Source organism: Zingiber officinale, chromosome 11B (assembly GCF_018446385.1).
Source record: "Zingiber officinale cultivar Zhangliang chromosome 11B, Zo_v1.1, whole genome shotgun sequence".
NCBI lineage: Eukaryota > Viridiplantae > Streptophyta > Magnoliopsida > Zingiberales > Zingiberaceae > Zingiber > Zingiber officinale.
This window is the reverse complement of record NC_056007.1, coordinates 72,503,157-72,575,245: the sequence shown is the minus strand read 5'-3', so window position 1 is coordinate 72,575,245 and position 72,089 is coordinate 72,503,157. Positions and strand designations below refer to the sequence as shown.

At 42.2% G+C, this 72,089-nt stretch overlaps 1 protein-coding gene and 3 long non-coding RNA genes across 7 annotated transcripts; all 4 read left to right on the top strand.

Moving 5' to 3' along the window:
* The first annotated feature begins 25,154 nt into the window (after positions 1–25,154).
* LOC122035093 (WAT1-related protein At3g56620-like) lies at positions 25,155–27,802 on the top strand. 2 transcript variants are annotated; one of them, XM_042594478.1, is made up of 4 exons: positions 25,155–25,548; positions 25,642–27,076; positions 27,174–27,353; positions 27,440–27,802. In XM_042594478.1, exons 2-4 carry the CDS (start codon positions 27,030–27,032, stop codon positions 27,597–27,599), a joined length of 387 nt encoding a protein of 128 aa, XP_042450412.1. In that variant the 5' UTR covers positions 25,155–25,548; positions 25,642–27,029; the 3' UTR covers positions 27,600–27,802. The 2 variants fall into 2 exon arrangements, with proteins under 2 accessions (XP_042450412.1, XP_042450413.1); XM_042594479.1 differs by lacking the exon at positions 27,174–27,353 and having other exon boundaries at positions 25,642–25,878.
* A 19,923-nt stretch (positions 27,803–47,725) lies between these two features.
* LOC122035359 lies at positions 47,726–48,422 on the top strand. Its single transcript, XR_006126956.1, has 3 exons — positions 47,726–47,764; positions 47,981–48,055; positions 48,327–48,422. It is a non-coding gene; the product is annotated as an uncharacterized LOC122035359 (long non-coding RNA).
* A 4,805-nt stretch (positions 48,423–53,227) lies between these two features.
* Positions 53,228–54,325, top strand: LOC122035337. Of its 2 annotated transcripts, none has more exons than XR_006126948.1 (5): positions 53,228–53,360; positions 53,463–53,524; positions 53,631–53,736; positions 53,834–53,935; positions 54,266–54,325. It is a non-coding gene; the product is annotated as an uncharacterized LOC122035337 (long non-coding RNA). The 2 variants fall into 2 exon arrangements; XR_006126947.1 differs by having other exon boundaries at positions 53,228–53,369.
* A 3,590-nt stretch (positions 54,326–57,915) lies between these two features.
* LOC122035349 lies at positions 57,916–59,227 on the top strand. Of its 2 annotated transcripts, none has more exons than XR_006126952.1 (5): positions 57,916–58,262; positions 58,365–58,426; positions 58,533–58,638; positions 58,736–58,837; positions 59,168–59,227. It is a non-coding gene; the product is annotated as an uncharacterized LOC122035349 (long non-coding RNA). The 2 variants fall into 2 exon arrangements; XR_006126951.1 differs by having other exon boundaries at positions 57,916–58,271.
* The last annotated feature ends 12,862 nt before the right edge of the window (positions 59,228–72,089 follow it).

Genomic DNA, 72,089 nt, shown 5'->3' with positions numbered 1-72,089 from the left:
GAAATGAACACACAGCAAACACACAAGCGACACAATCGTTTTACTTGGTTCGGAGCCTGTGGCGACTCCTACTCTAAGGTCCACGCTCGCTGAGCGTTTACTTTGGGCAATTCACTATAAGAGCACAAATGTACAAGTATGTATTACAAGATTATAACAAAAATGCTATACCGACAACAAAGATGTTGAAATAGAAGCTCCGGGTCGTCGGTAGGTCGTCGCAGCACTTCGGGATCGTGTTGTTGGCCGCTTGTCACAGAAAGATCGCTTTTTCCAATGATGACTAATCTGATGCTCGAAACCCACTTTTATACTACGCTGGAGGCGCCTCCAAGCTTGTCCGAGGCGCCTCCAGGCCGCCGAGTCACACGCGTGGATCAGCTTTGATCTGGTCGCACCTTATCCCATTGAAGGCGCCTCTAAAGCTGGTCCAAGGCGCTTCCAAGGCCTGGTCCAAGGCGCCTTTACCCTGGTCCGAGGTGCCTCAGCTCTGCTGCAATGGCTTTTTTTGGCTCGCACCCGAGGCGCCTCCAAGCCCCATGGAGGCGCCTCGGACACTGTTCAACCGAGGTCAAATGTGTTTCTTTGTTCCTGTAAAATGTGTTAGTCTCAAACACAAACCCTGCAAAACAAAGTTAGCATAGAAATATGATAAATGATATAATCGACAGTCATCGGATTGTCGGGTCTGACTTCGAATTTCTGACCAGAAACCCTAGGTCGACCCGACGCCTACTGTTCCCTCTACGGAGAACGCGTCCTCACCTACTCTACTCAGGAGATTTACCTGATGCCAGTCCGGTCCTCCAGACCGACTGGACTTTGTGCCTAGGGTTACCACCCCCTAGGACCTAAGGTTACCTCCCCTTAGGATTTTCCTCCACCTAGGGTTACCACTGTCACGCCCCGAAGGAGTCCCTGTCCGAAGAAATTTCGGCAGCATCTCCCCTGTACGGCGGACAATCTGAAACTTTCTACAAACACTATATACCTCAGTCACATGCGGCTGGAATAATAACAATAATAATAAGTAAACAACAACACAGACAACCACGCAGTTTATATAAATTTCAGCTTCTGGCTGACACAACCACGCAGTTTAATAATAATCAAATTGAACAGTAGTACGATGACTCAAAAACAACCCTATTCAACTACACCCATAAAGCTCAAAACATATTCCTACTCCACTACACTCGTAAAGCTCAAATCCGACGATAAAACCAACTTACCTCTTCTGCCATCTAGGCAGGCATGTAGTAAAAGCAAATCCAAATAAAAGTCATCCACAAGTAAAACAATCCATACAAGATCCAAAGTATCCAAAACATAACAAGTTCAAAACATAGTCTAGTAAAGAAGAAAACCAAAAGATCCATAAGCCCTCGTGGTCTGCAGGGGACTAGCAACTGGAACTCTCTCCTAACAGCATCAACCTGAAAATAATTACGGAGGCGGGGGTGAGTCCAACGCTCAGTGGGTAACAACTGATATACATAGTAAGGAAGTAACATCTAGCACTAATCATGCATACAGTCTCCTGACGTAATAAAGGTAAATGCAATCTGAAATGAACAGGAAAATACTGTACTAACCAAGACCTGGTACAAGGATAAACAGTCCGAGAGGTATAGAAATCCTGTATGCATGTCAAGCATGGGCATCCAACCAATATACAGCAAATAAATGCAGCAAACACAATCACAAGAAATAAATGCATCAATGTGTATGATGCCAATGCAGTCAGGGTCACCCCTGACGCCAGTCAGCCATCTCACACACAATGGTGGGGCCGAGTGGGTAGGACTGTAACAACCGTGCACTCTGCATCACTACTCCTGATGAGTGACCGAGTGGACGGGATGTTGTCGGAGTACACACATACTCCTATCCCAAATCATAAATGGGGGAGCACAATGCTCTCATCTTTCGGTACACAATGACGGGAAGGGATCTCGACGTGCTACACGCTGCAATCACACTACCCATGAGCGGAACAACGGAGCACCAAACGAGCAAACTGACGTGCTACCACGCTGCATCACGTTACCCATGAGCGTCAACAACGGAGCACCGAACAGTGATGAAACTGGCGATGTGCTCGATAATAATGGAGCAATCTATCACACAGCATGCAATCATGCGAATGGTGCATGACCCTAAGCATGGTAATATACTGAACCAAATCTATATACATATATGATTTGCACCATAATCAATAAATCATATCAAGGGTACACAGATCAGATAAGGTATCACACCTAGGTCCTGAACATGGTGAAGCATGGTTATAATACTACCCCTAATCATGTATAATCAGGTAAGTCATAACATGAGATGCAAAACAAGCAATCAACCAAGCATGTAACAGGTAGCGGGTAGTGACTAACCGAAACAAAATAATAAACATAATTTTTGCTATTTGTTAAATTCACTACTATGCATATCAAAGACATAAAGTCAAAAGTACCCGCCTCCAAATAAAATGGTCCAATCTGGTAATCGAGATACTCGTCTCGCGTCAAAGTCCTGTGTCAACCACATAATGTACATTTTTATTTAGCTACAAATTTAAACGAATAACTAAATAAAATCTTCTAAATTAATTTAGGGTAAAACCCTAATCATTCCACTACTCGATTACATTAAATCCTACATATGAATCCAAGTTAACAATTTTTGCTAACAGATCTAACAATCATCTACTACGAAGATCAAAACCCTAACCTTACCTCAAGTTCCACAGCTTTATTCAAGAACAAGAAGATGCTGGAATTAAAGAGTTGCTGCCCAATTAAGGTTGATTGCTGCTGGAACAAGGGAATGCTGAATGGGTTGCTGTCGAAACCATGAACTCCCCACAGTACATAATTCCTGTTGAAATCTTTCCCTACAGTTCAGTTCAAGGTGAGATCAAGCTGGTGATCATGAATGCATCAACCTAATCATCTTACCTCTTCCTTTCCACTGGTCGGGGGTGATCAAGGATTCAACTATTGTGCTAAGGCACGGCTCAAGAACAGGGAGTCGACGGCTCTGCTCTGCCGGAAGAGAGGAAAGGATGGGGAACAGAAGCTTGGCTGGCGCCAACGCTTAGCAGATGGGAAGAGGGCTCGGCAGTGGAGAACCGGGGCTGATCAAGAGAGGGCTTGATACTCCCTCTTCCGGCCAAAACTTGCTGACAAAAAGGGGGCAGCAAAATCTGAGATCTCCACGGCGAGAGGCAACGGGTGCCGGTGGCTAGCTAGGGCACGGGAGAGAGGAAGAGATCGAGCTCCGACACTTGGGAGAAGAGAGGAGGAAGGCGTCGGCAACGACGCGATGCTAGGGCACAAGGGAGGCTGGCGGCACTGCGGTGGTCGGTGGCGCTGAAAAGAGCAGAGGGAGATCGAGTGGAGAGGCTGGCAGAGACGGTAAGCAGAGGAGAGAAAGAATCAGGCACTGCTTTAATCGCGAGGAGAAGGAAACCGTCGCGGTTAGGGCACGGTGGAGAAGAGAAGGCGCGCGAGGGTTTGGGGCACGACGACGGGAGAGGAGAAAAAGAAAATAAAGAAAAAATAAAACAAAAAGGAAAAATAAAACTTTTCCTCGCTTAAATTGGGTAGCCTAAACAGGCTTTTCCGGACCCCATTTTTATCCCCGTTAACTCGTCCATACGAGCTTCGAAAAATTTCCAAAAATTCTGAAAAATTTCCTTATTAATATTCGCCTATTTTCGGTATTTTACAACCACCCCCTAGGACCTAAGGTTACCCCCCCTTAGGATTTTCCTCCACCTAGGGTTACTACCCCTAGGACCTAAGGTTACCGCCCCTTAGGGTTTTCTACCACCTAGGGTTACCACCCCCTAGGGTTTTTCACCTGCCTAATCGTAGTTAGGACTTTCCTGAAACCTCATTCAAGCATGTTAGAAAATAAGTAATCTTAACTTTGAATCCCTTTGCCATTATCAAAACTTGGGTTCGATTGTCAGATGCTTCCTGCACCAACACTTTTTTGTTGGGAGGCCTTCTCCCAACATCTTCCACCACATTGTTCTCTTCATTTGGTGGCCTCCCATGAGGATGGAAATTCCATTCCTCAAGTTTGTAAATGTTTGCCCTGCTACAAGCATTTAAAAGAGAAGAGACATGATTAGAGGCATTAGATAAATCATATTCCAACTTTTCCTCACCAATTACTAAAGAAAGTTTATGATTTTTAACATCTATAATAGCTCATGCTGTAGGAAGGAATGGCCTTCCTAATATGATAGGAATTTTTGGATCCTCCTCCATGTCTAACACAACAAAATTGTGAGAATTATGCTCCCACCTACCTCTACTGGTACATCTTCAATAATACTCATAGGGTACCTGCAGGAATGATCAGCTAGTTGCAGTGCCATAGTAGTAAGTTTAAAGTTTTTGAGACCTAATTTATTACAAATGGAATAAGGAATGAGGCTAACACTTGCCCCCAAATCACAAAAAGCTTTCTCAATGAATTCATCTCCTATATTGCAAGGAATATAAAAGCTTCCTGGATCCTTCAACTTTAGGGAAATGTTCTTCTCAAAAAGAGCACTACATTCCTCCGTAAGTGCTATGGTCTCTATATCTCCTCTTCTTATTTTGCTAGACATGATGTCCTTCAAGAATTTGGCAAACTTGGGCATTTGTAATATTGCATCAATAAGAGGTACTTCAATACATATTTCTTTGACTTTCTCCAAGAATTTGCCAAACTCTTCATCCTTCTTGAGCATGACAAGTCTTTGAGGAAAAGGGACTACTTGACCTTATGGGTAAAGTGGAAGAGTCTTTTCAACCTTAGTGGTACTCTCCTCCTCTTCTTGAACCTGAATGGGTTCATGTGTTGAAGGAGAAAGCTCTTCTTCAGAATTCATCCCTTCTTAAGCAGTCATTTGGGGATCTCCCAAGGTCCGTCCGCTCCTAAGTTCAATTCTATTGCAGTGCTCCATAGGATTAACATCAGGTTTTCCAGGAAGTTGTCCTGGTGCTCTAGAAGATGAGGAAGCTAATTGGACAATTTGACTATCCTGAATCTTTTGATGTTTTTCATAATTATCCATTCTCTGAGTAAGCTTCAAAATATCTTGTTTCATGTCATTCTGATTGGAGATAATTTCTTCAAACATCTTTTCAATTTTAGACATTGGAAAGCCTTGAAAAGATTGTTGTTGCTAAAAATTTTACTGCCCAGATTGAAAATTAGGTCTTGCCCCCATAGGTGGTCCTTGCTCGTGATTATTTCTATAAGAAAAATTAGGATGACTTTTCCACCCAGGGTTGTATGTATTTGAGTATGGGTTGTTCTGCCTCTGGTTGAAACCCATGATTGCATCATATTGCTCTAATTGGTTAATTTGTGCAGAAATAGCTCCCAAAGGGCATGAGTCACTAGAGTGATCAGTACTCCCATATACTTCACAAGTAGATACAATGGCATTGACCATATTTGAATTAGTCCCCATACTTTCTAATTTCTTTGTAAGAGCATCCAATTTTGCAGTCATTAAAGTGACTACATCAACATCAAACTTCCCTGATGCTTTAGTTGGGTTTACACACGAATAGCCACCACTTCTCTCATTTTCCCATTGATGATGATTTTGTGCTACACTTTCAATTATTTCCTCAGCTTCATCTAAACTTTTGTTCAAGAGTGCCCCTCAAGTAGCTGAATCAAGGGACACCTTAGTATGATAATTAATGTCATTATAGAATGTGTGCAACACTAACCACCTCTTCAAACCGTGATGTGGGCATTGTCTGAGCATATTGTTATATCTATCCAAGCTTCAAATAAAGATTTTAAGTCAGCTTGTTTGAAACTTGCAATGAGATTCCTCATATGAGCCGTTTTACTAGGTGGATAGAATTTATCAAAAAATTGTTACTCGCATTGCTCCCATGTGGTGATGCTATTTGGAGCTAAAGAGTTTAACCATTGCTTAGCTCTATCTCTTAAAGAAACCCCAAATAATAATAATCACACTGTTTCAGAAGGAACATCATTTATCTTCATTGTACTGCATATCTCATAGAAAACCTCCAAATGTTGATTTGGGTCTTCATGCGGTCCTCCACCAAACTAATTTTGCTGCACTATAAAAATAATAGTTGGTTTGATCTCAAAATTATTTGCTTCAACTGAAGGTCTTGAAATGCTAAATCGAAAACCCCTAGCATAACGTGTTGCATAATCCTTTAGTGGTCTATTAGCTATGGTAGAATGTTCTTGTTCTTCTTGATATCTTTGCAGAATTTTTCTTCTATGAAATGTTCTATCTATTTCTGGGTCTAGAGGAAGAAGTTCTCCTGCAAAGTTAGCTCTTCGCATACACAAGAACAAGATATGTTTGGTCAAAAAGAAAAGAAGAAAGAAAGAGAAAAGTTAGATCAAAAGAAAAACAGAGAAAAGCTAGACTAGAATGCTAGAAATTTAGAATGCAAAGTTAGAATTAGAATTAGAATTGCAACAAAACAAATTGTCAAGAATTATAAAGATATGCAAGAATTATGAAAACAGAATTTTAAAGATTAGTTACAATTATACTAATGAAAAGAAAAGTTATGTTTAGTCCAACTCAATTGATAATCTCTAATGTTATAGCGCAGTCTCCGGCAACGACGCCAAAAACTTGTTGACGTTCCGCAAGTATATGGAAATGTTGTAAGAAATAATAAAAGATATCGTATCCACAAAGACTGGAATAACCACTAAAGATTTCTCAACGTGAATTAGTTAAACAACTAATCAATTGGTTTTCAGAAACTAAGTGCAACTAATGAACAACAATATAGAAATAAAAGAAATAGAAATAAGAATAAGGGCTATGATAAATGGATGTTCTAGGAGTTTTGGTTTCTTTATAAGATTAATCAATGTAAATGATCTACCAAATCTTATTCCTCAATTGTCCATCATTTGTAGAAGGTTGTCGGTTCTCTCTTGCAATAGATAACCGGCCTAAGACTGAAATCTATACCTAAATGTGATCAATTAAGAATGAATCTATGTTGTCCTTACACGAGCTTGCCTGTCACGTACGCCCCTCGGATAATCAACATAATAATTCATCACTCCTCAACCGCATCAAGATATAAAATATGAACGCATACAATCTATCATACCCCCTTGAATGACCCTATTTCACCCTCAAGATCATCCCTCAAATGTCCTTACACGGGCTTGTCTGTCACGAACGTCCCTCGAAAAATCGAATGAGAGATTATCTCTACAAGATCCACAAGGTATTCAAACATTCAATCAAGAATGAGAATTAGGTCCAAATCACAACAATCCACACAGCATTGAATAAGTACAAACGGGATAAAATCATAGAAATAGGAAATTGGTAAATCCACAAGAGTTTTACATCAATTCAACTTACAAATACTCCCTCTATTCTAGAACAAAGAAATCTAATCCATAGAATGAGGAAGGAAATTCGAAAAGAGAAAGATTACAAGCATTCTTGATCCCCAAATCCAAGAAAAGAGAGGGAGAAAGCTTATCTACGATGAATAACATCTTCGGATCCAATCCTCGATTTCAGAGTCGATACGTTGAAGATCTGCCCTTGAATCGTCGAAAAATCCCTCCAAGATGGAGAGGAATCGCCTAAATCTTGCTCTCTCCCAAAGGGGAGAAGATCCCCTTTCAAATCATGAATAAGGCTTTATATAGAAGAGGGGTTTGGGCGCCACACGGCTCCGAGACACGGCCGTGTGAAGCTCACGCGGCCTATGCTACTCCCCTCTCTGCTCAACTCACATGGCCGTGTGTGAGACATGGTCGTGGTATACTTTGCCACTGCTCCCCTTTGCACAACCGTGTAGATCTACACTGCCTACTCTGCCTCCGGCTCTAGAGCTCTTTCACGGTCGTGTGGTGCACACGGCCAGGGCTTGCTTGGCCTCCGGAAATATTGTACGACCGTGTAGATCTACACAGCCATGTACTGCTTCAGCTCTGGAGGGCTTGCATGACCGTGTAGTGCACATGACCATGAACTTTCTTTGCTCCAAACCTGGCACGGCCGTGTAATACACACACGACCGTGGCCACTTCCTCCTCTACTGCAACCACACGGGTGGTGATCACCACAAGGCTTGAGCAACCCCCCCATGTCAGGGTCATGTGGCACTCAAGCCTCTTCCTTCATCCATTGTAATTTTTGCCTCGGACATTAATTCCTCTCCAAAATCGACTCCTGCGTACAGAAAATGCACAAAAGCATATCTCCGAACAAAAAGAGTAAATATATTAAAAACAAAGCTGGAAGTACGAAAATACATAGATAAAGCATGTGCAAAGTATGTGAATGTGCGTCAAAACATGCTAAACAAGAGTATACAATCTACGCACATCAATAGGCCTGCACAAAATCAAAAACAAAACCCTTCTCGGACTTAAAGGAACACTTGCATAAAATAAAATAAAGAAATAAACTAAAAGATGAGGCTCATAATTTTTACTTGGTTACAACTGAGTAGGTTGTTAATCCAAGGAAATGAATCGCACTAAGTATCTCCTTCAGGCGAAGAAGCCTCTTACAACAGTGAAAACACAAAAAGATGAAGCTAAACTAACAAAGTGAAGCGCATAAATGTTGGAACTCAAATTGCTTGTTGTTTTTCAGCTTCTGGAGCAAGGCTGTATTTATAGCCTTGGTCAGAATACCTGGTGTAGGATCAAAAAGAATTTAGATATTTCCACAATTGCATGATATTGTCCACTTTGGGCCTAAGCCCTCATGGTTTTGCTCTTTGGCTCTACCCAAAAGGTCTCATGCCAATGGAGATATCTTTTCTCTTATAAACCCATGATCTTTCCCATGTGTTTTCAATGTGGAACTATGTTTGCAATCTTGCAACCCCAACAATCCCCCTCAAACAAAGGACCACAGGCTTCCTATGTCCGATCCTAGACCCACCAAGTTTTCCTGCCCCTCAGTCCACCCGACCTACTAGGACTTCCTTACCTAGCCGCAACTAGGACTTCCTGCCTGGTGTCTGATCCTCTTGATCCGAACATAGGAGCCCCCACTTTCTTTGTTCGAGGTCAATATTGTACCCAAATGGCTCAATCAGACCATAGCTCTTGTGCACAGTCGGCGGTTAAACCTTCTAGCAGTCCGGGGTCTGATACCACTTGTTGGATCGTAGAGTTTGATAGAGGGGGGATGAATATCGATTAAAAAAATTCGTAGAGTAAGCACAGCGGAACAACAAGCCAAAGAGAACACGAGGATTTACTTGGTTCGGAGCCTTTGGCGACTTCTACTTCAAGGCCCACACATAAGGGTGCTTTCGATGGGCAATCACTAATAATTTGGTAACTTATTATAAGCTAAGTACAGGAATTATGTAGTAAACAAAAAAACCGACAATTATGAAAATAAGACAGGAAAGAAAACAAAACTTTGTCGGATATCTTTTCGCAACGTCGCAAGAGCACAAGAGAATAGATTCTGAGTTGTTGTTGGAGCTTTAGCCTTGACCCTCCTTATATAGAAGGTTCGGGGCACCTGGAAACCTTCAAGGCGCCTGGAACCTTCAGGGCGCCCTGAACATGATGTAGCCGAGCCAACCAGGGCGCTCCACGTGGCGGGACCCCAGTTTTCTAGCAACTTCCTTCCTGCAAGAAAACGTTAGTCTAGAGGTAAATATATAATGCATATATCCTGCAAAACAAAGAGTTAGCAAAGTTCAAGTTTAACAAGTAGAGTATTAATTAGATTCCGTCTCTCCGAGACCGGAATCTAGTCAAGATCTCGACTTAGAGTTCGAAATGGTTCTAAGTCAGATCGGCTCCTAAGTTCCCTTCCCGGGAATGCGTCCTCAAAGTCACTCCCCTCCAGTGACTTACCTTCAGCTACCTTCTAGACGTCTGGTCAGCCCTTTGACCCATCTGGGCTTCGTGCCAGCTATCCGGTCAGCCCGTTGACCTAGCTGGACTTTGTGTCAAACGTCTGGTCAGCCCGTCGACCCGTTTGAACTTCGTGCCAGCTATCCGGTTAGCCCGTCGACCAAGCTGGACTTCGTGCCAGAGAGTAGGTCAACCTGTTGACCTGTTTGGACTTCTCTTGCACACTCGGTCAGAGTGTTAGATAACAACGAAACTAACTTAACCTATTTTGTCATTTATCAAAACTTGAGTTAGACAGTTAGTGCTAACCGCACCAACACCTGGAGCCCTTCCAAGCGCCTGGAGTGGGATAGATTTCTATCCCTGACGCAATGGTCAGCGTCTACATCGATAATGATAAAAGTTGAGTTCCGGGCGCCCAGAAGGGTTCTGAGCGCCCGGAATGGTTCCGGGCCTTCTGCTCCTGTGCTGCTCACCTCACTCTGGATCTTACGCTCCGACTCCGGTCACTTGGGTGATCTCGGTCAACCAAAATAAGGCTCACCCGAACTCAATTACGACCTGTTGGTGCAATCGACCTAGGTTTTGATCGGTACGATCATAGTTTTGATGTGTGTGTCAAAGAGTTTAAGTTAGGTGCATCCTTGTATTTGATATGTGTATTTGAGTTGTGCAGGTTCGCAAGATACACATGCGACTCAGGTTGATGACTTCGGGTCCAGTGAAGGATAAAGCATCCGAGGGACCGTGGACAAGGCAGCGAGGACAAGGGCCGAGGGAAGCAATTTCGAGGCATACGCGAAGGATGGCATTGGGGACGAGCTGCAGGCTTGAATGCATCCGAGGGACGAGAGCCAAAGAAAGTATGCTTGAAGGTTCTGGTAAAGCTGCAAAGGAAGCGTCAAAAGAGTCGTAAGGGTGAGGGTACGAGTACACGAGAGATTGTACTCGGAGTAAAAACATAAATTCTAGGGTTACTGTAGCAGTACTGTAGCAGTCGACTGCATGTTTTAGCAGTCGATGGTGCAGTCGATCGGCAGCGAACAGAATGGCTCTGTTCGCTCGGCCAACATCGACCAGTTGACTGGTACTTTTACCAGTCAATTGGTAAGTGGTCGTTTATGACCGTTAGATTCTGGGATGTAGCCGTTGGCTACCTCCAATGATAGCACCGATCGATTGATGCTGAGATGAGTTGATATGATGATCAACTCTCTCCTCTTATTTATAGGGAAGCTTTGGGGCTTGAAGGAGGTTACTAATGCTTATTGAATAACTCCTTGTCATTGCCCAAAAGCTTCCAAGCCTACTCTCTTCCTCCTAAACCTAAGTTCATCATTGTAAAGAGGAAGAGATCCTTTGTGAGAGGTTTGCTCCACCGAGAAGGAGAAAGCTCTAGCCGGAGATTGCCGGGGACTGATCCACCGAAGGATCAAGGGCTCGTCCACCTCAAGGACACGCCGTGGAGTAGGAGCAAGCAATCTCCGAACCACGTAAAAGAATCGTGTTAGCGTTTGTGTTCTTACTCATTGCTTTCTTATTTTAGTTTCATTTTCGCTTGCACAAACTAACCGTGTAGAGAAGAAATCGAAGTTGAGGGTAACCTAGCTATCCAACCCCCCTTCTAGCCGGCCATCGATCCCCTACAAGTGGTATCAGAGCAAGGACGCTCTTCAACGGACTAATCGCCAAGAAGAGCACTTCATCAAAATGGCCGGCTCAAACATTCATCCACCCAAATTCGAAGGGGACTTCTCTTGATGGAAGAAGAGGATGGAGGTATTTTTTGAAACCGATTTTGACATAATGCTAATCATGGAAAATGGTTTCGAAGTGCCTAGGGATCAAGACAATAAGATACTTGAGAAAACAAGGTGGAGCAAGAAGCAAAGAGAAGAACATTTAGCGAATTCAAAAGCCATCCATCATCTACTAAATGTTCTTCCCCAACAAGAAGTAACAAGGGTGGGAACCTACTCAAGCGCCAAGGAGTTATGGGAAAAGCTAGTGGAGCTTCATGAAGGCACATCGGAGGCAAAATTGGCAAGAAGAGATCTTCTCCGAACTCAACTCAACAATGTAAAGCTTGAGAAGGGAGATAAGGTATCTACACTTCATGCTAAAATTAAAGAAATTTTAAGTGGACTAACAAGTGTAGGTGAGAAACTCTCCAACCGAGACATCATAATGAAAGCCATCAATGCCTTCCCAAGAAACTCGACATGGAGCTCTATTGTAGATTCATTCTACATTTCAAAGGATCTAGAGAAGAGCTCTCTAGATGAATTCTTCTCAACAATGGAGCTTCATGAAACAAGGGTGGAAGGATTAGAAGGAGAAGCAAATAGATCAAGAGGAGTAGCCCTTGTGGCAAACAAGGGAAAGGGTAAGAAGAAGAAGTCTTCATCCCCACCATCCTCCGACTCCGATGAATCAAGTGCCTCAATGGATAGTGATCAAGAGGCATATATGGTAAGAAAAATGAGAAAAGCATTTAAATCTTTTTCTTCTAACAAATCACATGCTAGGAGAAGTTCAAGGGGCAAGAGTAGAAGAAGAAAGATCAAATGCTACAATTGTCAAGGAGAGGGACATATGAGAGATGATTGCCCTCTCTTGAAGAAGAAGGAAGGGAAGAAGAAGGAGGAGAAGAAGACAAAAGAAAAGGGGAAGAAGGCTCAAAACCTAAAAGCAACATGGGATGATCCTTCATCATCATCGGAGGAAGAAGAGCACCATGTAGTAAATTTTGCTTTAATGGGAATTGATGATGTAGCCTCCACCTCATCCGAGCAAGAAGAAGGAAGGAGCTCAAGTGAAGATGAAGAGGGGAGCTCAAGTGAAGGGGGAGGTCAAACTTCGGATTCGGACTTCTCGGTAAGTGAGGTACATAATCTTCCTCCCCATATTTTAATTAAAATTATTTCAAGCACAAATGATGATTTATTTAAGGTAAAAAGAAAGAACAAATCTTTGAGAAATGACATTTGCATGCTTAAAGAAAAATTAGAATCCATGCCTATTAGGGATGATGATTTGCATGCTTCCTCTACAAGTTCAAATGATTTATGTTTAGAAGAGGAAAATAGGAAATTAAGGGAAAAGGTAGAATACCTCACCATAGCCCTTAGAAAATTTGAAATTGGCTCAAATACCTTAAACATGATTATTGGGAGCCAAAGGGTAAGTTTTAAGAAAAATGGGCTAGGATACAATGAACCCAATAATGAAAAGACTTATCATTGTCTACTTGCTAGGGGGAAATCAATGACAAAGACCATAGATAGGAAATGGATCCCTAAGGAGTACTTGGTCAACCCAATTAGAGAGAACTTCTATTGCGTGCCAAAATCAATCCTCAAGGGTTAGAGGATTTTAGGTCAAGTCAACCATAGAAATCATAATTCCAATTTTTTTGGTTGACTTGAGACCTTAAGGGGGATTACTTAGCCTTGATAGAAATTCATGATAAAAAGGGCTAAGTAGAGATTACCTTTATCTCACAATGACTTGCATTATTTTTCTAACAATAAATGTGAGATACTAGGATGATACAAATAATTCACATATGCTTATGGCATTTTGATGAGTTATGAAATGTATCAATTTTTAGTGATCATAGACCAACTATGGGGAAAGTAAATGTTTAATTAATGGACATCTTGCCCATAGATCATAGTTGGACATTTCAAATGTTTTGAAAACAATTATATGTTTTATTTACTGTGGTTTAGCTATTTTGAAACATATGATTGCAAAACAAGGTTTCAAATTGATACAAACTTGATTGATTTTTAAAGTGTTTGAGTTTTTATCAAAACTTCAAAAATATGATGAATTTTCATGAAAACATATTTTTCCTTGTTAAATAACATTATAAGAAATATGTGTTCAAAATTTCATGATTTTTCGAATTTTCTAGAATTTTCTATGCATTTCTGAAGTTGGCTGTAAAATGCTGAAATTCGAGCTGGTTTGTGCCAGTCGACTGCGACATATAGCAGTCGACTGGTAGCTGTTTTCCAGCACTTTCAAGAGCTGGTTTTGGGTACTTTTAAGTCCACATTGATACCATAGTATGTATACATGTTTGGTACAATTTTTGATGGTGTCAAAGGGGGAGAAATGCAAAGGTTTAAGTTAAAAACCTAACTATGTGCAAAACTTGAAAATTATGGTTGAGAGTATATGTTAAGGGGGAGCTTGGGTACTATGCTTCATGTTTACATATTGCTTCTAATTTTCATGTTGATATTTATGCCTAACTTAAACATATTGCCACACATCAAAAATGGGGAGATTGTTGGTGCAATCGACCTAGGTTTTGATCGGTACGATCATAGTTTTGATGTGTGTGTCAAAGAGTTTAAGTTAGGTTCATCCTTGTATTTGATATGTGTATTTGAGTTGTGCAGGTTCGCAAGATACACATGCGACTCAGGTTGATGGCTTCGGGTCCAGTGAAGGATAAAGCATCCGAGGGACCGTGGACAAGGCAGCGAGGACAAGGGCCGAGGGAAGCAATTTCGAGGCATACGCGAAGGATGGCATTGGGGACGAGCTGCAGGCTTGAATGCATCCGAGGGACGAGAGCCAAAGAAAGTATGCTTGAAGGAGGTAAAGGCTGCAAAAAGCGTCAAAGAGTCGTAAGAGTGAGGGTACGAGTACATGAGAGATTGTACTCGGAGTAAAAACATAAATTTATGGTTTTACTGTAGCGATCTGTAGCAGTCGACTGGTGCATGGACCAGTTATGTTCGTTCGGTCGGTGTAGATCAGTCGATTGCAAGTTTTAGCAGTCGACTGCTAGTTTTAGCAATCGACTGGTATATGACCGTTGGTCTGGAATGTAGCCGTTGGCTACCTCCAACTAACACCAGTCGATTGCATGTTTGCCGAGATGAGTTGATATGATGATCAACTCTCTCCTCTTATTTAAGGGAAGCTTTGGGGCTTGAAGGAGGTTACTAATGCTTATTGAATAACTCCTTGTCATTGCCCAAAAGCTTCCAAGCCTACTCTCTTCCTCCTAAACCTAAGTTCATCATTGTAAAGAGGAAGAGATCCTTTGTGAGAGGTTTGCTCCACCGAGAAGGAGAAAGCTCTAGCCGGAGATTGCCGGGGACTGATCCACCGAAGGATCAAGGGCTCGTCCACCTCAAGGACACGCCGTGGAGTAGGAGCAAGCAATCTCCGAACCACGTAAAAGAATCGTGTTAGCGTTTGTGTTCTTACTCATTGCTTTCTTGTTTTAGTTTCATTTCCGCTTGCGCAAACTAACCGTGTAGAGAAGAAATCGAAGTTGGGGGTGACCTAGCTATCCAACCCCCCTTCTAGCCGGCCACCGATCCCCTACACGACCTTCTTCTATAGCAGACTTTCGCTCCGACTTCTCGTCCCTCGAACATCGCGTACATTCTTCTCATCCACTGATATACTTTTCTGTGGAACCTCGTCCCTCAGATGCACGGAGCTCGTCGACTCTCTCCCGTGACGCCCTTCTCGCTAGTCGCGTCTTCCACTCGACTTCCTGTGCTCCTAAGCTCCTACACACTTAGACACAGGGATCAAAAACCAATATGACCTAACTTAACTTGTTTGATCACATCAAAATAACCTTGGGATTCCAACATATACGACTTGTTTGAATGACTAGCCGAAACATTCTTAACAGAAGGTATTCTCAATATATATGCGGCTGACTTGAATGACCGGCCGAGACATGCTTAACAGAAGGTATTCTCAATATATATATATATATATATATATATATATATATATATATATATGTGTGTGTGTGTGTGTGTGTGTGTGTGTGTGGCCGGCTTGAATGATCGTCCAAGACACGCTTAACAAAAGGTATTCTCAATATATATACGACCGGCTTGAACGACCGGTCGAGACATACTTAACAGAAGTACATAAGTATGACAGCCTAGCAAATTTGGCGGAAAATATCTTCTAGAAGCTTCTTCAATTGTAGTGACGTGTTCTTATGCATACTTTATCATGAATATGAGTCACAAACGACAAAAAAAAATACATCTGGGGTACAAAAAAGATTTCTTAAAGAATTATTACACGAAATCTAGATGATGACTTCGTCTTCTAACAAACTCTAACAAATCGGGGACCATCTCATGACTACGAAGGTTATATGAGATAGTTTAAAAAAGGGGATTCTCTCCGTTGGCAAGGTAAGTAAGTTTTAACATCCAAAACTCTATTCCAAGTACTTGAGTTACTGTACTTCTTCTTCTTCTTTTTCTTCCATCTGCAAGAGAGGAACTGACTTGAGCGTCGGAGGGTCTAGCCAGGGATCTCCACCCCGGTTATAGGTCACTAATGCTTTGTTGGCTCGTCTCACTGTACGTAGGATCGTTGAGGAGCTCTTCTAAATCTTCAAGAGTTCGTCTTCATCAAAAATCACCGTTCACCTGAGCTAGCGCACCACCTCGTAGGTTTCAAATAGGATCATCTAGCTTAATATATTTCTCCTATATTGTAATTAGAAAAAATAAAATAAATTTTTAATAACATTATTTTAGAAACACATATAACCTTAATTAGATATAATATAGACGCATAACTAATAGAATCTGAGATATAAATTAAATTCCAAGATTAATCCAATTCTTAATTGTTTTATCTCTCTCCTTTTTTCAAGTATTGTCTTTTAATATATATATATATATATATATATATATATATATATATATATATATATGGGTGAAAGTGTCTATGAATAATGACTCTCGCCTCCATTTCCTTGATTTTAAAAAAAAAATACTATTTGAAATAATCTAATAGTCTGAAATAAATTTTTAAAAAAATAGTGAGAGTTAAAAAAAACTATCAATTTACGTGTATACTTATCGATATTGATAGATTGATAGTCTCCCGCATATATCACAATGAGTTTCCAAAATTATAAGTTTGATTTGTTTTATTCTATTGACTCCTTTGGTTGCGCTCCTTGGTTGTCCAAAAATTGAAGATCCTAGTCCAATTTTTCTCGGTGGCGTAAATGTCGGATATGATCGCAACATGTTTTTCTTGAAAATTTTCTTTATTTATAACTCTTCATTAGGATCCCAAGTGAATGACCATTGATAATTAGTATTTTAATATATTATTTTAGCTGTTATACTTATTGTTGATACTCTCAATGGTTAATTATTTATTCACATCATGCTTTTTAGTTGGATTTATTTTTATCCTATTATAATTTTTTTCTTAAATTTTGTTATTATTTCATGATTTTATAAAAAATTAAAGAAAATTTATGATTTAAGATTGAAGGAGGGTTTGATTCATATCCAAGTTGATTCACTTGGAGAAAGGAGAGGTTGATTCTGTTCAATTGGATGTGGTTTAAATCAAATAGAGGGATTGGTTCACCTCAACCCAAGAAGAATATCTCATCAACCCAATCTTAAGTCCAATTTCAATCTAAATCCAATCGTCCTTTTTCATTTAATGGATCCGGATCTCCCTCCAGGCCTCCACCCAAAAAATTAAAACCTAAAATCTAAAACCCAAAGCCCAATAAGAAACCTTGTCTCTTCTCACTCAGACCCCGACGGAAGCTTCTCCTGACGCCAATCCGCCCGACACCTTCGACGCCACTCTTCTCCATCGGAAATCCACCAAGGCCGGCGGCTTCCTCCCTCTTCACCGCCGCCGGCCATCCCCATTCATCTCCACCACATCTCTTCCTCCACCATAGGCTTTCCCTCTCCCCTCTCCTCTTCGGGTTAGAAGAGGAGAGTCCATCTCTCCCTGACGATCTTCTTCTCCCCGATCTCACGCCGAACCCAGGGTCCATCCTACGTTACAGCCACGCCGTCAGCCCCTTCTTCGGGTTAGAAGAAGGGATCCATCAGACGATCTTCTCCATCGGCAGCCCTCCTCTTCCATCCGATCCGGCCATCCATAGCTTCTTCCGGCGAGCTCACAGCCACCTCTCCTCTTCGGGTTAGAAGAGGAGAGCTTTCCACCTCTTCTGGACAGCACCGACACACGACATCAGCCCTCCTCCATCGATTCCGGCAGCAATTCACTCTCCTCGTTGGGTTAGAAGAGGAGCATCCTTCATCTGTCCGCATTTCTCCATCCGGTAACTTCGGGCAGCAACTCCTTATGGATGTGTTGGTCTGATTTCTTTTGCGTGTGTGTCTTGTTAATTGTTGCTTTGATTGTAATAAAATTGGCTCCCAATGTTAGACGTTCGTGCACTTGAGTTGTATTGGTTGATGCACACAGCTTGCTTGCATAAATGTCTCTTACATTTTGTTACTCTTGTTAATTCATTTCGCTTGATTGATTCATGCTTCTTTTGTTAATGTTGGTTCTTGTCATTAATTTAGATGCGAGTAGGTTAGATTATATTAGATTTTGTTCATTGTTCTAAATTTCATTTCATGCTTAGTGTCGTTAATTGCTTACTTTTATTATGTGCTTTTAGTTTCTTTGCATTCATAGTTTAGGTTTCCTTTATTTGCATTTTCTTTCATTTATTATGATTAGATTTTATTACATGCATTGTATTTTATTTTGGAGTCTTAGCACTCAAATCCAAACTCCCATTTTCATGTCAAACCCCCTAAGCAATAACATTTGAATCTTAAGAATTGTCATCTATCATTATATTCATTGAGAGACGACTCAAGTCATCCCTATGCTACATTAGCATAGAGATATTCGATAACTTTAATTATAATTTGATACACTCATAATATGACATATGGTTGCTCGTATCAACCGCTACAATAAGAAAAACATAATTGATTTATATTCTCTTTTATTTCATACATAAAATGAAGGGGATATACCCTAAACTCGCTCCATCATATCTCTTTTGTGGGTGTTGAAGTGCTTGTATATGTCATTGAATCCCCTCTCCAATAGTTATTCATGATTCTATTAATCTCGTGAATAAAACATATAGAATTTTCAAACCTATTATAAAGTTACAAACAAATAATATTAAATAATTAAGATAATTGAAAAAATAGATATTTTTTTGTACTTAAAAATCTCCGTAAGGGACTATAGACTCTTGAGTATCTTGCATCTAGCAACCAAGTATATGGCGGAAGGAACTTGTGTGGATACTAGTGACTGGAGTGGTGAAGATACTGTCGAATGTACATGGGAATGTACTGCGTAATCAGGGAGGCATATGTATAGTGCCAAGTGTTGAATCAAATTGGCTATGAGAATTCTGTCTACGGCCATCCCATCAAAATTGTCAACCAAAATTTAAAAATAATATAAAGTAAATAAAAATTTGATGCATAATGATGAACATAAAAACAACTTACCATATTTGTTAAGAGATGAGAGAGTGTGCGAAACCTGCGATGATAAGATGTCACCTCTAATGACTTATAAGAAAAAAAATATATAACATTAACTGATAAAATATATAAATTTAAGAATGAGACAATATATAGACAACTAATTGAGCGACAAGTTTTGTAAATTTACAGATTAAAATTAAATTTATAGATCAAATATAAGAGCTCACAAACAAATATAAGTCAACAATCTCGTGGCTAGCCAAGGCTAGCCGCAGGCATCGAAGGCCAGCCGTGGCTAGCAGGGGACAACCGCAACCAACAATGGACAGCTGCGATTAGCAAGGGCCAGTAGGAGTCGGTCGCGACAAGTAAGGGCAAGTCGAGGTCGTCGCTCAAGGGCCAATTGGGTCGGCCAGCAGGGGCTAGCTGGGTTGGCCAGTCGTGGCTAATCGATAGAGGCTAGCCATAGCCAATAGGCAGGGGCTAGCCGCAGCTACTACCAACCACGGTTGGTCGACAAGGTCCAGCCGTGATCGACTGAAGCCACCCAAGGTCGTCGCTTTCGAGTGAAGAGAGAGGGGAGAAGGAACTTTCATGTTCATCACCTTTGCTATTGCCGGCGCCAGTGAGGAGGAAGAGAAGACTTAGATCTAGGGTAGGGGTTCAGTGAAAAGCTAATTTAAGATTTTTTTGTGACAAATTAATTTTCATCGCCAAATTCATCTCCAATTTAGGGACAAGAAATATTTTCGTCACCAATTTGGGGATGAGCACAGTTTTCGTCCCCAAATAGCGGATGAATTTGGTGATGAAAGTGAATTCGTTGCCAAAACCTAAATTAGCTTTCCGCCAACTCATATTTGGCGACGAATCTATGGATTCGTCGCAGATTTGACAACGAATCCACGGATTTGTCAAAATCAAAATAAAATAATTTTTTTTAACAAACGTTTTATGCTTCTATTTTATTTTAAGTTATATTTTTTGCAACGCATTAACATCTTGTAACTAGTACACGATCGACAAATGACAAATCATGAATGAATCAAGCACTATTCATCCCCGCTAGTGACGTCACCCATCCCAACAAGCTAATACAACCAAGTGAAACAATCTACACTTTATCAACAAATCTAAATTTAGTTAGTCATTCAAGTCACCCACCTCACTTTGCTTAATTAACCCTTAGTTTCAATCAACATGACTAAATGATTGAACCCATTTGACCTTATTGGCTTGTCTAGAGTACTTAATTCCTTTAACCAAATTACCTCATCTAGCTTAACTAATGTGTTTACTCCATCAAAACTCTTACTCTTACTAGTATGATCAACACAGCCAACATCATTTACTTGACTGTCCTAATTAACTTAATTATTCTTTTAAAACCAACAAATCCATCTAGTTTGACCAATCCAACCAACCAACTCATATTCTCAATTTGCTTATCCTAATTGACCGATTAACTTCTTTAATTGCTCAACTCATTTAGTTTCACTTGTTCACTTAGCCTATTTAGCACAATAGGCCTACTTAGCGCAATAGACCTACTTAGTATGCTATGTTTGTTCATGTTGAGTTGCAATGGTTACAAATAAAATTTCATATTAAAAACACAGGAAAAAGATCATGGACTTATAAAGAAAGATATTTCCATTAATATAAGACCTTTTAACTAGAGTCCAAAAATAAAATCATGAGGGCTTAGACCCAAAGTGGATAATACTATACTATTGTGGAGATATCTTAATTATTTTGGTCCTAACAATTGGTATCAGAGCCCGGACTACTAGAAAGACTAACCACCGACTGTGCACAAGAACCATAGTCCAATCGAGTGATATGGGTGGAATATTGACCTCTAATGAAGGAAGTGGGGGATCATATGTCTAGATCAAGATGACCAGACGCCAAACAGAAAAGTCCTAGTTGCGGCTAGACAAGAAAGACCTAATAAGTCAGTTGAATTGAGGGAAAAGGAAGTCCTAGTAGGTCGGGTGGACTGAGGGTTAAGGAAGTCTTAGTAGGTCGGTTGGACCGAGGGGCAGGAAAGTCCTGGTGGATCAAGGATCAGATGACATCAAGCCGATAGACTTAAGGAAGAGGTCCTTCGTTTAAAGGGGAGGGGTTGTTGGGTTGCAATGGTTGCAAACAAAGTTCCACATTGAAAATGTTGGATCGTGAAGAATCGATAGAGGGGGGGTGAATATCGAAAAACGTTTGAAGGCGAGTAAGCATAGCGGAAAAGAAAGAATAAGCCAAAGAGAACACAAGGATTTACTTGGTTCGGAGCCTTTGGCGACTTCTACTCCAAGGCCCGCACACAAGGGTGCTTTCGATCGGCAATCACTATCAATTCGAAAATAGAATTACAAGATTAAAGTACAGGAATTGATAGAAAGAAAATACCGACAAATATAAAACAATAGAAAGGAACAGAGCTTTGTCGGAGTAGCGTCGCAACATCGCAGGAGCACAGGAGAGTAGATCGTCAATTCTAAGTTTTTTCTTGAGCTCCGCCTTTGACCCTCCTTTTATAGGATGCTCGGGGCGCCTGGATCCCTTCTGAGCGTCCTGGTGTAACGTAGCAGTCCCAACCAGCGAGCTCCACGTGTTGACGCTGCGTCTTGGATAAAACTTACCTCCGGGCGCCCGGATCCCTTCCCGGCGCTCGGGGTCCGAGCGCCCGGATCCCCTCCGGGCGCCCGGACCCCCTTTCTCCAGAAGCTCCTTTTCCTGCAAGACAAGGTTAGTCCGAGGCAATGTATATCCTGCAAAATAAAGTGTTAGCACAGTTTATAATTTGACATAAAGAGTATGATTTAGATTCCGTCTTTCCGAGACCGGAATCTAGTCAAGATCTCGACTTAGAGTTCCGAAATGGTTCTAAGTCGGATCGGCGCCTAAGTTCCCTTCCCGCGAATGCGTCCTCACAGTCACTCCCTTCCAGTGACTTACCTTTACTCACCTTCCAGACGTCCGGTCAGCCCTTCGACTCGTCTGGACTTCTCGCCAGCTATCCAGTCAGCCCGTCGACCTAGCTGGACTTCGTGCCAAGCGTCCGGTCAGCCCGTCGACCCGCTTGGACTTCTCGCCAGCTATCCGTTCGACCCGTTGACCTAGCTGGCCTTCGTGCCAGACATCCGGTCAGTCCGTCGACCTGTCTGGACTTCTCCTACACACTCGATTAGAGTGTTAGATCAACAACACAACTAACTTAACCTAACTTGTCATTCATCAAAACCTGAGTTAGACCGTTAGTGCTAACCGCACCAACAGAAAATACATGGAAAGGGTCATAGACTTATAAGGGAAAGATATTTTCATTGGTATGACGCCTTTTGGATAAAGTCCAAAAATAAAAATATGAGGGAATCTTAATTCTTTTGATCCTAACAGTTTGATTAACTCAATATGCCACTTTAAGTTAGAAATTTATGACAAATCCGTAGACCTACCACAGATTGGCGACAAATCCATGGATTTGTTGCCAATATTTAGAAATAAAAAAAATAGCAATATCTTAAAATGTCGCAACGAATTTGTTATAAATTTGTGATGAATTTTTTTCATCACTAAATCAATATTTTTTTGTAGTGCCAGTTTAGCATTTGGTGTAGCAAATATGATATAGACTCTATTTTCAGTCATAAAGAATAGGTCATTGTTTACAACTGTAGTTTAGCTTAAGGTATTTGTAAACATGACATGAATTGTTTCGATCATTAGAAGGATCAGTTGAAAATGTATATGTGAAAATTACTTTTCATATAATTTTCATGTTACACATTAACATCAGATCTATGTAATCAATGAAGTTCACATTGTGATTATTGTAAGATTTATTATAGTTATAGTAGCTATAATTCATTTAGTCTTTATTTATAGAATTAATTGACCAGATTATTTAAAAGAGTATTTTCACCAATAAAAATTGACATTATTACATGTCACTAAGGAATATATTGTGTGTTGTGTTATCTTCACATATAGCCTAAGTGGATGATTGTTAGATATTTTATATATCTGATAACTCATTAGTGGATTTACTGTGAATTTATAATCACTCAAGTCTAAACCCATTAAAGAGATCTAATTGATTTGTTATTGGGTTTGCTTTTAGATATGGATATTATACGTGTAAACTCGTTTACCTTAAGTCCGTCATCTGTTATCATTAATGAGTTGCTAACGGACAAAGGGCATCTATATATATATATATATATATATATATATATATATATATATAAAAAGAGAGAGGGTGTGATCCTGGTAAGGTTAGGGAAATTGATTGATGATTCTTTGTTTTCCTATTCAGTGAGGATATGTGGTGTTGAAGTATATATATATATATATATAAAGAGAGAGGGTGTGATCCGGGTAAGGTTAGGGAAATTGATTGATGATTCTTTGTTTTCCTATTCAGTGAGGATATGTGGTGTTGAAGTCCTAACCCCCTGGAAAATCATGCTTTGATTTCTTACGTAAGATTTTGGGGATAGCGCAAAGACGATATCTCTTACTTTAGGTACAATTTAATTATAACATAAGGTTTTCTGCATTTCACTATAAATACTTTGATTTTTCCATATTTATATTGACGATAAGATCCTACAAGAATACTGGTTTATATCAATTCACTCATGAACCCCTAAAGATTCGGAACAAACTTTAAACCAGATTTTATTATTCGATTGAAAAAAAAAAATCTAAGTATCTAACTTTCTGAACTGATTAATTTTAGAAATGACCAATTTGATCTCATAAAAATTTTTAACTGACCACTAAAATAAATCAGAAAATATCAGTGGAGGCTCATTTAAGCAACTAACATTTTTAAAATTATCATTCCATATAAAAAAAAATTCTTATATTATACCATAGTTAGGATTTAACTCTTAGATATATGATTAACTGCTTAAAGGAGGTAACCGCTGCCCAATTCCACCCAGGACAACAAATAACTGTAAACTGAACCTTAATCGAAAGTCATCATTCACTATTGTTTAGTGTTTCTAGAACAATCTCACGATCAAAAGCAAAATAATTTTACGATAGTGATAGGAGGGGCGAGTAGGAGTTTCCACGGGCTTGATCTTGACTCGGCCAATATAGATTCCATGTAACGTCCTTTCGACTGGGTCAAAAAGGGCTCTGCATAAGAGCCTCAAGTCAAATATGGATTTGACGAGAGCCCTAACAATGATCATCGAGAACCCGACAATGATCATTAGGAACTCGATAGTGTCCATTAATTAGATCAGTGGTGTTTATTATGAGCTTAGTAGTAATATTTAAGGAGCTCGACATTGTCTATAATGAGCTCGACAGTACCATTTAAAGTGTCGGAGCAGGATTGAGTTGACTAGTGCAACGTAAAATTATTATTATAAGACAAGAGTTCGAATCTGGATAAAATCGTGGAAAAAAATCCTCCATGCATTAATCAATTACAGTTTCCGAATTTATCATTTGTCCAATAGTTATCGGGGCAATCATATAAGATCGTTAGGATAGCATATTCCAACTTTTTTTTGATTTTTTTTCTACCATCGAAAGTACCATTTAAAGAGCTCAATGTTATTTATCAGGAGATCAGCAGTGTCCTTGAGTGGGCTCGGAAATAATTATGATAAGTTCAGCAGTTTTTTTTAAAGAGATCGACAATATTCATGAAGAGATCAGAGAGACACTACAACAAAATCCCTCATAGATATCAGTGGAACAACAACGGTTTTAGGCTAAAACCGATGTCTTTGAGTATTTTACACCGGTTTTTCTAAAAACCGGTGTCTATGAGCGCAAATTTTAGCTCATAGACATCGGTTTTTTAGGCGATGTCTATGAGCGCCCTTTTTTTCGTTAATAGACACCGATTTTAACATCGGTTTTTAAAATCCGATGTTAATAAACCCAAATAAAATATTTTAATTTTCCCCACAAACCAAAATCTACACACTGTGAATTCCCTCCAAACCTAAATCTTTATCCCGCCCCTTTCTCCTCGCGGTCATCTCTCTCGCGTAAACCTAAACCTAAAACCTCCGACCATCCGACCATCTCTCTCGTGTGGGTCCCTTTCTGAAGAAGCATCTCATCTCTCTCCCTGTTTCCGCTCGCTCGCTCTCCTGGCGTGATCTCTCCAGCCTCCTTTCTCTTCTCCGATATCCAGCTATGGATCTGGTGGCCCCAATCGCCGTGCTCCTCGTCGCCACGGCGGTGACCTTGGGGACGGAGGCCTCGATCCACGCCTACGACCTCGAGCCCTTCAGGGAGGTAGGGAACGCGCTCCTCCTCTCCGGCGGCAGCGAGGGCATCGTCGCGTCCCGCCTCGACGCCCTTGGTCCCCTACGGATCCGAGATGGTCGGGCTTACATCAAGTAACTACTTTATTTCTTTATTCTTCAGCTGCTTCGTGACTTGGTTTTTTCTCGTGGTTTTTTCACCTCTCCCAAAGGCCACATCGCACCCTTAGCCAGTGATATCGTAGGCCAGTCTCTTCTCCCAGCCGCCCTCCGTCGGTACAGGTCAGGCCTCTCTTCTCGCGACCTCTGGTCTGCCGATCTTCACCCATGACGGTCGGCCGGTGCCACCACGCCACTATCTTCTCAGTGGACAATGCCCACGACAACCCTTCATCTCTGGCGCATCGTCCCATGGCTAAGGCTCCTGTCGGCGGTACAAGAAGGGGAAGGCAAGTATATTTCCTTTTAGGTATTGATGAGTGCTTCTTTTCGTAAGCTAGCAGGAAGATTCAAAGGTTGTCCCTGGTTCTGCGCAAGGGTTTTGTTCGATCTCTTGATCCGGATTTGGGTGATTGTGTTTGGTTTTCGGTGATGACTTTGTGTTTTTGAATTAGTTTTGATTTTGTGGAATGGATTCCGGGAGAAAGTTAACTAATTTTGTTTTCTTGCCTTGTTCTTCAAGAAGATTTCTAAATGTGGAATGGTTGTGGTTTCAATGAAATTATGTTTTCCTCAAGCTATTTGAGATGCAGTGAACCAGATTTTGGTGGTGGTGTTCTGGTTTTATTTTTGTGATCTTGTCTTGAGAGGATTTGACTCTTGGGATTGATTTAGATGGAGGTGCAATAGCTTTGTATTGAGTTCTTGCTCTTGTGATGTTTTTTTTTTTCTAATTCTCGGGGCTGATTCGAGGGTGTGCTTAGTTCTGCTTCGGGTTTTAATGCAGAATGGGGGAGTGGAACTTGAGTTCTAATGTGTTCTAGTTTCCTTCCATAGCTTTGGATTTCTTCTTAGAAGTTTTTCTTGAGTTGAATTCAAAGTTGTGTTCGTCACCACATGCTAGATAAATTTTGTTGGGCAGATTTGGTAGATTGTAGATCTGTTTCCATTATAAATCTCGTTTTTCAATATAGCCGTGAAATTTGGAATATATTTAAAGGTGGTGAAGTGATTCCGATGTTATTCTTACCTTGATGAGATGGCTATTTGAGATGCAGTGGACTAGATTCTGGTGGTGGTGTTCTGGTTTTATTTTTGTGATCTTGTCTTGAGAGGATTCAGCTCTTGGGATTGATATAGATGGAGGTGCAATGAATTTGCATTGAGTTCTTGCTCTTATGATGTTTTTTTTATGATTCTCGAGGCTGATTTGAGGGTGTGCTTAGTTATGTTTTGGGTTTTGACACCTGGGGTTGGCTCCGGATATTCTAGACAGATTCAGGATTTGAAGTTCGCATTTGATGAAGTTCTTCTTCTACAGTTTGGTTTCGGAATTGTGTTATGAATTTGGTGAGTCTTTGAATGGGTTTCAATGTGGAATTTATTTCTCCTTGATGTTGAATTTCTGGCCAAAAGTTGGTGAGTTATTGAATGGGTTTCAATGTGGGATTTGCTTCTCCTTGATGTGGAATTTCTAGTTAGAATTTGGTAAGTTCCTGGTATTTGCTCATCTTGGCTCCTCTTGCTTATGTGTAAGATATATGACTACAAATTGAATGTTTTTAAACTCATCTCATGGTTGTAGGAATCGAAGACCCAGCTTCTCATTTGGTGTCATGCTAAAAATATTCATTCTTGCTATGTTGGGTATAACAATTCAGCAAAATGTATACTACGTTAGACTCCATCTCATTTCTCCAAGTGTTGCCAGTGCCTTGGGCAATGTCATTCCTGCTTTTACTTTCTTATTGGCAATTGTACTGAGGTTGATTCAGATATTAATTCCAAGTAATTTTACAGTGAATTTAGTTCATTCAAATATCATTCTATATTTGGTCTTTTTTTGCTCAGGATGGAAAAGCTCAACTTGAAGACTGTAAGAGGGAGGGCCAAGCTTGCAGGGGCCATCTTCTGCATCACTGGTTCCCTGATCTTCACATTTTGGAAAGTTCATTTTGTTGGGGGCCTTTGTTACTTCACCTATGATCCAACTTCATTTCGAAAGTCCTGAGAAAGGCGATGCCTGGCTTAAAGGCTCTGCTCTTATGCTATTCGACTATTTTGCATGCAGTGTATCACTTGTTCTTCAGGTATTGCGTCAATGGTGTCCCTTGTGTTGTCACATGTATCGCTTTTGATGTAAAAAGAATGGTTGGGTATTTTATGGATATTGTTGTAAGAAGATTATTTATATAATTTGTGAATATTTGTGTATTTTATGGATATTATTGAATGAAGAATATTTGTACAATTTGTGAATATTTGTGTATTTTTTTTTTGTTATTGTCGGTTTTAAAATCAAATCTGTGCTGTTAAAATATATACATATTACATCGGTTTTCCACCGATGTAAAACCGGTGTTATAAAGTAATATTACATCGGTTTTACACTGTTGATGAAACAGTGTCGTTAAGTGATACTACACCGGTTAATAACCGATTCGAAGACCGGTGTCGTTAAGTGATACTACACCGGTTTTAACCCGATGTCTAAAATGGCAGACTTTTAACATCGGCTTCATAGACATCGGTCGAAAATCAAATAGACACCGGTGGAAAACCGATGTCTATGAGCGATTTTGTTGTAGTGAGATCATATGCTCTTCAGTTAAGTTCAGCAAAAGAAGATGCATCATAGAATGATAGGTGTTTGATACAGAGAATAAAATAGGACCCTAAAGTGAAAGCCTAAGTCAAGGAAATCGACTGATGTAGTGGTTAAAGTCAAGGAGAGGTCAACACTCAAGACCGACACAGGCGTATGGCTCGCTCGAATAGTCCAGCCGATCAAACCTCTTGTCCAATTGGATCCCCGAGTCCTCCCGGCTCAACGAAATCCTAAGTCGCTGCCTAGTTCAATTTAGATCTAAGCAGCACAATCGTATGGCTAGGCCAAATAGTCTAGTCGGTCAGAACTACTTGTCCGCTCGAATCCAGAATCCTCCCAGTTCAATGGAATCCCAAGCCGAGTCCTCTCGGCTTGATCAAAACTACTTGTTTTCTTGGATATAGAGTCCTCCCAGTACAATGAAATCCTGAGCCGAGACCGCTCAGCTCTGACTACTTGCCCGAGCGAACGCCAAGTCCTCAAAGAGGTCGAGCATTTGGGGAGGTCGAGTCCTCATAATGGTCAACACTCCTCAGCTGACCGAATATGGAGTCCAGTCGGACATTACAGGGGTCTCAATCGGCCTATTAACAAAGCATAGTGAGGGTCCATCAGCTCAATGACATAATATTCTTTTTTGGTATCTTGTGTAACCGTTGTCAAGGAATCAAAGGGATATGCTCCATGCGAGTCGTACAATGGAAGTTTCTACCCTATAAAGCACAGAAATGATGGGTCTATTTTAGAAAAGCTGTCAGAATATCATAACAGTCGGTCCTATTTTAGCAATGCATTGATATTTCTACAGAGAGAAAAAGTAACACTTTATATGAGGGTATCCATCTACAGGCACAGATACGTGATGCTATATTATGCTACAATAATCTTCCCTATCAGAATTTATTGTTCACTATCCCTGTTCTTCATTTTCTTCTTCCACCACTCATCTGACTTAAGCATCGAAGTGTCTGCGCCAGGGACCCCGCACTGGCCCGGTTGTTGACGTTTTCTTCTCCCAATTCTTATTTTTGCCATGCAGGCTTGTTCGCAACACCAAGGTCCTATTGTTCTCATGGTCAACATCAGAGCCACCTAGCCATGCACTATCTTCCTCGCTTTCAGACATGATTAAATTTAGTGTCATCTGTGGGAACATCGTCTAAATTTGAAATCCAAAGATGAAGAGGCTGGACGATTCACAACAGTTACTTTGTTGAAAGAGTACCTGGAGTTGCTTATAGCTGCTCGAGCGCAAAGGTTGATGCAACAGCAATAAGTAGTAGCCAAGCATCCTTTGCCCAATGATCCAACCATATCAATGATAGGTCCACACCCCGAGCAAAGGATGCGGGTGGAGGGGCCAACTGTGTTTCCATCGGCCCTTCCTCCTGTTGGTTTCATGCCAGGGCCTATACAATCGATCAGTCTTCTGCCCATGCCCCCGTCCCCGCTCGCATATCATAGAGCACTATTCCGTATGCCCTTAGAGGATATGGACCGAGCAGAGAAGTTCCAAGGATCATCTTTTGGAAATGTGCCAGCTCGGGATTTTAGAAAGAAAAAGCTCTAATGGCCAGCAGATCTCTCGAGCAGGTAAGTATGTCGTTCTCCCGGGAAATACTGGAGGACAAACTACAAAGCCATTTCCAGCCCTTAACAATTGGGGAATACGAAGGAGCGACCAACCCGGAGAACCACCTACTCAAGTTTGAGAATGTGACCATCCTTCACCAATACACGGATGGTATCAAGTGTCGAGTGTTCTTGACCACTCTCTCGAGCTTTGCACATAGATGGTTCAATCGGCTTCCAGCCGATTCCATTTATTGCTTCAAGATTTTCGTAAAGTGTTTTTCCAACACTTTGCTAGTAGCCACAGATACCACAAGACTACTCTGAGCTTATTTTCTCTCAAGCAAGGATCCAAGGAGGCATTGAGGACATATATCAAATCGTTCAACCAAGTGGCAATGGGCGTACCCTTGGCCACTCTGGAGATTTTGATGAGTGTTTTTTCTCAAGGTCTCACCGATGGGGATTTCTTGCGGTCCCTGATAAAAAATCCTCCTTGGGATTTTGATCATCTGTTAGAAAGGCAACCAAGTACATTGATGTAAAGGAGGCTCAGTCTGCTCGGAAGAAGGAGGTAACAGCGCCCGCCCCTGTCTCTGCCTCCGAGCGCCAAGCTCCCCTCCCCCCTCCTCTACAAAAAGGACCCCGATTGGGTCCCCAACCTCATCCTCATAAGTCGAGGCCCAACACAATTCAACATGCGGAAGCCCCGTAGACTCAATTCCATGAAACCCATCGATGGGTCTAGTTGTTCTGCACTTATTATCGATCGAAAACTCATATCACTCAGGAGTGCTACCAAATACAACCAAGGGATGCATCGAGCAAACCACCAAGGGTTCCGCCAGAGATTGCCATCTCTGAACAATCAATGATCGACGACCAAGTGGACCTCCTGGGTGAGGTCATGAGAATGTCGATCGAACCCAGCAGGAACCCTAGTGACAAAACAACCAAGCCCTGGCTCAATCCCTTGCCAAGCCCCCATGTCCACCTACTTAGCAAGAAGAAAACTATGGCAATGCAGCTTGAGGAGACATTGGCATGATCGCTAGTGGGCTGACTAACAGGGACTCTAACCGGATCCGAAAGTCACACGCCTGCCAACTAAAAGTGCACGTGATCGGATGTAACCGAGAACAGGCATAGGAGCCAGAGATTAGTTTCGGTCCCAAGGACTTGGAAGGGGTAGAAATACCCCATGATGATGCTCTGATCATCAAAATTATTATAGCTAATTATAACATACATCATACTTTTGTTAACACAGGGAGTTCTGTTAATATCCTCTTCAAGAAGGCATTCAATCAATTATGGATCGAGAGTGGTGAGATTAAATCCATGATGACAACGCTATATGGATTCACTAGCAACAAAGTGCAACTGATTGGATAAATATGATTGGCTACCTCTCTGGGGGAGGAGTCCCTTATGAAGACCCATCGATCCACTTTCATTATGGTGGATGCACTCTTAGACTACAACATGATTTTGGACATACCGGCATTGAACAAATTTCAAGGGGTTGTCTCCATCTTCTATTAGAAGATCAAGTTCTCGATCGACGACCAAGTGGGAGAAGTGAAGGGGGACCAGTTGATAGCACGCAAGTGCTACATAGATATGATTAAGACTAAAGCTCATGCGGCTCAGAAGACCCAGCAAATAAAGATCAATGTTATTCATGAGGCACCCCAACACTAGTCTATGAAGAGAAGGAGGACGTGTAGATTTGTCCAAGCTGACCAGAGGCCACCACCCAAATAGCGGCCCACTTGACCCCAAAGTTCAAGGCTGATCTAGTTGTTGATACAGTCTGACCTGGCTGTTGTTTTGATGTTGACACTGATTTAAGTTTGTATCAGATATTAATTAAACTCAGATTGATTACTGATCAAGGTTGATCAGGTGGAAGGGAAAAGTCCAAGTATGGAAACTTGGCACGCGGAGTCGGAGAGGGCTCGGTAGCTCGTTCTCTGGACTAGGTCAGAGAGGGCTCGGTAGCTCGTTCTCTGGACCGGACGGAGTCGGAGAGGGCTCGGTAGCTCGTTCTCTAGACTAGGTCAGAGAGGGCTCCGTAGCTCGTTCTCTGGACCGGACGGAGTCGGAGAGGGCTCGGCAGCTCGTTCTCCCGACTAGGTCAGAGAGGGCTCGGTAGCTCGTTCTCTGGACCGGACGTGGAAGTCGGAGAGGGCTCAGTAGCTCGTTCTCCGGACTAGGTCAGAGAGGGCTCGGTAGCTCGTTCTCTAGACTAGGAAGGCTTTAGGGTTTAGGGCTGGGAAGCTCTAAACTTACATAGGCATTGGATCGGTCTGTTGACCGATCCAGTGATACTATGGTTATCGGATCGGTCTAGTGACCGATCAGTAACTAAACAGTACCTCTCTGTGAGGTATCTGATCGGTCACCAGACCGATCAGGAGACGATCAGGAGGCAGAGAAAGGATAGGGGGATCGGTCTGTGGACCGATCCACCTATAGCCTGATCGGTCCACAGACCGATCAGAGCCTTCCTGGACCGATCAGGCTATGGCCTGATCGGTCAGAAAGGTTATGGATCGGTCTGCTGACCGATCCACAATAATGAATGAAGTTTCTGCTGTTTCTCTGTAACTTCTGATTCGTCTGATTTAACCATCTGCTGTGAGCTTTTCAATTTGCAGGTTGCAGGTATCATACCAATGCTTAAATTCAAATTAAACTCAATCAGGAGAATAAGACAAAGTATTATTTCTACTGTGTTTCGCTGCAAATGGTGCAATTGGAGCATCAACGTTCACTGGCTGCGATCAGTTGGCAGTCAGCTTGACTCTTGCTTATTGGTTCGAGCTCAGAGACACCTGTGAAGAACATGGGTTCTATTGGTGTGAATTCAGAGAATCAGATGAGGAGGAAGAGTGATTGACGATGCCTTAGCTTGCAGCAACGATTCGGTGCAGGTTGACAGTGATTCTGTACAGGTTGAACGCAGTGGAAAAACAGAGGCATAAGAAGAAGGAAGATGATAGAAGAACTATCAATCGATCAAGCAAGTAAAAAAAAAAGGTTTTTTTTTTGAGCTCTTGGCTGAGAAGCTGTTGTTTTCCTTCTTGCGCATTGCTGTCGTCTTCGTGTGGCTGTGAGCGTATTCTTCATTCTTTCTAGCCACTGATTGCTGTAAGTCTTGTGCTTCATTTACATATCTCTGGAGACTTTGTGGAGAGGTTACTCCACCGAGAAGGAGGAAATCTTTAGCCGGAATCTATCCGAGGTGTGATCTACCGAAAGATCAAGGAATCGTCCACCTTACGGACACGCCGAGGAGTAGGGGCAAGTTATCCCCGAACCTCGTACATACTGGTGTTAGTGGTGCTTGTCTTTCTTTTTCGTGTATTACATTTTTGTTTGCATATTTCCGTTGCGCTAACGATTTGTAGGAAGAAATTCTTTAAGCGTTTAGAGGAGGCTATTCACACCCCCCCTCTCTAGCCATCCGAAGATCCTAACAAGTGGTATCAGAGCAAGGTTCTCTTCATCCGGATTAACACCCTAAAAGAGCAAGAAGATGGCTATGAAGGAAGGGTTTAGCACCAATCGTCCACCCTACTTCGACGAAGCGGACTTTCAATATTAGAAGAGCCGCATGGAATATTATCTCAAGACCGACATCTCAATGTGGTTCTCCGTCAAGGATGGGTTTACATCTCCGAAGGACGAAGAAGGTAAGGAACTAGACTCATCAAGGTGGTCCGCCGAGCAAACTCGCAAAGGACAAGCCGATGCCAAGGCAATGGTCACTCTACAATGTGGGATAGCCAAGGACCAACTCATCAAGGTAGGTCCATTCATGAGCGCAAAAGATTTGTGGAACAAGCTCATTGAGCTCCAAGAAGGAACTCGAGACTCTCGGATCGCCAAGAGAGATTTATTCTTAAATCAATTACAAAACCTCACCATGAAGGAGAACGAGATGGTAACTGAACTACATGGAAGGTTCAAAGAAATTCTCAATGGTCTTCATTCCGTAGATGAACGCGTAGAGAATCGCGATCTCATAAGGTATGTTCTTAAAGCCTTTCTGAGGAATGTCTTGTGGTCATCTATGGTAGATGCCTACAAGGTCTCCAAGGACCTTTCAATTGTTAAATTAGATGAATTTTTTTGTGAAATAGAACTCCATGAATTTGCTAACAAGGGTCAAAAAGAGAAAGGTATTGCCTTAGTTGCAGGAGAAAAGAGCAAAGATGGAAGAAGAAAGAAAGAAAAGAAGAAGGAAAAAGAGATTCCTTCATCTTCATCCTCTTCCGAGTCCGATGATGAAGGTGGATCATCATCAAGCGAGATGGCCAACTTTGTAAGGAGAATCATGAGAAGGAGCCGGAGATACAAAGGGAAAGGTAAATCTATCGATCAAAATGTTGATAAAACTAATGTCACTTGTTTTGAGTGTAGCAAGAAAGGACACTATCGGAGCGAGTGTCCAAAACTCAAGAAGAAGGAGGAAAGGGCCAAGAAGAAGAAAGCTCTCAAAGCTACTTGGGATGAATCCTCCTCAAGCTCATCGGAGGAAGAAAAGAAGGAGAAAAGCACACGTCAATTAGCGTTCATGGCAAGGGAGGAATCGGATTCCGGGAGTGATGGTGACACAAGTGATACCTCAGTCGCGGGTTCATCATCTTAGGATGATGAAGATGTAACTTCTCCTCATTTAGAAAAATGTTATAAAACCATTGCACATTTATCTACTTTGCTTAAGAAATCAAAAACTCAAATTAAATCATTAAAAGATGAAGTAGAGCACTTGAGGGCCCTTAGGGAAGATGAGGTTGATGACCTATATCAAGAGGTCCTTGAGGATGAAAACAAAGCCTTAAAGGGTGAAGTTGAGAAACTCAAGAAAATGCTTGAAAAATTCTCAACTAGCTCTAAGACCTTAGATATGATTCTAAATGCCCAAAGGGCGGTCTACAACAAGGCTGGGTTAGGATATCAACCTAAGGAGTCTAGTTTCATTTCGCTAGTGTCTAGAACTCAATTTCATAGATCACATGCTTCTAGGGTTCATGAAACTAGGAAGGTTGTGACCAAGGCATGAGTTCCTAGGTCGTTTATTGTAGATGCATTAGGTCCCAAGATTTGGGTACCTAAAACGTCTATCTTTCGTGTCTTGTAGGCATTTGTCAAGGGGGAGCATCTATCAACTTGGTTTGTTGATAGTGGATGCTCCAAGCACATGACCGGGGACAAGTCACTCTTTACTACCCTTCAAAACAAAAATAGAGGTAATGTGTCGTTTGGTAATAATGGTAGCCTTAAGGTTATAGGCGTTGGAGATGTTCATATATCCGAATATCTCCAAATCAAGAATGCCCTTCTAGTCAAGGGGATGACCTTTAATCTCCTAAGTATCAGCCAATTGTGTGATACGGGTTACACAATTGAGTTTCATTCAAGTCAATGTCTGGTCAAACACATTGACACACTTGACATGGTACTAGTAGGCACAAGGGTAGATAACATTTATCAAGTATCTTTTAAAAGTGCTACTAATGCCTCTGCTAAGTGTTTCATGTCAAAAGAAGAAGAATCATGGTTTTGGCATAGAAGGTTGGCCCATGTGAACATGAAGAATAATCGAAAGCTAACCAACAAAGGATTAGTGCGAGGCCTACCAAGCATCAAGTACCAAAAGATAAAATTATGTGATGCATGTCAAAAGGGTAAGCAAACAAAAGCATCTCATAAAGGTAAAAGCGCTGTAAGTACATCTACTGCTTTAGATTTATTGCATATGGATTTATTTGATTGCAGTAATGTCATTTCATTGAATGAAAGTAGATATTGCTTAGTGATCATTGATGATTTTACTAGATATACATGGACTTTCTTTTTAAAAAATAAGGATCAAACCATAGATATTTTTGTTTCTTTTTGTAGAAGAACTGAAAATGAAAAATCAACAACAATTAAAACAATTAGAAGTGATCATGGTGGAGAATTTCAAAACCATAGATTTTTAGAATTTTGTCAAGAAAAAAGATATAGGAATGAGTTCTCTACTCCAATGACCCCACAGCAAAATGGGGTTGTGGAGAGAAAGAACCGAGTCTTGCAAGAGGCTGCACGAAGCATACTCAATGAGTACTCACTACCGAGCTACTTATGAGCTGAAGCTGTAAATATAGCTTGCTATGTGCAAAACCGAGTCTTGATACATAGGTTTTTAAGAAAGACTCCCCATGAACTTTGGTTTGGGAAACCCCCTACAATTAAACATCTTAAGGTGTTTGGTTGTAAGGTGTTTATCATGAACACCAAGGATCATCTTGGAAAGTTCACGGCTAAGGCTGATGAAGGGATACTGGTCGGGTACTCTCTCATCAGCAAAGCCTATCGAGTCTACAACAATAGGACTAAATTGATTGAAGAGTCCTCGGATGTAGCATTTGAAGAAATCCCTAAATCAAATGATCAATCGAGGGATGTAGGAGAAATTCAATTTGAACTTAGAAGTCTAAGTTTGAATGATCAAAACATAGAAAGAGTCGAAGTTAACTCCGATGATGATGAACAAAGGGAACAAAGGGCTCAGGCTGATCCTTTGCCTGATACTGAGTCCTTGCCTGTGTCCAGTGAGACCACTCATGAGACACCGCCAACACCAAGGCAATCTAGGATAGCGTCTAGTCATCCCCAAGACCAGATTGTTGGAGACATCCAACAAGGGGTTAGGACCAGATCATTCTTTAGAAATGAGTCTAATGAGGTCGCCTTGATCTCAGAAATCGAACCAAAATTAGTTGATGAGGCATTGCATGATCCTGACTGGATCATAGCTATGCAAGATGAGTTAGGTCAATTTGAAAGGAGCCAAGTGTGGGACTTAGTTCCTAGACCTAAGAAGACCACCATTATTGGAACCAAATGGGTCTTCAAAAATAAGTTAAACCAAAAGGGAGAAGTCGTAAGAAACAAGGCAAGACTTGTAGCCAAGGGCTATAGTCAAGTCGAAGGCCTCGATTATGATGAGACTTATGCTCCCGTGGCCCGATTAGAGTCCATTCGTTTAATGCTAGCTTTTGCTGCACATAGAGGCTTCAAGCTCTATCAAATGGACGTTAAATCGGCCTTCTTAAACGGTTTCATTAAAGAAGAGGTTTTTGTTGAACAACCACCGGGGTTTGTGAATACCAAAGCTCCAAACCACGTGTACAAGCTCAAGAAAGCTCTTTATGGGCTTAAACAAGAACCTCGAGCTTGGTACGAAAGGTTGTCAACTTACCTACTAGAGAAGGGCTTTGTAAGAGGTCAAATAGATCCAACACTATTTCTGCGTAGAGATGGTGAAAACATATTTGTAGCCCAGGTGTATGTCGATGACATAATTTGTGGCTCAAATAACAAGGGCTATTTGAATGAATTTATCACTCACATGGAAAGTGAGTTTGAGATGAGTCTGGTGGGAGAATTGACATTTTTCCTTGGACTTGAAATCAAACAAACTCGAGATGACATTTATGTCCATCAGACGAAATACACTCAAGAGATGCTCAAGAAGTTCAAAATGAATGACTCTAAGGAAGTATCCACTCCAATGGCGACAAACACTCGCCTTGACAATGATGAGAATGGAAAACCAGTTGATCTAACGCAATATAGAAGCATGATTGGTAGTCTTCTATATCTCACAGCTAGTCGACCAAACATACTTTTTGCTGTGGGCATGTGCGCTAGATATCAAGTCTGTGCCAAGGAATCTCATTTAATTGCAGTTAAGAGAATCCTGAGATAACTTAAGGGCACAATTAGAGTAGGTCTCTGGTACCCTCGTACTGAGTCTTTTGATTTGATAGGTTATACCGACTCCGATTATGCTGGGTGCAAATTGGATCGGAAAAGCACTAGTGGGGGTTGCCAATTTTTAGGTTCATCATTGGTTAGTTGGTTAAGTCGGAAGCAACATTATGTTGCTCTCTCCACGACCAAGGCTGAATACATTGCCATGGGAGAGAGTGTATCACAATTATTGTGGATGATCCACACCCTAGAAGATTATGGGCTTTCGTATAAGGGAGTGCAAGTGTTGTGTGACAACATTAGCACAATAAACCTAACGAAAAATCCAGTCCATCATTCAAGGACCAAACACATTGAAGTGCGTCATCACTTCATTAGAGATCACGTAGCTAGGGGAGACATTGCGCTCACATATGTTGAGTCAAAGTCAAACCTAGCCGATATTTTCACCAAACCTCTTCCGAAAAATGAATTTAGTCATTTAAGAAGAGAATTGGGGATGTGTTTGGCTCACTAGGTCATTTGGACTTCATCATGATCAATAAGGACAATTAGCACGACAAGAGAAATTGGGAAATTAATTTGGACAACTTGGGGACATCTCACACAAACTATAAGGTTTAACAAATTATTTTTGTTTGCTAGAAATGGGGTGAGATGCTAGGATCAGCCAAATTATTCAAAATGTATCATGCATCCCTTGAATAATTAGGTTGAAGAGACATAAATTGAGTATGGGGAAGACCATTACATAATTCATGTGTATTTGGTTCCTAGATCTTACTCATATATTCCAACCAAGGAAACTTGGTTGGACCTTTACCTAGAATTTATCTAACTTTGGTTAATGTGTTGATTGATATTTTTGATCGATACCTTTCATGATTTTGATTGAAAATAAGACAAGCTATTGAGGTAATGATAGCAATTTGGATATATTTTAACAAACTTGAAACTGATCATAGCAAGGATGTGTTTTGAACCAGGTAATAAAAAGCATGAGTTTTGATTAATACCTTGGTTCACTATAGATCATAGTTTCAGAAGTTTCTCTGGTTTTGAAACCTTAAGGTTCAAAACGTCTGAACTCTATGCGTTTGGAGTTGGTCTGAGTTTTTAAATGTTTGGAACTTTCCGGTTCTGAACAATTTCAGACCGTAAGAGCTCATCTTTCGAAAATATTTATGTTTGTAGATTCTTCAGGTTCTAGGTTCTGAATTTGGAAGTTTCTGAACTTTTTCAGTTCTGAATCTTCAGAATTTTCGATAAAAAATTTCTACGAAATTCAGTTACTGAAATTTCAATTTGTCAGACACTGATCGATCCTCAGCTCGATCAGGAGAGGCTGGATCGGTCTATCGACCGATCCAGAACTCTCTGTTTGTTTACTGATCGGTCCAGAGACCGATCAGGTTATTCTGGCACACAAGGAGGCTTCCTGATCGGTCCAGGGACCGATCAGGAGGTTCCTTGATCGATCCACCGACCGATCAGGGTATTCCCTGACCGATCAGGAGGTTCCCTGATCGGTCAGGATCTCTTATGATCGGACGGTTGTCCGATCATGATCACCCATCCCTCTTAACTCTTCTCGATCCCTTCTCTTCCCATTACACGCCGAAGCCCTAGCCGACACCCTCCTACGCCTCAACTCTTCTCTCCGTTCTTCGAAAGATACATAGATGGCACCAAGGTAACTCCATTCTCCCCAAGCTCTACTCATTTTGGCACTTCATTTTCATTTCTCACCAGATCTGTGTAATTTGGCTTGGTTCTCGGTTGTTGGTGGCTTCCGTGCTCACCTATTTACCCCCGTCCGTGTCCCATTTTTAACCTTTAGAAAGAAACAAGTTGGTGAGGGAACTTCTAAGTCATCAACTGAGAAATCTAAACCTAAGGCTCCCTCCCGACCTCAACCATCTGTTTCTGGAAGATTTCCAAACCATCACTTTGAACAAGTCTTTCAACAAAGAACCTTCAAACTGCTTCCGTGTAGGTCTGTGGATCAAAAATTCATGGATGAATTTTGTCCATCTGTGTCGAAAATACTTGTCTATTACAAACTTGATTCTCTAGTCTATTTAGAATGGGACATCAATTACGACTTAGTATCTGAGTTTTATAATAATCTTCATCAAACTAATGATGTTAATTATAAAACTAGAGTTGCTAAGCAGACTATTGATTTCAATTTCTCGACCTTCTTTGATTATCTAGCTTGCCGGAGGTGTTCAGGAAATGTCTTTTCCATATATCCTGATTTACCAGACCCCTTACCTTCTCCCTTTGATGTCTCATCTGACTCCATTTATGAGTACTTCTTCGGCCATCCAAGACCGGGTGGACAAGATGAGTTAGATGTTGATTTTCCTACCTTTGCAGCCCTGAGATTATCTGCTCCAGATTACATTCTCTTTAAGATTGTCACAAATTGCCTTCTACCAATCACGTCTAAACCCTTGTCAGAGATCCGACCATATCACTGCTTGATGCTTTATGGATTGCGTCGGCGTCTTGATTTTGACATCATGTCGAGCATTTATTCGTCTATCATCTCCTATAGTGAGCCTAACAGCTTCACCGTTTATATACCTTATGGGCATATAATTACGGATTGGCTCGAGACCCTATAGATTGATGTCTCCAAGGGAAGGATAGTCAAGATGGTGAGGCAGGACTGCAGACTTGGAAAACGTGCATTTTCCAAGTCTGCATCATAGGACAGTATGGGGAGGTTCGTTGGAAGGATGGGAGAGCACTGGGTAAGTTACCATGGGCACCTCCACGACAGGTTGATGCTGCTCCTGTTGCTGCTCCTCCTCCTGCTGCTGAGCTCTATGGGCTGCGCGTTCGGATTGACCAGCGTTACGATGATCTACGCAGTCAGCAGTTGGCGACGCAGCAGGTGCTTCTGGGATGGATGGCCAGCTACCCACCTCCGCAGTATTTCTCGTGCTATCCACCTTCGAGCAGCAGCTTACCGCCTCAGGGACTCATTCCTCCAGCTGATGATGATGATGCTCTTCATATTGAGGATGTTGATTGATACACTTTGTTTTATGTTGGTCATTTTGATTGTCTATGTGGATACTGTTTGATAGATACATGTGTCTGACCTGGATATTAGCTGTTTTCATATATTTATGCTACTCGTTTTTCTATTACTTGCTTCTCTTTATGTTTCAGTTCTTATTGGCTATTTATATACTTTTCATATGCCATATCTTGATTGTACACTTAGAAAGAATTCTATGTGGATTAAGAAAGAGACAGTATGGGTTAAGGGGGAGTCCTTTAGGTCTTATGACCTAATTTGTACCTTTCGGTGTTTGACAAAGGGGGAGAAGATAACTAAGTTTAGAGATGAATGAAGTTTTGATTTTAGGGGAGAGGATAACCTTGAGGATTATTGACTTCCTTACATAGTGTTGTATCCGTCTTAGGGGGAGGATCTTGATTCCCCTAAAATTATGAAAGATGAGCATTTCTGATCTAAACTTAAATCGTGTTGTCAAAAAACAAAAAGGGGGAGATTGTTGATATAGTCTGACCTAGCTGTTGTTTTGATGTTGACACTGATTTAAGTTTGTATCAGATATTAATTAAACTCAGATTGATTACTGATCAAGGTTGATCAGGTGGAAGGGAAAAGTCCAAGTATGGAAACTTGGCACGCGAGAGGGCTCAAGAGCTCGTTCTCCGACTAGGTCGAGAGGGCCTCGGAGCTCGCTCGACCGCACGGAGTCGAGAGGCTCGGTAGCTCGTTCTCGACTAGGTCAAAGAGGGCTCGGTAGCTCATTCTGGACGGAGTCGGAGAGGGCTCGACACTCTCTCCCAACCAGGTCGAGAGGGCTCGGTGAGCTCGCTCTCTGGACCGGACGTGGAAGTCGGAGAGGGCCGGTGAGCTCGTTCTCCTGACTAGGTCGAGAGGGCTCAGCTCGTTCTCAGACCAAGAAGGCTTCGTGGTTTAGGGGAAGCTCTAAACCTACATAGGCATTGGATCGACCGATCCAGTGATACTATGGTTATCGGATCGGTCACCGACCGATCAATAACCAACCTCTCAGAGGATCATCAGAGACCGATCAGGAGACGACGGAGTTCAGGAGAAAGGATAGGGGGATCGGTCTGTGGACAGATCCACCTATAGCCTGATCGGTCCACAGACTGATCAGAGCCTTCCTGGACCGATCAGGCTATGGCCTGATCGGTCAGAAAGGCTGTGGATCGGTCTGCTGACCGATCCACAATAATGAATGAAGTTTCTGCTGTTTCTCTGTAACTTCTGATTCGTCTGATTTAACCATCTGCTGTGAGATTTTCAATTTGCATGTTGCAGGTATCATACCAATGCTTAAATTCAAATTAAACTCAATCAGGAGAATAAGACAAAGTATTCTTTCTACTGTGTTTCGCTGCAAATGGTGCAATTGGAGCATCAACGTTCACTGGCTGCGATCTTGCTGCGATCAGTTGACAGTCAGCTTGACTCTTGCTTATTGGTTCGAGCTCAGAGACACCTGTGAAGAACATGGGTTCTATTGGTGTGAGTTCAGAGAATCAGATGAGGAGGAAGAGTGAATGGCGACGCCTTAGCTTGCAGCAGCGATTCGGTGCAGGTTGACAGTGATTCTGTACAGGTTGAACGCAGTGGAAAAACAGAGGCATAAGAAGAAGGAAGATGATAGAAGAACTATCAATCGATCAAGCAAGTAAAAAAAAAAGGTTTTTTTTTCGAGCTCTTGGCTGAGAAGCTGTTGTTTTCCTTCTTGCGCACTGCTGTCGTCTTCGTGTGGCTGTGAGCGTATTCTTCATTCTTTCTAGCCACTGATTGCTGTAAGTCTTGTGCTTCATTTACATATCTCTGGAGACTTTGTGGAGAGGTCTCCACCGAGAAGGAGGAAATCTTTAGCCGGAATCTATCCGGAGTGTGATCTACCGAAAGATCAAGGAATCGTCCACCTTATGGACACGCCGAGGAGTAGGGGCAAGTTATCCCCGAACCTCGTACATACTGGTGTTAGTGGTGCTTGTCTTTATTTTTCGTGTATTACATTTTTGTTTGCATATTTCCGCTGCGCTAACGATTTGTAGGAAGAAATTCTTTAAGCGTTTAGAGGAGGCTATTCACACCCCCCCTCTCTAGCCATCCGAAGATCCTAACACTAGTTACGTACCTAACATGTAAAAATGATGTGTTCGCATGGGCGCCTAAGGAGATCACTGGTATCTCGTCGAATATCATGGAACACGTGCTCCACGTCCTCTCGGAACTCAGCCTGTCAAACAAAGGAATAAAAATTTTAGAGTCAAGTAGAATAAGATCATCTGAGCGTAAGTTGATAAGATGCTCGAGGCTGGACACATACGGGAGGTATAGTTCCTAAGCTGGTTGGCCAACATGGTCCTGGTAGCCAAACTCAGGAACAAATGGCATAGTGTGGACTTCAGGTAGGGCTGTAAATGAATCAAGCCGGCTCATGAGAGCTGGCTCGAAAAATATTTGATTCGTATTTGAATTTATCAAATTCAAGCGGAACTCGAACATGTTCGAACTTTTTTTCGAGCTAAACTCGAGCCCAAATTATATTGTTCGATAGTTCACGAGTCGCTCGTGAGTCTTAATATTTTATTAATATAAGTTAAATATATATTAAATAAATAAATTTCGAGCCTTTCGAGTATCTATTTTTGAGCAATAATTCAAATAGTTCATGAACATATTCGAATCTTTCGAGCCGAACTCGAACTCGAGCCCTAATTTGAACCGAACTTGAACACAAAATTTTAAATTTTTTGAGCTTCAAATCGAGCTCAAACTCGAATATACCTATTTCAAGCCAAATTCGAGCCTTAAATTTTTTAGCATATTCAGCTCGATTCTGTTCGTTTACACCCCTAACTTCAAGGACCTAAACAAAACATGTTCGGAGGATCACTATCCCATGTTGCATATCAACCAAGTGGTGGACTCAACCTCTGGTTGTGAACTGATATACATGCTGGACATATATTAGAACTACCATCAACTCCTGTTAGATGAGGACCAAGAGAATGTTAGTTTTATTACCGCAGAAGGAGCATACTATTATAAAGTTATGTCATTTGGACTAAAGAATGTAGGAGGTACTTACCAACGGCTCATGAACAAGGTATTCTGAAAGTAGATCGAAAGGACCATGGAGTCTATGTTGATGACATCCTGATCAAGTCTCTCCTAGCGGACAGTTTATTTACAAACATCGATGAAACCTGCTAAACGTTGAGGGGGTATGGACTCAAGTTCAACCCCAATAAATGTTTGTTAGGAAACAAGAGCGGATATTTCTTGGGCTATATAGTGATAAAACAGGGAATCGAGACTAACCCAAGCAAGGTGCAGGCTCTCCAGGACATGGCTCGTACACATAAGCTGAACGAAGCACAACAAATGACTGGAGGGATCACTGCACTGTCCCGCTTCATTTCAAGATCATCTGATTGGAGCTTACCATTCTTCAAGATACTACGTCAAACCACTAAGTTCTAGTCGGATATCGAGTGCGATAGAGCACTAGAGGAACTGTAGGAATACTTGACCGTCTTACCTGTAGTTACTAAACCAATAGTGGGTGAACCATTGTAAATGTACTTGTCTGCTATGGAAAATGTTGTCGGATCTGTGTTAGTGTGGCGTGAGGGTAAGGAGCAACAACCAGTATATTTCTTGAGTCATTTATTGAAAGATGTTGAATTTCGTTACACCGCTCTTGACAAATTAGCATATGGGCTAGTCCTAGCTACTTAGAGGTTATGACTTTATTTTCTCTCTCATCCAATCATAGTTTTAACCAATAGCACTCTGGGATGAGTGTTCATCAACCTAAAAGCTTCAAGAAAATTGATCAAGTGGACCACAGAGTTGAGATAGTATGATGATCCTATCCGAAAGCAGAAAGGTGGAAAGTTTGGGATGTGACGGCTTCATTGACCGACTGTAGACTTCGCTCTACTTTGTAAAACAAGTAACATCAGTGTTGAATAAGGGAAGGGGTCCCTGGCGTTGGGCCCCCGACGCTCAAGTCAGTCACCGGAATAGTGGAAGAAGGTGGAGCAACAGTAATCCTAGCGCAAACAAAAAATAACGCGTACCTCCACCGGTGCTTAGACCCCCCCCCCCCCCCCCCCTTTTATATAGAGCCCTAGTGGGTGACATGCATGATCATCGAGGCACAGACACGTTATCTAATGTATCCTATGAAAGGACCTATCAGAAAAGTGCCTTTGAGATCATTCCTTAATAGGGCATGCATATCCCTGATGAGACAGTAGAAGCTTCCGTCATACGATTTGCCTGTTGTCCATGCCTGGTATCAGTGGCACTATCTCCCAAAAGGATGTCAACAGATACGACAGTCGACAGTGGTCTCATTGCTTGGCCGAGCGGGGTGATTGCTAGGTCAAGACTCCTCCACTCTGTCGACATCAATTGCTCTTTCTTGCGGTGACTAATTATAGTGGCTTGTCCCTTCCGATCAAACAAGCTTTTTTGTCTACTCGGTGTCTTACTATTATACCCTGAGCATCTGATTATCTTATCATATTATCTCGAGCTAGATGAGTGGTCTACTCGAATGTGTCTCCCACCGGTCGAGCACTGACTGTCCCTATCGGCTGTTGCAATCGTCCTCCATTCGGCCCTATGACACATGGCGTTGACCACCTTGATTTTGACCTTCACCTTGGCAATTGACCCCGTGCCAGGTGAGTCTCCCTATATCACCACATTACAAGCCTCCCCTCAAGTCTAGTCGAAAGAGGCTGCAAGTCTGACTGACTGGACAAGCATCGTCTTCGGTGTCTTACACAACGGATCAGACCCTACATATGCTCCCTAGTTTCTGATCGGCACAAACATCTTCGCCATTCCACTTCGTTTCGCTAGGTTGGGTCTATAGCTACCGCTCAAATCAAGCTTCCCAATGCAAATGGTGCCTCGGCTGTTCGGCTATGTGACAATCCATTATCTGTACCCGGTTGGGACGAGCAAATTTTCTCCTTTCCTTGTGCTCCCTCAGCTGAGGGTCCTGACGTCATCCAAATTTCTTGAAGACCATGCAAATTTTTTATCATTATAGCCGAGCACGTAGCCATACCTTTTAATTAAGTCTCATTAATGTCTTCTGATAGCTGAATGCCACGTGTCCCACTTTCTGCCGCCGCATGTTTGATGTGACAAACAGATATCCGCTGGCGATGTGGCAGATGTCTTTTCAAATTCAATAGTTGGATCTTCTCCTAGTTTTGCACAACCCTTGATCGAACAGCCCAGGTCGATCGACCGCAAGGTTTATAAACCTCCACTACAAGAAAAACCCTCATAGACATCGGTGGAACAACAACGGTTTTAAGCAAAAACCGATGTCTTTAAGTATTTTACACCGGTTTTTCCAAAAACCGGTGTCTATGAGCGCAGATTTTTGCTCATAGACATCGGTTTTTTTAGCCGATGTCTATGAGCGTCTTTTTTTCATTAATAGACACTGATTTTAACCGTGGTTTTTAAAACCCGGTGTCTATGAACCAAAATTCTGGCGGACTTTCTTAGCGCGCTTTCTTTTGGGCTTCTCCTCGCCCACCATAAATCGAAACCCTAATCCTCCGCATCCTCCTTTTAGGAGTTACCATTTGAAAGACGAGTAATGGATCTCTCGACGGCGATGTGGACGGTGGCAGTCGTCGGCGCTGTCGCGGTCTACTGGTTCGTGTAGGTGATGGGCTCGACGGAAGTGAAAGGCAAGTGGGCAGTGAACCTTAAGATGGGATCGATCATGCGGGATAAGGTGCAGGACAAGTACAAGCAGTGCTGGTCCTTCTTTCTCCGCTCCAAGGAGGGCATTGCCACTGCGTCCGACGACGATAACGTCCCTTCCTTCGTCGATGCCTTCTACAACCTCGTCAGAGACATCTACGAGTGGGGATGTGGGCGGTCCTTCCACTTCTCGCCCTCACTTCTCGGCCGCTCCCATCGGGAAGCCACACGCATCCACGAGGAGCCCGTCGCTGATCTGAGAGATGGGGATCTCATCTCTCAGATCCCCATCCGAGGTCGCTCGCTCCTCCTTCCCTTCACTATGACCGGCAAAAGGATGGTCGTCCCATTTCTCTTGCTGCTAATCGCGTCCTGCTAATCTCTCTTGCTGCTAATCGCGTCCTACTAATCTCTCTTGCTGCTAATCGTGCTCCGGGGCGAAGTTCGACCGTGCCCTCTACCGTCGCTACGCAGACCCCGTCCGGGACCACGTCCCCGTCATGCTCGGCGAGGTGCTCAACGCATTTCGTTCCCTCTGCCTCCGCTCCTTCGTTAATTGTACCCTCGGTGCCGCCGGGCACTCCGCCGCTGTCCGTTCGTCCTTCTCCCTCCCAAGCTCTTCGCTCAAGTTCTGACCTTTTTCCTTAGCACTCCCATCATCCCTGATTCGCTTCGCGCCGTTCTTTGCTGCAGATCGTAGATGCCCATCCGGAGTTGGAGTTTTTCGTGGGAATGGATATGGATGCTTCAATCCATGACCAGGCCCGGGCCCGGATAGAGAAGCTCTTGGTCGTGGATTCGTGCGGTAGCAATTGAAAGCTTACACTCATGTCAGAAACTTCAAGTACATCAAGTCGGTGCTTGGCGGGGTCGATGAGAACCAACGACATCTTGATGTACCTTGGAATCTCATCCATGCAGGTTATTGTTCAGTTGCACTTCTCATGTTTGATGAATTGCCGAAAAGAACTTACTTTGAATCTAATAAGTTGGTAAGCTATTTAACAAGTGGATGACTCTACAAGGGGATTTAGTGTGCACGGTGATGGACCTTTGGATATGCGCATGAATCCTCAGGCTAGAGTTCTTAGATGAACTATTTTACTTTGATTATTGAATTAGGATATAAGGCAGTGTGAGTTTTTCACCCTTGCAGTAAAGTAGAATGAATGTGATTTATTCAGTAGGTTGCTTGCTTAATTACTACTTGCCTGTAGGAAAAATAAATCAGCAATTAAAGGTGATTAATCATCTCTAGTTTAAGCCATTTTGTTTTCCAAAGAAAGTATCTTTCTTCAAGTGCTCTGTCAAGCAAATGAAACATTTAATAAGAGTGTTGATGCAAGCATTGACAATGAGAAGGCGGTCAAGCTTTATGAAGTTCCACTCGTCAAATTCTTGGAGCAGAAATAGCTTTGTCATTTGGGTGGTAAGTTCCTTAAATCCAAAATTTTGTATGAACTTTTAATACACTAGGAAAAGCATACAAGAATCTCTAGCAACATAAGACTCCTTATCAAAGGTAACACCTAACTCCAGTTTATGGATGATAGGTGTAAATGCTCTTTGCCTAAATGATCTTATAGAGCCTAGGAATGTATCTTACTTGTTTCCTTTATTAATATCGTCACATCACATTATGCAGACTTGTTTCTTTCGTCAGTTTGGAAAGTCGGTCGTACGGGCTGACTACCTTACCCTTCGTCAGGGTTTTATCTTGGTATGTTGGAAGTTTTAGAGATATTTTTAAATTTGATATCTTGTTCATTAGTGATGTTGGCTTCATGAGGTTAAAATCAATAATTGCTTTTGCTTGAAGTGCTTTATTATCTGTACTAAGTTAGAAGATGGTTGGTTCTAGATTTAGGAGAAATATTTTTATTTACTTTTGTTTTAACATATATGTAATTGTCCTCATTACCATGGCATCATAAGGAAATTCTACTTTTTTCCCTCATTGGCTTACTGTATCTCTCATGTATGTTTGGCAGAACCACAATCTGACACCAAGATATGATTTTCATAGTTACATGATACGCTCGATGGAAGAAGAGTTTAAAAGGATTGTTGGTGTAAGGTCAGATGAATGTTTGGATGGATTTTTTTTCTTTCTTGTAATTTCATTGAGCATTGTTAGACTATATTGGCCATGATGTTCCAACTAATACAAAACTCTACTAAATTGTTGATGAAAACTTATATAGCTAATGGTATTGTTGCCCTAAAGATCAATGTATTTCCCCTAATTATCCTCATTATCATTGCTCAAAATTATTTGAGGATGAGGAGGAAGAGTGGAGTGGGGGAAGAGAGAGGGGAATGTATAGAGCGATAGAGTTTGGGGTCTTGTTGGAATAGGCCATGCTTGGCTCCGACCAATGATGGTTCTACACAACTCAACCTCCTGTTGTGCTTGGCTTGCTACAGCCTGTTTGACAATCCTACATTTGGGTAGGGATGTCGACTACATATAAGTCTACCATGAACTTGACCATGTGGGATTGAAGGAGCTGCCCTTTTCTCAATCTAGCCTTGTAAGTTGTACCTCACTTGAACATTGCATATCCCCTACCTCAGTTAATGCATCTAGGAGCCTAGATTAGGGAGCGCGACAAGAAAAATTCATGTCCCTCGCCGGGCGAATCACATGGCAGCATGTAGGTCAGTTGCATCATGCAAAATCAACATCATTCTCCCTGGCTCAAACCACATCTCAACCTTAAAGTGAGCTTAACTCAGAGCCCACTAAGGATTCTGTGAAACAAATGGTTGGTCATAATACCATAGGATAAGAACGATGTTGGCACATCTCTTCATTGCCTAGACTAGTACTCAACACATCATACAACAATGATGGAGACCTGAATCAGGTCAGATCTCAACTTGAATTAAGAACTGTAACTGAGGCAAAACCATTTCAACCTTCTCTCTACATCTCTCATACATGAAGCATCACCCCAAATGAAATTTCAATGTCAAATGTCAATTGAATATTGCTAGGTTCTCTCATAGCAACTCACAGGCTCTAATTTTTAACTCTTGCAGTGCATAATTGTGGGGTTTTGTCGTTGCCTTTATGCTGTTCAACATCAATGGTTGACTCTTGTACACTCATGATACTACCTCATTTTAATTTATGATGTTATTCTTCTCTTAAGTACTTGTGCCATCTTAAATTTTTTGGTCTTACAGGATCTAATCTTTATTTCTGGATAGCTATTATTCTTGTTACGGTAGATACTCTACTTATCGTCTGTGTTGTCAGTGCTCACCAAATTAAAGAAGGGATGGGATACTTATAGTTTCTTTGTCTGCTTATGAAGCTTGTCCTCTCAGTGGGTGCAAAGTTGCAGCATGTTATTGCAACTCTAGCACTGGAAAGTGCTGGCTTAAGTGGATTTGGCGCAAGATTAAATCCTTGAGACGATATATTTTGGTTCAAGAAACCAAACCTGTTATTATCCTTGATCTGTTTCATTCTTTTCCAGGTTTGTCTCTATTCTTGATTTGCAAAGTGTTTTCTCATCCTCAGTGGTTTGGATCCTCTGTATGAGTATGTTTTCCTTCGTAAATCAGTAGTCTTAACTCTTATCAGTTCACTTCTATTAATCTCTTATTAATTCTTTGGTACTCTTTCATATTATCCCATTTTTCTGAGAAGACAATAACAGTTTTGTTTTGCAGAAGAATAGGACACATTGCTGACAAATTGTTCTAATACAAGTTGCATAACACCTAATTTTCTGTAAGTCTTATGCATGTCTCGTCTCAACCTCTTTGATAACAAGAAATTATTAATAGAATTTTTGTAAGTTTTAGATAGATTGCAGAGAGAACTTGAAATACTATACTTGATTACCTTACAAATTTCACTGATATTTTCTCTATATTTTGGTCATTCTCTCAGTATTCCTAATCTAAATCAGGTTGTATTTATACACTTTGCTATTACACTTTACTATCTGTATCAGGATCTTGGTCAATTATCCCATCAATTTAATGGTTATTAATATTGAGGTAAAATGTGGTAAAGGATTCTACTTGGGTGAGGAATTGACATGTCTTATCTGTATAAACGGTGGTTTTCTTTTTCAATTTTATTTGTGCAATTATGTGACATTTGTTTTTATTTGACAATTTGTCATAGTATTTGTTCTTAAGTATGTGAAGATCAAATGTTATTTGTTACTTCTTCCATTGATATTCTGATTTTCTTTTGATGCCTTGGAGTTGGATAAATATTATTCTTTTTGCTTTGATTCTGTTTAATTTTTACCAAGATTGTAGTTATATCTAACAGGTCAAGGAATATGTAAGCCAAGGTTCTAGGTGCTCTCTAGCAGACATTTTGCACCTCCTTTGAGCTGGAGTATTATTTTTTCTGGAAGAATTAATGTTCCTTTTCAATCTCATGTTTAATGAACCTTTCAATAAATTAGTGTTAATGTATTTGGATCACAGAATGTGAATTCACATCTATTGATTATGTGGAAGTTTAATTATAATCATGCCTCCTCCATGCTGCTTAGATTTATGAGGTTTAAGAATGAAGGAAGAATCTTTCATTTTGTTCTTTTGAAAATTTATTATGTTAATATAAGTAGAATCTTTTTGAAGATAGTGTGAATAAATTATTTTATATATTCTAAGAAAAAACATAATAATCTACTATACACCATGCATCACTATATTTAGCTTCTTTCAAATCAGTTGCCTTATAACAGATTATTTCATATGTGCAGATTAAAGAAGCTGAGCAAACAAGTAAAAATTACCAGCAAAAGGTTACTTATCTCATTTTCAATCTCTATTTGAGTAGAATTTACAGCATCTTTAATTTCCCTTATGTAAGCAATAAATTGCTTTATATCCATATTGACTATTTTATTCTATTCAGGTAAGAGAACTGGAGAATCAATTAAATGGTGAGAGGACAACCAAGAAGGATGTTGCAAAGTTCCCAAAACCTCCAGTGGCTCCTTTAAGATGGAGGCCTCCTTTACAAAGAATCACCAATCAGTTGTCGCCCTCAGGACATCAAACAAGCAGAGGTGCCCATCCAGTAATAGATAAAGAGAATTGTCTATTAATAAATAAAACTATTGGGGAAGATTTAGTTAAATCTCTGCACAGAGCAAGAAGGATAACGTTGGCACCAGTAAGAAGAATATTTGTGTACTATCTATTACCTTTTGATGTTGTAAGAATAGTTATGTGTAATTTGTGGATACTGACTTGATGTGCACAATATCTATTATCTTTTTATGTTGTAAGAAGAATATTTATGTGTTGGTTATATGGATATTGATTTGGTGTGTTTAGATACATCGGTGCATTTTTATTTGTGATTTTCTTAGTGAATTAATAATATTAACTTAATTTTATGATTTTCTTGGTGATAATATTGGGTTTTCACTATTTCGGAAATCGAATTTGTGTCGTTAAACAATACTGATATTACATCGATTTTCTACCGCTGCAAAATCGGTGTCCTTAACTAATATTACATCGGTCGGATACCGCTGTCAAAACTGGTGTTATTAACATATAATATTACATCGGTTTTACACCCGATGTCGTTAAGTGATACTACACCGGTTTTAACCCGATGTCTAAAATGGCAGACCTTTTACATCGCCTTCATAGACATCGGTCGAAAATGTAATAGACATCGGTGGAAAACCGATGTCTATGAGGATTTTTGTTGTAGTGCTCACTTGCATCGCCATCTTCTTCCTTCCTCACGCTTTCATCTTCTTCCTTCTCTGCGATGCTTCGCTTCTTCTTCTTCTCCGGCGATCTTTTCTGTAAGCTTATTTGCCTTTTTCTTACTCGAATATGTTCGTTGTTCTTCCTCGACTCTTCTATTTTTGATGGCCAATTCCTTGCAACCTCTCGTCTCCGTCCCTAGACTCAGTGGAATTATCCGATTACCAAATTGTTATTCCTTCTGTCTTTGACCGACCACATGAACCCCCACCGGGTTTTTTGTGTTTCTTTAAAGGCCAGTTTACCACTAGCCTTAGTTTCCCCGTTCATCCGTTCTTCTCTGTTGTTTGTAAATTTTTCCATATTTCCCTCAACAGTTAGTGACGAACTCCTTTAGGCTGTTGTGCAGGGGCATAATTTTGTTCCACCTGCACGACATTCCTTTGACCCCTCGGGTTTTACATTATTTTTATTACCCAAAATTGTCTAACCCGGGGACCTTTTTGTTCCGAGCCCAAGTGGGTTTGGTCTTTTTTGATAAAATGTCATCCTCCAATAAGCATTGGAGGGGCAACTACTTCTTCCTTTGTTTTCTCGAGCGGCCAAACTTCTCGATCGTTGGCAGCTAGAGATGACGAATCCCCCATCACTCAGGAAATACAAAAGTCGATCTGACTATCTCCAAGCAGCTTCAATATACCACATTCAGGTTGCTAAATGGCGACCTTTTTATTAGAGCCCGAGACATGTGAGATACGGCAAAGTAAATAACTCATTATAATTTACGGGAATTTTTAGACATTTTTCTAGATTTATTTGGAGGACGTATGGCCGTGTTTAAGGGGATAAATTATTAGGCTTAGGATGGTGTTGGAAATCATCATTAGAGTTAAGGGTTGGGAAGAACTTAAACCCCATCTCTATAAGAAGCTACAGTACACCCACCGAGCCCTAAAACGCCGACTCCCCTCTTCTCGGGTCATTTCCTCCCGATCTCGTCGACGGACGTAGCTCCGACTCACGGCCGCGCCGGAACGCCAGCGCTGTGTAGCAGGGCGAGTCTCCGACTTCCTCGGCAGATCGGAGGAGGTCTCACCGACGGTGTCTTCCCTCGAAACCGCCTCTTCGCCCAGGGGATTTCCGATCGGGTGATGAGATTTAGGTCCTGTGGACACAGGGGGTGATATCGCCTGTTCCAAAGCGATGCTGGACGAGGATTTGCATTTCAAGGAGCTGTCTCATTTTCCCGAGCCTTAGAGCCAAGCCGATTCCATCGAGTTTCTCTTCCGCCGCTTGTGGTGGCTCCTGGCAGTGAGGTAGGTCAGGTATAGTTTCGATTAGGGTTTACTCTTAGCTATGGAGGTTGTGATTTGAAGCCAGGATGCAAGCATATGTTGATTGAGGTATTGTTGTGGCAGTGGCTTGCTGGGAAGGGCTCGATCACAGTTCCAGCAGCTGGTTTTCCTCCGGGAATCAATAGGTAAGGTTTCTACCACTATAGATGTTAGGTTGCAGATCTAAATGTTGGTTTCGGATTGAATTGGATACTGATTAGGCAACGTGTGGGATGTTTGTGATGCATATAGCTCTGTGAGAGCTCGGATCTGTGAATCAGCAACATTGGGCAGCATCAGTGTGCTAGTGCCAGCGAGTCTATCTTCCAGCAACGATTCTTCATCCGGGAAGCAGTAGGTAAGGCTTCCACAACTACAGATGTGAGGTTTGTAGAACTAGGTGTTGAATTCGGTTGGAATTGTGGGCTGATTGGTGCAATTTTAAATGTTGGTAGCCTTGTAGAAACATTGGTTGTGCATCTGAGGTAGTGAGCAGCACCATTGTACTTGTGCCGACGATTCCACCTACCGGCAGTGAGTCAACATCGGGGAGTTAGGTAAGGTATCTTGATTTTGTTAGAATTGGAAGCTTGTTGATTGTTGCTTAATTAATTGATAGATGTAGATTTTGTTAAGGAATGAGATAATTTCGTACTGTACCAGTGTATATGGAACCAATGCATATTTAGAATTCCTTATGTTGATCAGATTTGGCTGGGAATTGTGTGATCTGAAGACATAAATTAGGGCTTGGGAATTGTTGTGGAGTAGATCAGTGTAGGGTTTATCTAGATAATGAAGTAACCCAGATTAGCATGCCTGTTTTGAGTGTTGGCTTAACTATTTGGTTCTATACGTATGTGGTTAAAATCAATACGTTGATGTAGGACTTTGATCAGGACGAGCGTCGTGACGAGATTGGCGTCGGATTCAGCCTACATTTGAGGCGGGTACTTCTTGACTTGCTTCTTTAGATATCGATCTTAGTGCATGAGTTAGTTTCATATATGTAGTATTTATCTTGACTCCACTCGTCTTATTTCTTGTACTTGATACTTTATCCACTCAATTTTTGAGATGCTCACTTTCGTATCTATACAGTCTCCCGTTGTTATTCTTGATAACTAGCAGATACTAGATGCCATGTTTACCTGTTTGATTACTGTTTATTTATGCTTAGTATTGAGCATGCGGATTTATGTAGCATACCTGATTTCCTTTTATATATACATGATGACTGTTGCATTATTCACATCATGTCATTGCATGCATTGCCGACGATCGTGTCTCCCTTGTGGTTGAGGCGGTTGTTGGCCTGGGCCGCACGCTCGACCACTCATGGGTAGTGGTAGCTGGAGCGTGCCGCTTGTCCTATCGTGCCCCCACTCGCACACTCATGGGTAGTGGTAGCTGGAGTCGCGGGCAGCAGGGACCCCCGTCGTAGACATAGATATTTAGCTACTATGTAACTGTCCATCCGGTCACTCGAGTGTAGTGGCGGCCTTTGGGTGGTACAGCTGTCATCGATCTGGCCTCTCGACCATACAGGGGTCGTGGTGCAGAGATGTGGCGGGGTGACCATCCGTGCATACGCTACTTTTTGATATACCTACTCATGTTGTTTATGCTTACTTATGCAGTTCTGTTATCACATACCTGTTATATATGCTTGGACACTGATTTCTATTACAGTATACTTTATATGTGATTCGGGTAGTTATGAGCAGTACTGTAGCAGGTTTATGTTATCTCAGACCTTACACTGTTAGCCTAGGATATGGTTTCAGGTATGGATATATACTTTGTTTACCTAGTAGTATCTTCTATTTATCTTTCCGAGACTGTATCCTTTGTATTCCTGTTCTATATGATACTCATGCACTGTCTATTCTATTACCCGCTGAGTCTTTATACTCACCACCCACATTGGTAATTTCACCAGGTAGTTGATAGCGATGCTAGTACACTTGGAGGAGGATCCCGACTGCCGGTCCCACGTCGCTTCCGAGGACGGTTTTATGATTTTGGTTTTAATTTTATTGTGAGTTAAACCTTTGAATTTAGCATTGTAATAATTGGGTTGTGGACTTGTTATTTTGTATTTGGTTGTTTTGTCGAGGAGTCAAGCCGGGCGGGCCCGCGATGAGTTTTCGTTACTTTATACTTGTTATTCTTGTTTTCCGCTGTGTTTGATTTTACAGCCGTGTGGGCTGCATATTATCTGTGTGGTTGTGATTTAATTTGCATATGTATTATCTGTTGGTGATGTATACCGGGTGCTGTCCGATTTTCGTCGGACAACCTTACTCTCGGGGCATGACAATTTATTGGTATCAGAGCTACAGGTTTACGATGTTGGATTCGTACGTTTTAGATTTTCCGTGATTTTATTCCTCGAAGTGACTTTTTGGGATTTGGGACCAGGCGGCGGTGGAACACCTCTAAGTTATAGGCTTTAAGTTTTATAAGTACGAACTTATATTGTTTGTAGTACTTATTAGTGGTTTACACCAGGTATAAGACGTGGTCGATCGGTAGCCGGTTCTCGTCGTGGTCCGGGACGACCACGGAAACAACCCATTGAGGCTGAGGAACCAGAACCAGTGACTCAGGAGGCAGATTCTTCTAGGGACCCAACTGATGTTGAGACGGTTAGTCGAGGACAGGCCCATCAGACTCATAGAGATCAGGGACGTCAGCCTCAGGAGATCCCTTCAGTCATACCATCGGGATACCATCAGCATTTCTTACTCCTGCTACTACTGATTGGATGAGGGACAGAGCTCGGATACCGTTGCTGGCAAGGTCCGTCAAGGACAGATTTACCTTATATTTGGGCGGAGCAGATCCTTGGGCTGCTCGAAGCTGGTTGAAGAATTTAGAGAGCACCTTTGGGTACCTGAGCTGCACGGACGAGGAGAAAGTGGAACTGGCAGCGTATCATCTCCGGGATCAGGCAGTCACATGGTGGGACATGCAGAAGACGATCTTTGGAGAGCAGCGCATCACATGGGCGATGTTCCGAGACGCGTTTGAGCGGCAATATTTCCCAGCGACCTTCTGTCTAGCTCGACGCCAGGAATTTCTGAATCTCAAGCAGGGTGACCGGTCAGTGATGGAGTACAATGCTGAATTCTGTAGGTTGGCAGAATTTTGTCCTCACTTAGTGGCACAGGATTACGATCGGATGCATCAGTTTACTCAGGGCCTTGCTGCGTACATTCAGATCCGGATGTCAGGTTTTTTGGGTAGCTCCTACCGAGAAGTTTTGGATCGTGCGCTGTATATTGAGATGACTCAGCAACAGGTAAATCAGGAGAAAAGTAAGGACAAGCAGCTGTCGCAGAAGAGAGAGAATAAGGGTCAAGACTTGCAAGTTACTTCCGAAGGATCTTCTCGGCCACAGAAATCAGGGCGCACCACGGACAGGTCTACTAGTTCCCCTAAGAGAAATCGGAAGAATGGTAATAGTGAAACCAGGTGTTTCCAGTGCGGCTCGAAAAGTCACCTCAAGCCTGATTGTCCGTTGGATCACTCGATATGCTTCTATTGTAAGCTTCCGGGCCATGAGAGTCGGGAATGTACCCTGAAGGCTCAGTTAGAGACTACTAAAGTTACCTGTCAGGGAGATCGACCCACCCAACCATGGCAGCAGAGAGGATCTCAAACGAATCAGAGTGCTCCTCGTCAGCAGAGACCTCAGCCTTCTCAGGGACAGATATATCATGTGCAGGGTCAGGAACCAGCGACTACACAGTATTCTGCCGCAGTATCTTCTCATCAGGCATTTCCAGCACAGCAGGATTTTCATCCACATCAGCCTTACTCAGCGTTCCAGCAGCAGCCGATTCCTGCACCTTCGATGCCGGCACAGACCACTTCAGGGATACCACAGCCGAGCTCAGAGGTGGGTCGTGTTTATGCTGTCACACGAGAGGAGGCACAGGGAGCTGAGAGATCGGTCTTCCGAGGTATTATTTTACTTTATACGTTTATTATAGGACTATTAATAGATGCTAGTGGAACCCATTTGTCCATCTCTCAAGTATCTTTTCAGGGGGTGTTACCTACACGCTAGACACGTGACATAGCGGTATCTTTACCGTCTGGAGAGGTACTTGTTGTACGTCAAGAAGCCAGAGGATGTTATGTGCATTTCGATGGTTAGACATTGGTGGTGGATCTATAAGTGTTGGAAGTGATGGGACTTGACCTTTCCTTGGGCCTTGAATAGATGGCCGGGAAACGTGTCATTCGTGTTTAACGCATTTATGTTGTAAATTTGGGGACCAAATTTTTATTAGAGGGGGAGAATGTGAGATACGGCAAAGTAAATAACTCATAATAATTTACGGGAATTTTTAGACATTTTTTCTAGATTTATTTGGAGGACGTATGGCCGTGTTTAAGGGGATAAATTATTAGGCTTAGGATGGTGTTGGAAATCATCATTAGAGTTAAGGGTTGGGAAGAACTTAAACCCCATCTCTATAAGAAGCTACAGTACACCCACCGAGCCCTAAAACGCTGACTCCCCTCTTCTCGGGTCATTTCCTCCCGATCTCGTCGACGGACGCAGCTCCGACTCACGGCCGCACCGGAATGCCAGCGCTGTGTAGCAGGGCGAGTCTCCGACCTCCTCGGCAGATCAGAGGAGGTCTCACCGACGGTGTCTTCCCTCGAAACCGCCTCTTCGCCCAGGGGATTTCCGGTCGGGTGATGAGATTTGGGTCCTGTGGACACGGGGGGTGATATCGCCTGTTCCAAAGTGATCCTGGACGAGGATTTGCATTTCAAGGAGCTGTCTCATTTTCCCGAGCCTTAGAGCCAAGCCGATTCCATCGAGTTTCTCTTCCGCCGCTTGTGGTGGCTCCTGGCAGTGAGGTAGGTCAGGTATGGTTTCGATTAGGTTTTACTCTTAGCTATGGAGGTTGTGATTTGATGCCAGGATGCAAGCATATGTTGATTGAGGTATTGTTGTGGCAGTGGCTTGCTGGGAAGGGCTCGATCACAGTTCCAGCAGCTGGTTTTCCTCCGGGAATCAATAGGTAAGGTTTCTACCACTATAGATGTTAGGTTGCAGATCTAAATGTTGGTTTCGGATTGAATTGGATACTGATTAGGCAACGTGTGGGATGTTTGTGATGCATATAGCTCTGTGAGAGCTCGGATCTGTGAATCAGCAACATTGGGCAGCATCAGTATGCTAGTGCCAGCGAGTCTATCTTCCAGCAACGAGTCTTCATCCGGGAAGCAGTAGGTAAGGCTTCCACAACTACAGATGTGAGGTTTGTAGAACTAGGTGTTGAATTCGGTTGGAATTGTGGGCTGATTGGTGCAATTTTAAATGTTGGTAGCCTTGTAGAAACATTGGTTGTGCATCTGAGGTAGTGAGCAGCACCATTGTACTTGTGCCGACGATTCCACCTACCGGCAGTGAGTCAACATCGGGGAGTTAGGTAAGGTATCTTGATTTTGTTAGAATTGGAAGCTTGTTGATTGTTGCTTAATTAATTGATAGATTTAGATTTTGTTAAGGAATGAGATAATTTCGTACTGTACCAGTGTATATGGAACCAATGCATGTTTAGAATTCCTTATGTTGATCAGATTTGGCTGGGAATTGTGTGATCTGAAGACATAAATTAGGGCTTGGGAATTGTTGTGGAGTAGATCCGTGTAGGGTTTATCTAGATAATGAAGTAACCCAGATTAGCATGCCTGTTTTGAGTGTTGGCTTAACTATTTGGTTCTATACGTATGTGGTTAAAATCGATACGTTGATGTAGGACTTTGATCAGGACGAGCGTCGTGACGAGATTGGCGTCGGATTCAGCCTACATTTGAGGCGGGTACTTCTTGACTTGCTTCTTTAGATATCGATCTTAGTGCATGAGTTAGTTTCATATATGTAGTATTTATCTTGACTCCACTCGTCTTATTTCTTGTGCTTGATACTTTATCCACTCAATCTTTGAGATGCTCACTTTCGTATCTATACAGTCTCCCGTTGTTATTCTTGATAACTAGCAGATACTAGATGCCATGTTTACCTGTTTGATTACTGTTTATTTATGCTTAGTATTGAGCATGCGGATTTATGTAGCATACTTGATTTCCTGTTATATATACATGATGACTGTTGCATTATTCGCATCATGCCATTGCATGCATTGTCGACGATCCTGTCTCCCTTGTGGTTGAGGCGGTTGTTGGCCTGGGCCGCACGCTCGGCCACTCATGGGTAGTGGTAGCTAGAGCGTGCCGCTTGTCCTGTTGTGCCTCCACTCGCACACTCATAGGTAGTGGTAGCTGGAGTCGCGGGCAGCAGGGACCCTCGTCGCAGATTTAGCTATTTAGCTACTATGCAACTGTCCATCCGGTCACTCGAGAGTAGTGGCGGCCTTTGGGTGGTACAGCTGTCATCGATCCGGCCTCTCGACCATACAGGGGTCATGGTGCAGAGAGGTGGCGGGGTGACCATCCGTGCATACGCTACTTTTTGATATACCTACTCATGCTGTTTATGCTTACTTATGCAGTTATGTTATCACATACCTGTTATATATGCTTGGACACTGATTTCTATTACAGTATACTTTATATGTGATTCGGGTAGTTATGAGCAGTACTGTAGCAGGTTTATGTTATCTCAGACCTTACACTGTTAGCCTAGGATATGGTTTCAGGTATGGATATATACTTTGTTTACCTAGTAGTATCTGCTATTTATCTTTCCGAGACTGTATCCTTTGTATTCCTGTTCTATATGATACTCATGCACTGTTTATTCTATTACCCGCTGAGTCTTTATACTCACCACCCACATTGGTAATTTCACCAGGTAGTTGATAGCGATGCTAGTACACTTGGAGGAGGATCCCGACTGCCGGTCCCACGTCGCTTCCGAGAACGGTTTTATGATTTTGGTTTTCATTTTATTGTGAGTTAAACCTTTGAATTTAGCATTGTAATAATTGGGTTGTGGACTTGTTATTTTGTATTTGGTTGTTTTGTCGAGGAGTCAAGCCGGGCCGGCCCGCGATGAGTTTTCGTTACTTATTTTCCAGCCGTGTGGGCTGCATATTATCTGCGTGGTTGTGATTTAATTTGCATATGTATTATCTGTTGGTGATGTATACCGGTTCCATTTGTCACTGCTACAGGGGAGGTGCTGTCCGATTTTCGTCGGACAACCTTACTCTCGGGGCGTGACAACACATGTCTTCCATCCAACCTAGGTATACTCTTTCTTCTCTTCTCCTTTGATCTAATTGATTTTGCTTTCTTTTTTGCAGCTCGCATCATGTTAAGGGTGAGTCTGGCTGGTAAGAGCAAGCTCGCGGATGCAGAGATCAACGCTATGATAGTAGCCGAGCTGGAGAGTCGCGACCTGCAGTTGGTTGGCTTCCACGATTCACTCGGCGAAGCCGAAGGAATGCAAGCGCTGGCTAGCGAAAGAGGAGCCAGCCAGACGGCTGCTAGTGGAGCGGCCACTACAGCGGATCTTCCTCCTGAGTGGCCGTCTATGCTGTCGGTCGTAGTGGCTTCTGAGTCAACCACTTCAAGTAACCCACTGCGACAGCGCAAGAGACGTCGTGCGAAAGCGTCCTCCTATTCCGCCACTTCTGCCCTGCAGACTCCAGCACAAGGAGGCTCGCAACCATCCTTCGAGCGAGGTGAGACCTCCACACCTGCTCCTCCTGAACAATGAGTTGCAATGCTCCACACCTCCCTATCATCCGAGTGGACACCGTCATTGTCCGGGCTGCCTCTAGGGACCATTTGTGCACCACCGGTCGACTTTATGCGTCCATAATCATTGTTGGCACCCCAAGTGTCTCGCATCTGACCGGCTCTAACCTCCCAGTCTACGAGCAGAGCTACCTCGAAACCTTTTGGCCTGAGCGATCAGAGACAAATAACGGCAATCATCCATTTGCCGACAGACAAGTGGCGTAGCCCGGACGACGTCGCATGTCGCACCCCCAAGCACTAGATAAGGATCCAAGGGTCGTTCATGCAAATATGGGCCGATGCGCAGGTCCGTGCGGCGGTCATTTCTCCAGAGGAGCTCGTGAATAATCATTCCCAGATGTCCACTGGGGTATGTATCTTACCTTTGTGTTTTCTTGTTTTTATCTGCTCGGCCCTTACAGTTCTCTAGTCATTGTAGTATTGGGTAGAGAGTCTGGCCATGTGCCAAAGGCTTACATTTTTAGAGCATGAAATTCAGCAGCTGCGCGCTCCAAGCAGGCAGTCAGCGACTTCCCAAGTGCTCTTGGATCAGCTGACTACCGAAGTGGCATAGCTCAAGGTCGATCTGCAAAAGAGCTTCGAGCTACAGGAGGCGGAGAGGAGCAAAAGCGTCGAGTAGGCTACGCAGCTGGCGAGGCTTAATAAGCTGGCCACCTCCTTCGAAGCGAAGATCCATTCGGCCAACACCAGGAAGCTTCGAGCCATCGAGGATTTAGAGCTCAAGAATAAAGAAGCTTAGGTCCTGGCTTAGAGTCTGGAGGAGGTAGAGGCAACACTGAAGGTTGAGCGAGATAGCCAATCGGCGGAGAAGGCAGTGGTGCAAGAAAAGCTAGACGCTAAGGATGATGCGCTGGCTTCCATGAAAGCCAAACTAGAGGCCTCCCAAATGGCTTTGGAGGTTTATCAAGGTGTCGAGTCAAGCCGATTCGAGCTTATGATGCGGGACTACCTCCATTCAGACCCTTTCAATGACCAACTCACCGACCAGACCCTCCGCCTTTTCAACCTCACCATCGATGGGATGCTCGACCAACTGAATGGTGATGGCCATATCCCTGCCACTCTGACCAACAAGGTCATCAGTCGAGACAAGTTGATCGAGTCACTGCCCGATGATGTGCTGGACTACCTCAAGTGAACCTGCCTCTTGTGAAGTTTGCCTCTTTTTATACTACCCCCTAATATCTTGTAAAAAATTTCTAAGTGGTAATGAAAGATCGCCCGTTCGGTGTACCTTTGTTTATTTGAATATGTCTATTCAAGCATCGCCACGCGTCGCCGTTCAACATTTCCTTGCTTGTTTGATTTTGGCACTTGCTTATTCATGGGTCGTCGTTCAAGCTCGAGTAGGACTACGCAGTGGTTACCGTTTTTACTGAAAAATTCAAAGTGTGGCTCCATGGCCTACCGATCGGCAACGTAACTAATCACTGAGATGTCTGAGCGATCACTTCAACGCTGTCGAATGTCCTTATTTTAGTGAAAATGGTTACTTCTTGGAGAAGCACATTTCTTGGTCGGCCTTATCTTTTGCTTATATGTAAAATACAGTACGCAAATAATAATTAAATAATAAGGTTATTTGACAGATGATCTTACAAGATTTTTCAAGAATTTTTAGAAATTTTCTAAGATTTAAACGGAGTTCGTATGACTCGTTTTGAGGGGATGAATCGATGGGGCTAGTTGGAGGCCTATTTGGAATCCCAATTAAGTGGGAGTTGATTGAGGGATGAACTTAAGGTTTAAATAATTAAACCTAGATATATAACCTTATTTCTCCCCTCTTCCTTTTAGGCGTCGAACCCCTCTCGATTCCTCTCCTCTCCTCCTTCACGAGCGATCTCCAGCCGATCCACCGCCGTCAGCGTCGAGAGCCACTACCCGAGCCGACGTCGCCCAAACCCCACTCTTCTCCCATCTCCCTCACTGTGGACTCGTCCATGTCGCTACCCCGTTCCCTAGCCATCCTCACTGCCCGATCTCCTAGCCGCCCTCTCCGATTTCATCACCTAATAACACCGAACGCCGCTGACGACCATCCGTGCGAGACTGTCGATGACACTGCATCCTTCATCGTTGATGGAGGCAACGCTGTTAGCCACAGATGTAGTGAGACCTCTCTGCTCCTGATCCACCTGAGGTCCTTCTCCCACCTCAGCGTCGACGCTGACATTTCCCCCTTCGCTTTCGTCTCCGGTCCAGGACAGCGAGCAGCTTCACATAGTCTGGATGTCAACACTGTGGTAAGGGGTTTGACTCCGATCAGTGCATCATTGATCGATGATTAGTGTTGATTGTTATTATGGTGTTCCTCACCTTCCTATGATTCCCAAACTGTGCTCTAATTCTCTAATGCCACTAGCTACCTGCCCAGATCTCAGCAGTGAACAGCAATTTGCCTTGTTGTGAGTAAGAGCTGTCAACCCTAGATGTCGGGTTTTGTTTCTTACTGTTATTCCTGGAGATGAAGAATTCAGTCTCGATTTGGATTACAAGGTTAATTAAAAGGATTCATTGTTTGGATTGTTAGGTTCGCAAGGGAAGCAGTTAGCGAACAGTAGAGGATCGTTGCTGCTGGTTGTGAGCCACATTCAGTGACACCTAGTGCCAAACTTGGGGGTAAGTCATGTGGAGGTTTGATTATTTTTCTACATTGGGTTTGATAAATGAATTGCTGGTGGGGTTGAGTTAGTGGAGATATGAAGTTGTTTGTAGTCATGGATTAAATGGTTTGTTATTTGATTATGGTGCTAGGTTTGGTTATATATGGATCTATGTTGAATGGACTTGTTAGTGAATGGTTTCTATATGGATCAATTAAAGAGTTGATGAGGTTGGGTTAAATCTAATTTAACCAATGGTTTTGAGTGAATCGAGCTTCATAGATTGGATTAAGGTTTATCCCTAATAAGGTTAGAAGCTTTATTTAGCTATTTAATTTAGATGGAATTAGCTAAATAAAATATATTGATTTGCAGGACTTTGATTTGAGATGAGCATCTCGACCTGGGATTTGTTTCCGTTACGAACTACTAATTAAGGCGGGTACTTCTTGCCTTATCTCTTTAGTACATTATTCTTAGTGCATGAGCTATACCTCCGGATAGTTCCTGTATTTATCTTAACTCCACTCGTATTTTTCCTGCGTTTGATACTTCCACTCAATCTTTGAGCTACTCGTTTCTGTATCTATACAGTCTCTCGTTGCTATCTATGATATTTAGCATATACCAATTACCAGATACCAGACACTAGATATTAGATATTGGATATATGGATACTAGATACCATGTTTATATGTTTTGGATGATGTATGTTTATATACCTTACTGAGCATGCTGGCTTCATGTAGCATACCTATTTTCTGTTTATATATATATGATGACTGCTTCATGCTACGCATCATGTCATTGCATGCATACCGGCGACCATGTCTCCTTTATGGTTGAGAGGGTCGTTGGCCAGGGTTGCACGCTCGGTCACTCGTGGGTAGTGGTAGTTGAAGCGTGTCGCTTGTCCTGTCGTGCCCCCCCCCCACTTGCACACTCATGGGTAGTGATAGCTGCAGTCGCGGGCAGCAAGGACCCCCGTCGCAGACGTAACTATTCAGCTACTATGCAACTGTCCCCTCGACCACTAGAGAGTAGTGGTAGCTGGAGTGGTGTACAGTCTATCATTGTCCCGGCCTCTCGACCATACAGGGGTCATGGTCCAGAGGATGGGCAAGAGTGATCATCCGTGCATACGCTGTTATTATTATATCTGCTGATTGTTTACTTATGCTACTATTGTTTACTTATGTTGTTGTTGCTTCCTTATGCTGATATGCTCACATAGGTTGAGATATATACCTGAGGTATGTGTTTAGACGTTGGTTACTTATTGGTAGTATACTTCACATGATACTCTTATAGTTATAAGCAGTACCATAGCAGGTCTGTACTATTCCTGACCTTACTAGCCTAGGATATGGTTTCAGGTATGGACATTTACTATGATATCATTTTAGTATCTGCTATATTCCCTACAAGATTGTATACCTTTGTATCTCTAGTTTTTTTACTATACTCATGCACTATCTGTCTATTACCCGTTGAGTCTTTATACTCACCACCCCGTAAACTAGTTATTTCGCCAGGTAGCAGGTAAAGGATTTATGGAGTCGCCTGGAGATCTTGTTCGCCGGTCCCATGTCACACCGAGCTTCCCGTACTGTTAGTGCTTCTATACACTTTATTTTGGTTTTGTACTTATTCGTGTACTTGTATCTTTTATATGGAGTTTGGCTTTGTAGTATCTTGTATTTGGTTTGATGTGGTGGATGTCGTGTCAAGTCGAGCCGGCTCGTAGTTGGTTGTATTGTGATTTTGTGATCGTTATTTGTAATTTTTGTTGTGTTTTACTTTCAGCCGTATGGGTTGTTTAATATATATATATATATATATATATATATATATATATATATATATATATATATATATATATATATAACTACGTGATTGTGTTTATTCTTGTTCCGCTCGAGTGGGTTGATTATATAACTGCGTGGTGGTATATATATTCCAGCCGTATATGACTGATGTATTTTGTATGTATGTATGTTTCATATTGTCACTGGTACAGGGGAGATGATGTCGAATTTTTGTCTGGCAGGGACTCCTCTGGGGGCGTGACAAAGATGTCCGAGCAATCACTTCAACGCTGTCGAATGGCCTTATTTTAGTGAAAATGGTTACTTCTTGGAGAAGTACGTTTCTTGGTTGGCCTTATCTTCGGCTTATATATTTGTCGATCAACTTCATTCGTAGTAGGTTCAGCTTTAGAGCGGTCTAACATCCATTTTTTGTTGTAGCCTCGGATTTATAGCTGTCGCTTGACTGTTGAATGCACAGACTTGGGTATATATATTCCAGCCGTATATGGCTGATGTATTTTGTATGTATGTATGTTTCATATTGTCACTGGTACAGGGGAGATGATGTCGGATTTTTGTCTGGCAGGGATTCCTCTGGGGGCGTGACAAAGATGTCCGAGCAATCACTTCAACGCTGTCGAATGGCCTTATTTTAGTGAAAATGGTTACTTCTTGGAGAAGTACGTTTCTTGGTTGGCCTTATCTTCGGCTTATATATTTGTCGATCAACTTCATTCGTAGTAGGCTCAGCTTTAGAGCGGTCTAACATCCATTTTTTGTTGTAGCCTCGGATTTATAGCTGTCGCTTGACTGTTGAATGCATAGACTTGGGTTTAAAGTCGCCGCTTGACTGTTGACGAAGACTGGGGTTTAAGGTCGTCGCTAAACCGTTGAAATGCATAGACATGAGTTTAAGGTCGCTGCTCGACCATTGACGTAGACATGGATTTAAGGTCATCGCTCAACCGTTGAAATGCGTAGACAAGAGTGTAAGGTCGTCGCTTGTCCATTGACGTAGACATGAGTTTAAGGTCGTCGCTCAACAATTGAAAGACGTAGATAAGAGTTTAAGGTCATCGCTCAACCGTTGACGTAGACATGGGTTTAAGGTCGTTGCTCAACCGTTGAAGTAGACATGGGTTTAAGGTCGCTGCTCAACCGTTGAAAGGCGTAGACAAGAGTTTAAGGTCGTCGCTTGACCGTTGACGTAGACATGAGTTTAACATCGCCGCTCGACGGTTGGCGAAGACCAGGGTTTAACGTCATCGCTCGACGGTTGCTTTACGTAAACAAGAGTTTATAGTCATCGTTCGACTATTGGCGAAAAACAAGGTTTAATGTCGCCGCTCGACCGTTGATGAAGATAGGGACTTAAAGTTATCACTCGACCGTTAATGAAGATAGTGGTTTAAGGTTGCCGCTCGACCATTGACGAAGACAAGCATTTAAGATCGCCACTCAACCGTTGATGAAGACAGGGGTTTAAGATCATCGCTCGATCATTGGTGAAGATAAAAGTTTAAGGTCGTTGTTCAACCGTTGGGTGGACTAGGGTTTATAGTCACCGCTTGACTTTTAACTTGGCCGATTGACAGAAAAATCTTGGATACTTGTGAATTTTATTCATTGTTCACCTACATTTACCAGATATATTCTATTACAATATTATCTGTATTTAACTACGCACCTCCGACCGACAGGGGTGGATCTGAACCTCCTCCTTTTCTTTATAAATGAGTGAAGGAGGTTCCTCCTTGATAGCATTCACCTCCAGGCGGGGATTCTTCCTGTTGAACCGTTGGCAGCCGACTAGAGGGAGGTGAAAAGCCCTGACAAATAAAAAGAATCTTTCTAGAATTTATGGCTTAATTAATCAAACACTTGTATAAATAAAATAAATGACTAAAAGAAAAGAGGCACGAAAGGGTTACTTGATTACAACCGGGGAGGTTGTTAATCCAAGGAAGTTGGAGCTCAGTAGACAATCTCCTTCAGGCGGAGAAGCCTCTTACAACAGTTGAAGTACTCAATTATAGAACCAAACAAAACTAGAATGAATCACAAGTGTTATATTGAACCTCTTGGACCAGGGTTGTATTTATAGCCCTAGTCGGGACTCTTGGAAGGGTTCCAGACGCCTGGAATGGGATAGAATTTTATCCCCGATGCAACGGTTAAATGTCACGTCGATTTGGGTAAAGTTTGGATTCCGGGTGCCCAAAAGGGTTCTAGGCGTCCGGGTGCCCCGGACTGGTTCCAGGCGCCCCGACCTGGTCCGAGTGCCCAGACCAGGAAAGTCAACTTAGTTGACTTTTTTCGTCCGAGTCTTCCGTTTTGGTTCCGCTCACCTCGATTCAGGTCTTCCACTCTGGCTCCACTCACTTGGGTGATTTTTGGACATTCGAAATAGGGCTCACCCGAACCCAACTTTCGGCCTTCTCGAGCAATCTTCCACTCCGGCTTCTCGTCCCTTGGAAACGTCACATGCCTCCTTCTCGTCCGCCTGTGTACTCTTCTGCAGCACCTCGTTCCTCAGACACACCAAGCTCGTCGGCTCTCTCCCGTACCGTCCTTCTCGTTAACTACGTCTTTTGCTCGACTTCTTATGCTCCTAAGTTCTTTCACACTTAGACACAAGGTTAAACCCAACAGGACCTAACATAACTTGTTTGATCATATCAAAATAACCTTGGGGTTCCAACAATCTTCTCCTTTTTGATGTGAGAAACCAAGTTAAGTTAGGGTAAACCAACATAAGGTAAAAGTAATATATTTGATATTAAGTGCAAAAAGTAAAAAAATTTAAGAGTAACCCCCCCCCCCCCCCCCCCCCACCTCCCCCTAGACTTAATTTTTCATTCTCCCCCTTTGATCACATAAAAAAATGGGGTACCTCAAAAGTATAGGGGGAAAAAATTGAGTTGATACAGTTTTAAAAAACTTTGAGATAGATAACTTTTAAAAACTTTAAGTTTTACAAAAAAAAGAAATTCTAAGTTAAAAAAATGCAAGAAAAGAATATTTAAGTAATTTTGACAACTATTTAAAGCATTATTAATCATAAGTAAATACTTTATCAGTTAATCAATTAAACATTTTATTTCATTAAATAGCTTCCCGTCTGTGGCGAGGCACTAGGCATTTTTGGTTATTGGAGCAATAACCACTTTATAGAAAAAGTCTCTTAAGGAAATCGAACATTTAATCTACTCTCTAAAAACCCTAAATTTAAATATCTAATTCAAATATGATTTTGGAACCCAATATATGTTCCTTCCAATTGGGTTAATCAGAAATTTCTTAGGTACATATTTTCTTGATGGTTTTCTGATTTGGCCCCTATGAAATCTAAGGTGCTAATTTTAATCATTATATCTTTTAATATGTGTGCATGTACGATTTTTCAACTGATCTATTTCTGTTTTCAATTTTTCATTTTCCAATTTCACTTTTTCAAAATCTTCTAATCGACAAGAAATAGCTAATGTTGATTTTAACTCCTTATTTTCTACTTCTAATTTATGAGATGTTTTAGTCTGAAACTTTATAAATTTAAATAGCTTATCAGGCGGTAAGGATCATACCTGACTTACCTGGTCGATTTCATCATCTGAGACTCCCCCTATAGAGCTGCTCTCTTCTGATGTTGCTTCCCATCAATGCTCTCGATGCTAATTACGGAAGAGCTTGCTTCGACCTCTGTGTCTTGATGACTTGCCATTAGTATGATTCCGGTGTAGGCCTCGATTTCTTATTCTGATGAGGTTTTGTCCCACGTTGCTTTTAGGTTATTGTGCCTTTTCTGGGTTGGTCTCCTGTCTGTGCTTGTGTCCTTATACTTATCCTTGCTTTTCAATTTTGGGTAGTTGTCTTTTACGTGCCCTTCTTCATTGCGGTGGTAGCATTTTACCTTTCTTTTTCATCTCTTACCATGCCCTTAATTAAACTTATTGGATTTAAACAATTTTTTAAATTTCCTTACCATTAAAGTCGTTTCATCATCATCAAGTGATGTCTCATAATCTGGTTCGTCCACTTTTGTTTTTAAAGCAATGTTTTGCCTTGATTCTTTCTTTAGACCTACACATCTTGACTCATGAATTTCAAAAGTTGGAAAACATTCTTCTAAGGTGCTTACCTCTAAATCCTTAGAGATGAAATATGCAGCTACTAAGATTGATCATTAAGGAGTCCTAGGAAATGCGTTAAGCGCATACCTTAGCAAATCTCGATTGGATACCTTTTCTCTGAGATTCGTGAGTCCGGTGATTAGCTCCTTGATTCTTGAGTGGAGGTGTGTGACGGTTTCACCTTCTTCTAACCGAAGGTTGCTGATTTGGTTCCGGAGCAGGTTCCGTCTTGCTAGTTTTGCCTCCGAGGTCCCTTCGTGTAGTTCCAGAAATTTCTCCCAGAGCTCTTTGGTTGACTTGTAGGCTCCAATATGGTTGACTTCTTGAGGTGGTAAAACACTAAGCAGATGAAATTCTACTTTGTCATTTGCCACAAAGTCAGCTTGCTCCTTCTTCGTCCATTGATATTTTTCTTTGTCTTTCGGGGCTATGAAATCATATTTCATAATGATTAATAATTCAAAATCTATTTTAAAAAATACATCCATCTTCTTTATCCAATTTGCGAATTCCCCCTCGAATTTTGGTGGATGGATGCTCGATCTGACCATCTCATGTGCTTCGTTCGGCGGTTAGTCCTCCTGAAGCGAACCCGCTCTGATACCACATGTCGGACCGTTAGCGGCTGGCTAGAGGGAGGTGAATATCCCTGACAAATAAAAAGAACCATTCTCAAATTTACTGCTTAATTAATCTAACACTTGCATAAATAAAATAAATGACTAAAAGAAAAGAGACACGGAAGGATTATTTGGTTACAACCGGGGAGGTTGTTAATCATAGGAAGTTGGAGCTCAGTAAACAATCTCCTTAAGACAGAGAAGCCTCTTATAGCAGTTGAAGTACTCAATTACAGAACAAAACAAAACTAGAATGAATCACAAGTGTTATATCGAACTTCTTGGACTAGGGTTGTATTTATATTCCTAGTCGGGGTGCCTGAAAGGGTTTCAAGCGCCTACAATGGGGTAGAATTCTATCCCCAATGCAATAGTTAAACGCCACGTCGATTTGGGTAAAGTTTGGATTCCAGGCGCCCGGATGGTCCAGGCACCTCAGACTGGTTCCGGGCGCCCCGACCTGGTCCGAGCGCCTGGACCAGGAGAGTCAACATAGTTGAATTTGTTCGTCCGGGTCTTCCACTCCGGTTCTGCTCGCCTCGGTCCTGGTTTTTCGCTCCGGCTCCGCTCGCTTGGATGATTTTGGTCATCCGAAATAGGCTCACCAGAACCCAACTTCCGGCATTCTCGATCAACCTTTCGCTCCGACTTCTCCTCCCTCAGAAACGATGTGCGCCTTCTTCTCGTCTGCCCACGTACTCTTCCGCGGCACCTCGTCCCTGAGACGCACCGAGCCCGTCGACTATCTCCCGTTCGTCCTTCTCTCTAGCTACGTCTTTTGCTCGACTTCCTGTGCTCCTAAGTTCCTGCACACTTAGACACAAGGTTAAACCCAATAGGACCTAACCTAACTTGTTTGATTACATCAAAACTACCTTAGAGTTCCATGGGGTTCCAACACTTCTGAGTTGTCCTTGCTTTGGACTTGACCATCTCGACGTAGCATCACCGAGTAGCTAGCTGGTCGCCCTTGATTTTGCCCACCTCGTTATTCATTGAAAACTTAATATTCTCGAAGAAGGTGGACACAACCGCTCAGAACTCTTTGAGGGCCGGTTGGGCCAATATGATGTTGTAGACGGATGGCATGTCCACCATGATGAAGTTCGTCGTCGTCGTCCTCTTCAATGGCTCCTCTCCGAGCGAAATGGCCAACCGTGCCTGGACGATCAGCAACACTTCGTTGCCTATGAAGTCGTAGAGTGGGGTTGTCACTGGTTACAACTCACTCCTGTCAATTTGCAGCTGATCGAACGCTTTTTTGAATATAATATTCACCGAGCTCCCTGTATCAATAAAGGTCCGGTGAATAGTATAATTAGTCATCACCGCTCGGATGATCAGGGTGTCAACATGAGGGATCTCCACTCCCGCTAAGTATCGGGGCCTAAAGCTTATTTCAAGTCCTTCGGCCTTCTCCTTGATGCATCCAATAGCGTGGATCTCTAGTCGCCGAGTGTGTGATTTCCTTGCTCGGTTGGAACCACTGTCGGTCGATCCACCGGCGATCATTCCAATTTCTCCCCGAGCGACGTTGCTCCTGTTCTCCTCCTCTAGAGTCAAGACTCTGTTCTACTTAGCGGGAGCTCGGGCAGGGCTCGTGTTGTTCCTCCACTGGGGCTGACGATGTCACCACTCAGATGCCCCTCTCTCTTCCTCCTCTCGGTCGGATGACTGTTATGCGTCACCAACTGATAGAAGGAGCGAAACAATGACTTCCACACCTTGCCTTTTGCAGTCTTTGGACGACTGACTGCCACATGCTGCACGTCATGCGTCCTGGGCT

Coding starts and splice junctions, on each gene's coding strand:
- LOC122035093 (XM_042594478.1), top strand. CDS start 27,030: ATGTGGGATTTGCTTCTCCTTGATGTGGAATTTCTAGTTAGAATTTG. Junction 27,077..27,173: donor GAATTTCTAGTTAGAATTTG/GTAAGTTCCTGG, acceptor TCATGGTTGTAG/GAATCGAAGACCCAGCTTCT. Junction 27,354..27,439: donor TTATTGGCAATTGTACTGAG/GTTGATTCAGAT, acceptor TTTTTTGCTCAG/GATGGAAAAGCTCAACTTGA.